Source organism: Rousettus aegyptiacus, unplaced genomic scaffold (assembly GCF_014176215.1).
Source record: "Rousettus aegyptiacus isolate mRouAeg1 unplaced genomic scaffold, mRouAeg1.p scaffold_m13_p_10, whole genome shotgun sequence".
Taxonomy (NCBI): Eukaryota; Metazoa; Chordata; class Mammalia; order Chiroptera; family Pteropodidae; genus Rousettus; species Rousettus aegyptiacus.
The window spans coordinates 51197753-51264090 of NW_023416285.1; the positions used below are offsets into that span (position 1 = coordinate 51197753).

The 66338-nt window shown below is 35.2% G+C and overlaps 1 protein-coding gene and 1 pseudogene across 7 annotated transcripts; one reads left to right on the plus strand and one right to left on the minus strand.

Annotated features, from left to right (window-relative positions):
• The first annotated feature begins 13975 nt into the window (after positions 1 to 13975).
• On the plus strand, positions 13976 to 60132 carry RASSF6 (Ras association domain family member 6). 7 transcript variants are annotated; one of them, XM_036227867.1, is made up of 11 exons: positions 13976 to 14083; positions 21700 to 21798; positions 40756 to 40834; positions 44838 to 44977; positions 47749 to 47846; positions 49202 to 49386; positions 53252 to 53353; positions 53675 to 53726; positions 58155 to 58273; positions 58380 to 58477; positions 58579 to 60132. In XM_036227867.1, exons 2-11 carry the CDS (start codon positions 21734 to 21736, stop codon positions 58652 to 58654), a joined length of 1014 nt encoding a protein of 337 aa, XP_036083760.1. In that variant the 5' UTR covers positions 13976 to 14083; positions 21700 to 21733; the 3' UTR covers positions 58655 to 60132. The 7 variants fall into 7 exon arrangements, with proteins under 7 accessions (XP_036083760.1, XP_016009499.2, XP_016009503.2 ...); XM_016154013.2 differs by having other exon boundaries at positions 14079 to 14169; XM_016154017.2 differs by having other exon boundaries at positions 14079 to 14169; positions 47752 to 47846.
• LOC107515322 lies at positions 22292 to 22667 on the minus strand (annotated as a pseudogene).
• Positions 60133 to 66338: the final 6206 nt, after the last annotated feature.

Here is a 66338-nt window from a genome sequence, read left to right on the forward strand (position 1 = left end):
ATTCTGACACATGCCGAAGTTTGAGAACCAATGCTCTGTCCGCATGTGGTGTCCTGGCACAAGCTCAGCTGGGAGAACTTTCGTCACTGCCCTGAATCCCTGAGTCCCTGTGGTGTCTGGCTGTGCAGTGACTGCAAGGTTGGACCTCTTTATGCATCAAACAGGATCTTTAGCAAGAAAACCCTCTTGGAAAGTCTCCTAGACCCTTAAATAATTACTCAAAACACTTCTATAAACATAAGTGCTTAATTATTTTCACAATGGCACTTTGAAACAGAAAAAAGAGAAAGATATCACCATTTTGTTAGTGGTATCCATGCAACTAAACCATGTGAAAAAGGCTAAGCTTTGTTAAGATTCAGGGGAAATAGTCCTTTTGAAGTTCTCTATCAGAACATATTGTCTATTAGGCTAAAAATTTACCCCCAAAATATGATATCAGCCTAAGCTGTTCACATACATGGATGAGAATGGTACTCAGCATTATATCTTGAGGTTTCAAGAAGGCCTTCACTGTATATTTGGCAAAATAGTCCATCATTATTGCACCCTTCTATAAGAAAAGGCCCATGCTATAAGGACTCATTAAAATAATGTAGTCCAAAGAAAATATAATTACCGGTGTATTCATTCATTTGTTAATTTCATCGATCAACAAAATTTTTAGTGTCTACCACATTCCAGACAAAATTGGAACCCCTAATATTGTAGCAGTGAGCAAAAGAGATGAAAATTTGTGTCCTCGTGGAATTTATTGTGTAGTGAAAGGAGATAAACAATATACAAATAGAAAATTGAAAAATAATAAGCGCTATGGAGAAAAGATGGCAAGGAAGGAAGAAAGTTGACGTTGGGTGGGGTAGGGTTGCAATTTTAAGTGTGATAATCAGAGGAGGAATTGCCACAAAAATGACAATTCAGCATAAGTTTGAGATAAGCCATATGGATGTCTCATCTGGGGGAAATGTATGTCAGGTAGAGAACACAACAACTGCAAACACTCTAAGTCTTGTCCAGGAGGGAAATGTGGCTGGAAAAATAAATAAATAAAAGCAGTGTAGAGAGGATTGGAAAACGTGGTCAACTGTATAATAATCCAGACTGCATAGAGTTTTTAGGGCCATTGTCAGGACTTCAGCTTTTCCTGAGTGAAATAAGGAGCCACTTGAGCTTTCTAAAGCATAAGAATGACATGATCTAAAAGGCGATATTTGAAAAGTTCTCTGAAAGGATCACTTTGAGAACAGGCTGTGTGGCAGAAGCACAATGGAAGCAAGAGACCAATTATTAAATTTTCCAAAATTTAATACATTGAGGTGTTAATAATTGGAGCATCCTAGATACATTCTGAAGACAGAACAAATAGGATTTGCCCATGGATTGGATGAAGTAGGAAAGAAAGAGGAACTGAGGCTGTCTCTGTGTTTGATGGCCTGAACAACTGGAAGAATCGTTTTACTAAGGTGGAAAAAAATGCAGTTTGGGGTGAGTGCTAATCAGGAGTTTGCTTGAAGACATTAGATTTGAGATGCTTATTGGGAGCCTGAGGATAAAGCCCTCCAACAATAGCCTCTCCCATAAAAAAACCCGACAACATTGGATGTGGTATGGCCTCAAGTGGTTGCAGATGGAGTCAGGGAGGAGAATACAGGGAGTCTGGGTTGAAATCATAAGACCTTGGTCTGGATTTAGGAAGCTAGATTGTGTGTAAAATGATGCATAGGTTCTCAACTCCCATTTCTGCTATCTATCTCTTTACCTTTTCCCTGGGCCTTAATTTTGCTGGCATGGATGAGACAGCTGATAAGATTGGTGTGGATTGATGGTCACACGTAAAATTAAGAAGAGGAAAAAGAGCTCCCCCAAAATACCTCCCACACTCTTTTCTACCTCATGCACTATTATGAAAGAACACTAGTCCCTAGAAAGATGCAGTAGAAATTTAATTTTTTTTCCTTTTGTCTACTGCCCTTAAGAGCTACAGTATTTGAAAACTCATTAAATTCAAAGCCCTTTTAATTGTATACGACACCCTAAGAAGATTATACACATCCCGACATCAATATTATAAAAACCTGGTGTGTGTGTGTGTGTGTGTGTGTGTGTGTGTGTGTGTATTTATATATGTATATGGATTTGTATGTGTGTATGTTGGAAAGAAGGGAGGGGCAAAACTGGCAACTACTTTAGGCATTAAAACAACACTTAACATTTACGCATGCATGCTCTGCGCCAAGAATTGTTCTCAAGGTTTTGCACATCCACTGTGTTTATTCATTTAATCCTCACAAGCACCCTAGGAAGTAGATATTACTGTTTTCATCATTGCTTCTGTTCTATAGATGGGGAAACTAAGACACAGGGAAGTCGGATTTAGAGAGGCTACTGGGCTACAGAGCCTCTCTCCCTGGGGTCCATTTAAAATGCACTGGATGGATGAGACCACCTAAATCTCCAATTCAATTCTATTCCACTGATACTGCTAAATAGATTTTTCTACAATAGCTTTCTTGTTCAGACCTTTACTTGCAGGAACATGTTGGGAGTTTGGAACTTTTGCCTATAAAATTAGGGGAATGGAATGTCACATTTCAAAACACGTCTAAAAAAAAAAGATTTAAAACATCAAGTTTTTCTCCTCCTTCACTCCTTCCTTTCAACCATGCTTTGCTGATATTCTTTTTCTTACTGACAAGATCTACATGGTCCAAAACCAAAAGAAAACACCCCTTAATTTAGTTTCTCCCTAAACTACAGGTTTGTTAGGCGTTGAAGAGACTGCATTTGTCTGTCAGAGGTCAGTCGTAAAGGGTGGCACGACTAAAATGTTAAAGAAAAGACTGATCTGATATTACATAATTCAAGAAACACCTCTATCTCTGCAACAGTTATGTAATGATAATTGCAACCACCATTTAATGAGTAACCAGCATTGGTTGGGCAGTATCATAATACTCTCACTCATTCATAAGATAATGCTACAAGGTATTATCTCCAGTTTACAGATCAGGAAACTAAGGTTTCCTCATTCTTCTAGGGCTCCCTTCACTCAAGCTACACTGGGTTCCTCTAGGTCTTTTAATTTTTCCTGCTCCCTTCTGCCATCTTTTTTGCACATTCTATTTCTTCTGTTTTTAATGTTTTTCTCCCAATCTCCCTTAAATTATAATACAGTTTAGAAATGATATAAGTATGTAATTTTTAAATAATACCTGTTTCCCACTTGATACTCTGAGGCTCATGAGTGCAGGACCTATTGGTGCCTTTGCTCACTATCATCTCATCAGAAATTAGTGCAATCCCAAGGACATAATAAGAACTCAATTATATAGGTTACATTAATTAATTTGCCCAAATTGGTAGAGCTAAAAAGCAAAACAAGTCCTGCCTGGCTCCGAGGCCTAAACTATCTACCTCTAACATATTCATGATATTTTAGGAAAAGAAATCAATTTTCAATTAATAACATATAAAGAGATGCCAAGAAAATGGAGGCTGGCAGATGACAGCATAATCGCAGTTGCAAAACATAAGCTTGGGGCTGAACGGCATTGCAAAATCCCTCAAATTTGTGCAGACACACTGTTCTACTTGTCTTCTCTCACAATTACTTCCCCATCTACCTAAAAATCTGTGACTTTGGTTTGTACAAACTTTCTATTTTGTCTGCATTTCAGACTTAATTTCACTTATCTCTAGTCACTTGGATAGATATAGATGATATAGATATAGATATGTATGTCTATGTTTTTGGAAAACATTAAAATGATACTTGAGTCAGCATGAATATGCACAAAAATTTCAAATTGTTTTTCTAAATTTTTTATTGTTCAGAGTCTACTTTCCTTTTACTTTTAGTCTATCACTCAGTTATAACTCATAACGTCAGTCTTGGGAGCATCATTTTGTCACCCTTGCCTGTTTACTCCTCAGTAAATAGTGATAACAACCTCTATTTATTGACTATTATGTGCAAGATACATAACTCTTCGTCACATCTCCCTACATAATATGACTCTAATCTGAGGTCTCTGTTAAGGTCTTTCTTCATTTTATAAATGAGGAAACTAATGCTTCAAGAGTTTAACTGCCCAAAGTCACACATTGAGTATGGAGCAGGACCAGAATTCAAATCATATCTGATCTCAATGCCTCTGTGTTCTTTATTCCACACCGTAAAGTGGCTAAAACATTTTAACTCAATTTAAAAGAATAAAAGCAGTCACCTCCAGTGTTGAGGCTGCTTAAACTTTACAAATATAGTGTAGGGGTGGGTACCAAGCTATGCTTACCTTCCATTATCTCAATCAAACTTTCTTTCCCCCCTCTTATTCCTCTCTCTGCTTGCTTCTTCACAAAGAAAACTAAGACGACCCAACTAAATGGTTACCTGGAAAATGTCTGAGAAACAATTTCTATATTATCTCTGAGAAGAAGGATAAAAAGTAAATATTGTTTAAGTACCTCCTTTGTGTCAAGTGCTTTACAAATGCTAACCCATTTATAACAATGCACAGATATTCTCATTCTGTAAATGAGGGAGACTTGGACAGGTTAAGCAACTGCATCTCAGAGTTTAGTTAGGAGTCTTTCTTTTTCCCTTTATAATCTATTTCTGGGAAAATTTATTACCAGATGAATGCTGATGACTCCAAAATCTAGTACTCTAGGTCCCACCCATATCTTTGTTTCCAACCAGTGATTCTCAGTTTTTTGTTTCTGAACTCCCTTTACACTCTTCAGAATTATTGAGGACCTCAAAGAATTTTTGCTTGAGTAAATTATATTTATCAATGTTGACCACATTAAAAGTTAAAATTAAAAAATATTTAATTTATCTGTTAATTTATTTTTAAAAATCAACTCATTACATGTTACTCATATAACACATTTTATGAAAAATAATCATATAGCATACTTTATTTTCCAAAACAAATTTCTTGAGAGTGCTATTTTATAGTTTGCAAATTTCTTTGATATCTATCTTAATGGAAAAATCATTTGGATTTCCATATCTGTTTCTGTATTCAGTATGTTATAATAGTGACAAAAACTGGTGCTATACACATAGATGATTGGAAAAAGTAGTATTTTAATAGTTCCTCCTTTTCAAAAAATTTTGATAGTTGTGAAAATTCTTTTTTGATACTATACTGTCTCAAAAAAGTGAGCTGCAATGTGGAATCTAAAACCATATCAATGAACTTTTTATACTCTGTTATAATAAAATCCACTGATCTATTTTGAACTTTATATGAATCTTTTACCCATGCAAGATTTTGTGACATTATGTTTTAGTCATTTGGAAAATATTCATTTATTGACACATATAGATCTTCTAAATGTTAACACGTTTCATTATCTAATATCAAAAAATCGCATTTGTCAATATCACCACTGGTTTCATCAGGAAAGTCTTAAAGTATTGGAAAACCTCTTCTAAATAATCACAAAAATATATTTTAAAAAAATCACATAAAACATTCTCAACATCATTAGTCATTAGGGCAATGTAGATTAAAACCACAATGAGAGACCACTATATCCCTAAGAAAATGGCTAAAATTAAAAAGACTGACCGTGCTAAGTGTTAGTGAAGATGTGGAAAAATTAGGATTCTTCCTTGGACAGAATGGGGAGAAAGATCATGAGGATACTTCTTGGGGTGATACACATGTTCATTATTGTGAGAGCAATAATTTCCTGGTGGCATACATATGTCAAAACTTATTAAGTTTATGGTTTAAGTATGTGTTTATTCTATATGTTGTACTCAGTAAAACTCAATACTCAATACAAAACCCAATTGTCCAATCTGAAAATTGAAAAAATGTACTCAGAATATTTCTTTTCCTTAACCTTCATATTGAATATTGACAAGTAATATAAATTTCACCTATAAAAGATAATTATAAAATTATCTCCATTTTTACTGTCATCATCTACAAAGACAAAAAGATTGATGAGAAATGTCTGATAGAAGCTCCATAAACATTTGTTAAGTAAGAGGATGCATCTTCATCAGAATCCCCAGACATTCCAAGTAAATGGACAAGCTAAGTACAATCCTGTGGTTACTATATGGATGCAGTTTCAAGACAAGCAAAATAGTCTATAGTAATGAGGAGCAGATCAGTAGCTTCCTACAGGTAGGGATGAAGGACTACAAAGGGGCATGAGGGAAAACTGTGGAAGAAGTGGAAATATTCTCCATTTTGATTGCAGGGATGGTTACAGATACACTCATTCATCAAAACTCAAACTGTACAGTTAAAATAGGTTCCTTGTATTATATGTAAATTATACCTCAATTAAATTAATTTAGATCATAGTGGTGGAGAAATTTGGGAACTACTCTAGATTCCTGGGATTGTTGAACCAACAAAAAATAAAAGTGGCAAAACTACATATTAGATGTCAAAAGCAAAGACTATCTGCAAAAAATTTAAAAAAAAAAACCATAGCCTAAAGGAGAGTGGCTCAGATAGACTAATATTTATTCCAGATCAGCATTTTATTATAATTAATGAGTGCACACCCAAAAGAAATGTAATTGCATTACTCAAGCGTTTAACCTAGTTCTGCAATATGCTGTGACCTGGGTGAGGTCACAAAAATTTACCCCAGGAAGGATTCTTTAGTGCAAAAAGGAAATGCTCAAGAGGCTGAATGTTGTGGCTGTAACCAACACAAAGTTAACTATATCTTGTTTTCTGAAATTAAACTAGCACCTATGCTTGGAATATATGAACTGTATGTAGCTGGAGTTATTAAAGGTGGGACAGAAAGTGTTGTGGATTCACCTAAGAAAACAGTAGTCAATTGTGCCTAACACTGTTTTAAGTCTTCCACTATGTATGATACCTTTAAAATAAAAAACTAAACAAAACAAAAAAACACTTTGTTACCCCCGAGCATAACTACTGAGCCAAGTGGCCAAGTGTATGCTATAAGCCACAGGATGGTTTGAATGAATGCGGGATGATGGGAGCTGTCTAACTTAGTTCTTTAGCAATGGGGCACATAAAGGGACAAGTACAGAACACATCACTTATAGTCTGAATTAATGAGAATTGTGTTATTCGTTTAACATTTGTATGTCCACGATTTCCTAGCAAATTCCTAATTTCATGTATTCTGTATAGGAATCAGAGCAAATAATGAAGTTTTTTGTGGTGAGAAATGTGGTCACTATTACAAATACATCCCTAAAGAATATCCAGGTGACAACTTCATTTCCATGCTATTCGACTGCTGATATTGAGGTTTAAGTACATTGGTTTACATTGCTTATAAGCTGTGGTCACTTGAAATAAAATTTTCATTCAAAGTATTTATTATTATTATTATTATTGTATTCATTCTTTTCCAAAACTTGAAATGTCTTGTAGAATATTAAGAAGTGCATGCATTTGGGGAGAAGGAATAAAGAAACAGAATGAAATCCAAATCAAATTGGCTAAATGTCAGATTTAGGAAAACAGCAATCACTGTCACATTTTATTGAATTTCTTTGTTTTGTACACAATTATTCGTTTTAAAAAGCAATAACATTTAGGGTGGGAGAATGATTACTGCTCATTTCATTTATTTAAAAATGATTCTCTATTCATTTGAAGGGTACCATTTTTAAAAGAAAAACAAAAATATTTTGCCTCCTGCTTCTTAAAATCTATCAAAACACCATGAGACCCTGTGTTCCTTGTTGTCACTGAATTTTGAATCTCTTCTCTCTTGTGGCAGAGAAGACCAAGTGGCCTTCATCTTGATGTTGAAGATTGTCAGCTCCTAGAGGGCAGAGGTTGTCCTATGGTCTTTTTAATGACCATCTCTGCCCCTGCCGGGACACAGTAATTTTTTTTTTTTTTTTTTTTTTTTTGAGGGCAGACTGCCACATGCAGTGCCTTATTTAAATGAGTCCGAGGTCTTGGAAGCTTGACAACCCTACGTTCTCCTACTATTGGCCCTTGAGGGCTTGTTTGGTGGTTTTAGCAGGGGAGCTCAGCTGCTCCTACACCTCTGACCAAAGAATGGTCCTCTTCTGTCACAGAAAGTTGTCTTCTTCCACCTAGAAGACTGCACAATTGTTGGAGGGACTGACGCAGAGTGAGTGAGGGACAAAGGGACACCAGCCTTGCCCAGCCAGTCAGACCAGCCAAATCAACCCTGTTGATCAATGGAATGACAGATATCCCAGCCAGATCACCCTTGAATTCCAGTAATTTCTGTGACTGACTAATCTAAACTATTTCCATTACACTATTGGAAACCAGTCTATATTGAAGGTAAGAAACTGCCTCTTATAGGAAAAAAAATACATTAAAATAGAAATTATTTTTATTACTTCTCAATTAGAATTATTTTTTATTGTTCAAGTTGTAAAAGGAGTTGTAAGGCACTTAACCTCATTGTTAGGACAAATCATAGCCTGATTTGAAAGTCAGTATAACTGCAGAATATACAATAATTACAGAAGGGTGAGGCTTTTTAAAAATTCATCAACTTCCCAAAAATTTTTAAATGACTTGTATGTATATACATTGGCAACGACATTGCTTTATTTAAAGTTTTGGTGTAATTTCAAAGAGGAATTTCTCCTCCTTTCTCTTATTTCTCTCAATGAAGAATTTTTCTTTTTTAAATCAAAGTTCTAAAGTTTTTGTTTTTATGGGAAAGCAATTACATGTTCCTTAATTTAAACAGGATATGACAGCTTATTCTACAAACTCAAGATAAATGTTGGGATTTTCCCAGAGAATGTTTTAATTGTTGTAATCTATTAAGGTCTCTGTGGCAAAATTCCCAATCATAAAATATATTTATTTCGAGCTTTGTTTGTTGAAAAAGTAATTTATCATGCTGCCTCACGATGAGAGCCTGGCTTCCTTATCAAGGCAATTTCCAGTCTGGTTTTTATTTGAAGTCCCCCCCAATGTTTGAGGCTACCCTTTTTCCTTTTCTCCTTCATTTAGTGCATAGCCTGGGCTTTGAGGACAGCCTCAGATATGAAATGAGGAATAAGGCCAAGAAACAAACTGATAGGAGTGGTCCATGGTTCACGCAGTATTAGAATCAGACAACTTCTCTTGTTCACTATGTATTTTCTTCAAGTTACAATCATTTCTAAATATTTTTCAAGAGCGATTTCATGGTCTGTGGAAATGACCTAATCTCAAGATAATGCACATCTTTTTTCTTCTCCTGCTTTTTCTGTTCCATCTCTATGGTTCATTGCCTCCTGGCAGTAGAATTGTGGTAAGACCGTATTGTGATGCAAGGGTCCCTCTTGCTTTCCAATTAACAATAAATATATCGGTGTGCATGCACATTTGTGCGTTTGTGTGCTCGCAGATGTTTGTGTGAGAAAAACACACCAGATGTATCAGTTAGCCTTTGTTCTAAAACACCACACCAAATTTTAGTGGCTTAACTCAACAGCCATTGATGTAACTCACAGTTCTGTGGTTGGCACTTTGGGCTGGACTCAGCTGGGCAGTACTACTATTCTCAGCTGAACTCATTTGTGGGTCTTTAGAAAGCTGCAGGTTAACTTAGTGGCTCTGCTTTTAATCTGTCAGTTTGGATAATGGGACGAGTGGGCCGAGGGTCTCATCATCCCACAGGCCAGCACAGGCTTGTTTATATGTTGGTTTAGGGCTCAAAGAGTGACAAGAGATTAAGTTCCAGTGCACAACTGAGTTTCAAGCCTCTGCTTATAACACTTGGTATTGAGCTACTGACCAAAGTAGGTCACATAGTCAAGTACAGAACTAGTGTAAGAAAACCCTTCTGAAGGATACCAGGAGTCAGGAAAATCAGAGCCGTTACAAGCAGTCAATCCAGCACTCACTCCAATGCCCTCAAAGAAGTCATTAAACAAGAAAAATATCTATTTTTAGGAGCCTTTCTCCCCTGGGCCTGAAGTCATCAATTCTGTCCCCAACATACATACTCTTTGACATTACTGATTTGTCTGCTCCTGGCTATCAACTCTATACTTACTGCTCTGTTTTGAATTTTGTTCCTGGAACAGACTAAGCTGTTCCTGCCTTACTGCCTTGGCACTTGGTACTGTCTCTGCTAAGAAAGCTCTGTACATAGTACTTGCCTCATGGAGTTTATAACTTCCTGATTACAGATTTGCCTGCTGGTCTAGGAGAAATTGCCAATGACAATGATGAAAATACTAAATATAAACTAAATCATTATTATTCTATAGTGAGCAACTATCTTTAGTATTACAAGGTTAAGATAATCAAGAAAAATTTGTGCTTAGTATTTGATAATAATGTTCTTTTAAATCAAGAAAAAGTATAATATATATTTACTCAACACATATTTATTAAACCACCATTATTTGTTCATGAACCAATGTTTCTTAAACCTCTTAGATGAGCCTGATATTCTTCTAGGAACTAAGGGTAGAGTGATGAACCTAGAAGTCACAATCCCTATTCTGTTAGAGCTTATGTTTTTATGTGAAGAAGTATAAAATAAACAGGTCTCTCAAAACAACTAATATACACTCGATAATAAACAGAATGGTAAAATACATTCATAATGTGATAATTGCCATTAGTACAATAAAACAGGGGACTTTGATAAAGGTTGGAGGCCTTACTAGGATCGAACAATCATGGAATGCCTCTCTGAAGAGGAATATTTAGGGAAAAACACACACACACACACACACACACACAGAGAAAAGTTAAAAGAAGCCAGCTGTGACAAGAACAGAGCTTTCTTAGCAGAGGCTGTACCAAGTGTGAAGGCAGTGAGGCAAGAACAGCTTGGTCTGTTCCAGGAACAAAATTCAAAACAGGGCAGTAAGTATAGAGTCAATAGTCAGAAGCAGACAAGCAGTAAGGTCAAAGAATGTGTGTATCAGGGTCCTTTCAGTAAAAGAAATCAGAGGTGGTATTGTTACCTGATTTTTGTTTGTAGAAGACTATGCTGGCTACAGGTGAAGGAAAATAGACTCTAATGGGACAAGATCAGAGGTCATCTGTAGTATTTGAGCAAGAAGTGATGCTGGCCTACGCTAGGGGGCAGTGGATATGCAGAGGCTAAAATGCAACATCAGTGCTTGTGGGAAACAGAAGGGGGAGACAAAAGAAATCAAAAGTGATTGTATTCAGCATTTGGCCTGAGCAATCATGATCTTGTCAGTCACTGTTCTAAGCTTTAGGGGTAAAACAGAGAATAAGACACAGCACTTGCCTTGTAGAGTTTATAATCTATAATTATTTAATAAATGCTACTTGGTTAATAGACTAATAATTTTAAAAATTAAGTTAGATTTAAATATCCCAGTTTTTAATATCATAAAGTCCAGATGGGTCGAAATGTTGAAATTTAATAAATAAATAATAGCTAAACAAATAAGCTAGAAGGAAAATATATGTATATTTTAAGAATGGGAAAGCTTTTCTACACTAAGATGGAAGCAATAAAGAAAAATATTAATGGATTGACTATTTAAATTTTTAAACTTTTTTATGTCAAAACTCTAAGCAAAACTAAAAGGCAAACAATACTGGGAAATACAGTCACAACATATATGATGAAGAGTTGATGTCTTTAATTATATAAAGAGATCTTATAAATCAATACAGAAAAGATGAACAAAAAGTACAATAAACCAAAAAAAAAAAAAAAAAAACAAAAAACAAGTACAGGATGTCTAAAGAAAGAGTTCAATCTTATGGATAATCAATAATGTACATTTAAAAATAGGATGTGTGTTTTCTTCTTAGCTTTCAAATGGGTATATGTTAAAAAGAATAATAATCCAGGAGTTACCCTAAGAGTATAACACTGACACTTTATTTTGAGTGAAATTCTTTAAAAATGTCATTCCCTTTCATTTGGCAACTTCATATGTTGAAATGTAGTTAAAAGGCATAATCATCATTGTGTGCAGTTATATATAAACATTTACTGCAGTGCCGTATATAGTTATATAAATTATTTTCAGAATAGGGAACTGATGAACCAAATAATGGTATATCCATGTTGCACAATACACTGCAGCTAGTTAAAATCACATTGCAGAAAAAAAAAAACAGACTGACAAATGGTAAATTGTTCATAATATGTTCTATGTGATAAAAGCAAGCTATAAAACAATAAGCCAAATGTAGTAGCATTTTAGTAACACCCACAGAGACACTATGTCAATAAAAACGTTCACCAAATTATTTACAGTAACTATATTTGAGAGATGGAATTGTAGGTGATCTTTTTCATCTGCGTTTCTGTTTTTTAAATTCTCCATATTATACATGGGTACAAAATAAAAATTACACGTTTATAAAAGAGTAAGTACTCAAAAACATAAGGAGTCACTGTGCCTCCAACTAAAGGAAACCAGGTGCAAATCAATAATCAGAATAAAACTTTCCAGGAGACTTACACGGAAAAAAAAAATGCAAAACAAGTTGCCCAAAGACTAATAAATAAGAGACTCCCACAGAGTGCAGACAATGGGGGTAGAGCTTTTGTTTGAACAAAGACATTCTGGAGCCTAGGAGCTGTAGACACTGCAGGTCTGTTAGTCATCATTCAAAGGTCAACCCATACTGGCAGGGGGGCGTGGCACCAGCATGACAATCAAACTAATACCCACAAGTAACACCAAGTCACACTGTCCTCACATATAAGGTGACAGAAATTTTTATTGTTACCCAATAAGGCCATTTGCCTGATTCTGTTCAGTTTACTAAAATAGCCCAAAGAATGGTCAATTTTATTACTTCTGATCTCTGTATATCACAAATTAACTAAATAAACTGGCTGATTTTTTGAACATTTAGAACCCTTAAAATACTATATCTATCGAACATCTAATCTGAAAATCTTTAGTGATGATCAGTCTGTGAATTTGACGCTTGAACACACAGGACACCAGAAATCAACTCTGCCTACTAAACTCATTGCAATAGTATTTAATTCCTTTTGAGGGCCCTAAGATTTATATTTGAAAAATAACTTTTAAAAAAATTATCAACAAGACCAGGAAATGTGTGTGCGTGTGTGTGTGAATAAAAACATATGTCATCTGAGGGTTTCTAAGTCTTAGGTGCCCCTCTCCTTTCTTTTTCTTTATTTCTCTTTTATTTTTATTTTTATTTTTTTCTGTGTCAATGCCTTTATCTATTCCTTTCTTTAGAAACTGGGATATAACTGACATATGAAATTATATTAGTTTCAGGTGTGCAACATAATGATTTGATGGTTGTATATATTGCAAAATGATCACCACAACAGGTCTAGTTAACTTTTTGAAATTGGAGGTAGTAAGGAAAAGCAAAATCCTCAAATCCAATTCAGTAGGTAACAACTAAATTGTTATTCATTTCCTCATTTATACTTTACTACAATGTTTTAACACTTTGATGTCTACCAAATCTTCTGAGGAGCTTATACAAAAAAAAAAAAAAAAAAAAAGAAGTGCCAGTAGCCTACCCCAGACCTACTAGATCAGAGTTGCATTAAGTGCCAAGGCCTGAGGGTATACGGGTTTAGCAAGTTATATTAGGATTCTGGTGTGGCCTGAGGTCTGTCTGAGAAGCACTGTCTTGACTGAAAAGGTGCTGGTGGGCAAAGGTGGGGGGGGGGCAGGAAAAGAAAATCATGAAATTTCTAATTGAAAGAGAAAAAATTTAAAAGACAGGTGAATAATGACATTCAGTCCTAGTTGCTGTCATTTCTTACATAGACTATTTCTCTATAATCTGGATAGACGAGACAGTAGAGATGAGAATCTGTCCAATTCAGTGGTTAAAACGTTAACCAGAATGTTAATTCACTTCTCCTCAAGGTATGTGACAAGGAGCAAAGGAGTGTTCCTATCAGCTGCTCCTAAGAAAGAAAGTAAACACTCCCAACATGCACTGAGGCGCAGGGAGTGGCTCAGGTTTCTGACACTTCCCTGCGGTGGCGAAAAGGAGTAATAATTAACAGCTTCTTGGGCTCAATGACCCTGCGTGTGGAGGGGCACTGCCAGGAGCAGAGCCCCAGCCGCAGTCAGGTGAGCTGCGTGCGCCCCTCCTCCCACACTTGGCACAGACCTCCGAGACAGGTGAGTGAGCGCTGACTTTCAGACAATCAGTTTGTGGCCAAGCAGGGGGACAAACTCTCCGAAGCAAGTCCAGCCCAACAACTAAGGTAAAAAGGCTCCTTCTGCTGACGGTATGAATAACAGGTGTAAAGTAGGGGTAGGATAAAGAACCCCTCTAACCCACTGCCCGAGGTCAAGTTGAGGACACGTTATTAGAAAATAGATAGAATTCATAAGCAGCCAAGTTGAATATGTACCTGTATAACAGCAGCCTGAAATCTGGACATTACTTTCCCTCTTGATTTTCTCACAGTACCTTTTCCTGACCAAGGTAAGCAAGTGGGAAAGAGGAAAAGGCGGGAAGGAGTGGGGGAGGGAAGGGCCTAGAGGTTAGTGTGGATACAGCCCCTCCTCCCTTTTCCTCAAGGGAAATGGATGAATGAGCACTTTACCTGGAATTGTGCTCACTCTTGCAAAGATACTAGGCTCCCGCATGACATACTCCTTTCTCAGAGTGTTCTCATGGTTACAATAGTGTACTGAATCAGCAGACACAAAAGGTCTTTTTAATTGATGGCTCAGCTAAATATTTTTTTGTTTCCACAAAGTGACAGAGATATTCCCCTCACCGCTGCCCCCACTCCCCAAAATAAAAAGGATTTCGGATATAAGACCACACCAAAAAAGGAAGGGAGAAGAAAGGGAGAGAGGGAGGGAGGGAAGAGAGAGAGAGAGAGAGAGAGAGAGAGAGAGAGAGAGAGAGAAGAAAGACTTATTATAACTAATTAAATGAGTTCCCATGAGTTAAGGATACAAATACTGAACCAGGAGAGCCGTAGGTTCAAATCCTGACTTTACACATTATTTAGCAAGTTGCTTGACCTATCCTTGCCTCAATTTGTCATCTGTGAAACAAGCATCCTCACAGGATCTGCTAATAGGACTTTGATAGGAATTTAGGACTTAGCAGGTGTTCTATAACTGGTACCTCCTGTTAACATTAAGGAGTAGGCTGCTCTGCTTAAAGGGCCAGATCAGGAAGCGTGAGCTAAACTAGGGACACCAGTCAGTGTGGATGTACTGGAGTTAAACTGATTTCCAGAGAGGGAGTCCAGGACACGTGAGCAGATGGCGTGGGCATAGCATTACCTCTCTGAGTAGCAATAAAGTTATCTGGCTTCATACCACTTTTCAAATAGAGCGCATGGTGGCATATTCAAACTTACTTGTTACTCAATCACTTTTACTTTGGAAAAGTCACATTTATATTAATCTATTTTTTCTAGTAAGAGAGTTACACACAATTCTGTATTGTGGAACCCATGACATTTGAGTTTTATAAGAGAGATTGCCCTTGAATAACTTTGAGAATATTAGACCATAGAGTCCATGTCTTTATATTGTAGCACATATTGTATTATTTATATTAAATTGACGTAGACTTTCATTCGTGTTAAGAGTCAAGAACTATAAAACTATGATACCTGTGTTTTGTTGGTCTTCACCTCTTAAATGGTAAGGAAGTAACCTATTTAATGGAATTTCATTTAAAGGGCACTTTTATTAATATTGCTGTTAGTTGTATTAATGTTGATACCTTTGAGGAAGGGACAAACTTAGTAGCTGTGATCAGCAAAGTATTTCCATTGGTGACATTTTATCTTTTTATTTTCTTACAATAAAACATTTAGATAACTTATAGTTGATCATAACTTAATCACTATTATTTTAATAGATTCTTTTTTTCAAATTGCAGAGTTAAATTCTCCAGTACACTTATAATTGGCTATTGACTGGATAGAATTCTAAAGCCAACCTAACTGGACTTCATTATATTATTGTCCTCTAGGGTTTGATTACATTTAATGCAATTTAGCGAAAAACTTATAAAAGAATCAGATTCATTTAGAATAAATAATAGTACTCTCTTTACTAAATAACTTTTCAAAGAAGAAATATGCCTCTAGGTCGAATAGATATTGTTAGGGCTTCTTAAACCAAGTTATTTGATTTAATATTTCTTAATAGGCATATGTCTGCACACAGAGTAGCCTAAATTGAGATAAATATACTTAACCATATTTGAGATTGATTTGAGGTTAATTTATTTAACCACATAACTGGGGATATATCTTGCAGGTTAAAGTCTGTTTTATTATACACATATTTTCCTACTATTTCTAATGCATATAATATTTTATGATAAACTATTAAATGTTTTGGTAGAGTGAGAAAGAGAGAGGGAGGGAGGGAAGGAGAATGAGAAACAACTGTGATTAAGAAATAGTTAACTTTTCCAATTGCACTCAAAATAGCATTTGAGTTTTAATTGGACCTTGGATTCCTCTCCCATCCCGTCCTCCCTCGGGTAACTGGCCAGTGAGGGCAAGCCCACTTCCAGGCCGGGTACGGAGCAGGGAGGCAAAACACGGATGCTCTCTGATGCTCTCAGATCTCAGTGCCACCTGCACACTCAGTGCTCCCATTCTGCTTTCTCAGGCTCCTGATTGCATCTGCCTGTTCAGACCAATTCTACCTTCCTAATATCCTCTCTTCCTTGCTGAGTCACCTAGGCCTAAGTGATCCTAACCCTAGTACTTCTAGGACAATTTTTTTCCAGGACTTAATTGTTGACCTATCTAATTCTTATCTTTTGAGCTCCACTCTGTCTGAACAAGATGAAAAAGTAAATAACCATACTTATTAAATAAAAACCTTTCTTTTTTTTCATACACAATCTAGGTCAATAAGCTCTGGCCCCAGGACTGGAGAGCTATGTATGATTTCCCCAGTAAAGTATATAGATTTGTAACAATCATCTTCTTCCTCAAGTCACAGTTTATTATATTCTACCAAAATAATAGTGAACATCCAAAGTACTTAATCCTGTGGGCCATATCTTCAACTTTACATTTAGTCAGTCGCTCAACAAAAATTAATTGAATTCTTTTCACATTTGAAGTGAAATTCTAAGAGCTGGATGTACACAAGTACATTTAAAAGCTCCTATTATAGGAAATTCATGTTGTAGTTAGGAAGACTGACAATGTAAATAAATAAGATCTTTCAGATACTGATATATAATTAGATGAAAGTAATGTGATAGTGACTAATTGAGACTTGCTTGGGGAAGACTTCTGACAGAAGGGACACTTGGACTGAGAGACCTGCATGATGGGAAACAGGCAGCCATGTCTGAAGGACAAACATTTCAAGTAGGAGGAGCAGCAAGTATAAATCCCTCAGAGAATGAGCTCAGGGAGTGATTGAAAATCAGAAAGAAGACCACTGTAAATGAAATGGAATCAATGAAGGAAATAATGAAGGGAGTGAATACTGAAGATATCAATAGGACAGTGTGAGTGATTGTAAGGAGATTATATTTTATTCTATATCACTCTTGGAAGTCTTTGCCAGGTTTTAATCATGGGATGGCAACATCTGATTTGATCTTTAAAGTTACCATCCTAGATCCTGTGTGGAGAATGGAATACTGGTCACAATGGGATTCAGAAAAACCCATCAGGAGGCTGATGCAATAATCCAGGAGAAAGATGATACTGGCATGGCTCAGAGTAGTATCTTTGGAAATAGAAGCTTTTGAGTTCAGGTTACATATTAAGGTACAATCACTAGAACTTACTTTTGGATTAGAATCTGGTTATAATGAAGGAGTTAAAAATAAGACTGAGTCTTAGTTTTTTGGTGCCTAATTGGGCAGATAGGGAAGAATTGTGGAAGAGGAAATTCTGGAGCCTGAGAGAAGGTCAGTGGTTCTGTTTTGGTCATGTTAATCGAGATGCCTATTAGACACCTAAGCAGAGACTGAGTAGGTAATGACCATGAATCTGGAGCTCAACAGAAAGGCTGAGCTGGAGAGGATTAGATTACCTGGAAGAAAGTGTGGATACAGAAGAGAGGATGGGCAAGGACAGACTGTTAGAACAAGCCAGCATTTTGTGATCATACAGAGGAAGAGCTGGCAAAGAAGGCTAAAACGTTGATGTCTATGAGACAGTGAGAAAATAAGACACGGTTTTATTTTGCTATGGTTGCTGCTTTGTTTCAAAAGCTTTAAGAAAAAAAAGTGTTTCAGAAAGAGGAAACAATCAACCTTGTCAAAAGCTGTTAAGAGGTGGAGAAAATAAAGAGAGAAAATGAACTGTTGAAATGGGGGAGGAGAGAAACAAGGAAGGGTAAAATACAGGAATAGATGATAAATAATCTGGATCCAGGAGGGAGAAACTTGTGTTTAAGCAGCAAGGTGACCAATGAGGCATCTCACTAGGGTGCATCAATAACTCTTTTTGTGGGTTGTTAAAATGACTCAATTTAGGGGAAAATCTCAGGTTTTAGAACCAAGAGCAAGGGCTGTGTAACCAAACAACCCAAACCAAAGCCTGTGAATGAGTAACCGGTATTCACTGGGCTCATGGAGTATGCCGTGTCTCTGTCCCAAGGCAGCTTAAAATGCTCATGTAGCTTCTGACCTACAGAGTTAATTTGCCTGATTTGTTGAGCTTCTGTCCCTTCCAGCAGGAGTCTTCTCCGTGATATCTCTTTCTTCCAGAGAGGATAACATACCCAACTGGAAGAGCAACATTCTTTGAGAAAAAGACTATGAGTAGAAAAGGAGAAAAGACATAAATCAATAATGCCAATGCAAAGTGGAATGCAGAAAATGACATTAGAGCAGTGTAGATAATAGGCTGCGGGAGATTTGATAAGGTCCCACTATATAAGGACTATAAGGAAGCAGAAATCTGGACCTGCCATGAGGAGGGCCCTTTTGTGGGAGAGAACTGGTAAGGAGAGACCCGGTGCTAGAGATTCCATTAGACTAGAAAGCCTGGTGTTAAAGAAAATTTCAATTTTCAGTTTGAAAAGGTAGGTTTGAGTGGAATTGCAGAAAGCCTGAATGTCAGGTTAAGGGACTAGGGCTGTTTTTCTTAAGAATAAGATCCCAGGAAAGTTTGTGGATGAGAAAATGATATGAGATCAGAATGGCGAAAGCATAAAAGGAAACTAGTCAAGCATTCGGCTTGGAGACTGTTCAGTATCCTGGTGAGATGCACTCATAGCTATCACATACATACTGTAATTTCAAACTAACAATGTATTATAAGGAAAAATATGCTTCAGGAATTTTGTGAGAATAGATTTTCTTTTTTTTTTCTTTATTTCCTTTTTGTTTGTTTATTTGATTTTACAGATTGGTATTCTTCTGGAGAAAAAGGATATTAAATGTTTTTCATGTAGCCTACCCAACTAAAATAATCTGATTCAGAAGGGAAAGGAGAAAATCCCCCTTTTAAATTAAAAAAAAAAAAATGGGTCCTTTCTCTTCAGCCTATCTTTTTGTTCTGGCTGTATTCCTTATGATTGCATAGACTTGACGCAATGGTAATTAAGCACTCAATTTCTGCCAAATGGAATGACTAGAAATTATTATACTTAATCTCTGGTCACACCTTAATGCCATTTATATGAAAACATAAAGGAGGATATTATTCATGTCTAATCACAGTTTCCAGGCCCTGAAGGCGACTTAAAAGATGTTACATCACGCTTAATCAATCTTGCATGTTCAAGCTTGATCTTAGTTGCCTAGAAATATAAAATCGTGTTTGCGAGACTGGGCAGGGTTCAGTCAGTTTAGATTGAGTTTCTGTAACAGAAAGAATATGTTTCCTTACACAGAATCATACAGGAGAAAAGTCTTTTTAGAATTTTAGAAAAACCAGACTTACAAAATTGACCCACCCTTCCTTGCCTTGGGCCACTGATTCTGTAGTTTTTCAGTTTGCATAGTAGTTTCTTCTTTTCTTCACATCTTCAAACACTGCCCTAGGATCTCTTCTCTACTGCAGCTATCTTGTATTCCCTTATTGCCAAGAAAATTTCATTGATTGTAAAAGGCCTCTTTTTGTATCATAGAAGCCTTTGGGAATTTAATATTTTCTTAAAGAAAATAGCACTGAGCTGCTAAGTAAGCAGAAGTTTAAAATTGAATTTTTTCCCCATAAGTCTCTGGAAATTTTATTTTAAAATATAATAACAGCAAGACATCTAATTTTTTTCCCCCATAAATTTCTTGGAATTTTACTATAAAATATAAAACCAACAAGGCTTCAGAAACATTATTCCAGCCAGGCAGAATTTCTCATGCAACTTCTCTCTCTCTCTCTTTTTTTTCTTTTTATACTTCTCAATAAAAAGTAAGCTCTGCGGCAGAAAACAGCAGCTTCAAACACCCCAAGCACATATGTGCATTTATAGAGAGAGATGAACTAGGAGAATAACTTTTAAATCACTAAACCCTAGTAGTATCAGAGCTGTGGATAAATTTAAAAATGAAAAAAAAAAAAAAAGTCCACAGAGATTATTCCAAATCAAATCAAATACTAAAAATTCAGAAATAAATTCTTTATAATAGGAGTGATTTCAAATTTGAACATACTGGATGCATTTATTACCAAGAATGTAGCTAATATAGCTATTGACCGTAAAGTGATTATCAGCATAACTGTGATCCAGGATTTCATTTATAAATTTTTCAAATCATTAGCATTAATCATGGGCCAACACTGTGGTTTGTACTGTACTTTCATAGAGATAGTGCTCTGCCCCTGTCTGTCTTTCTCTCTGCTTCTCTATCCCACAGTTGTCAGTCTCTCAAATTGACTACCAAAGGGAAGACCATATATCAAGTTGTATATTTGTAATTTTTCTAATATTTCTTTATATGTCCTTTTTATTATCTTTCCTTAGAGATTGCCAAAATTAAGTTATATGTTCCTTTTCCTTTACTACTATTTTCCCTAATTTATATGTAGAATATAATTTTTAATTTAAAAATAAAAGATGATATCAAAATAAATAAAATGAATTTTTCTCAAAAGCACATATTGAGCAATAAGAACAAAGGAAAACACCCAAACAACTGAAAACTTAACACGGGTTGAGGCGGAGGTGGTACAGAGGGACAGAGGATGCAAAATACGTTATTAGTTGTCCCCAAAACAAATTATCTCATGAACAATTATGAAAAAGAGGTTTAGAGGATGCTGTTTAGAAACTCACTCAAGATGAATTGTGGTTAAAACTCTGAACTCTAAGTTTATTTTCTTACAATAGAAAATTTGGGGAACATCTCATTTATCCTTAATATTAATTTCCTTAGACATAGAAAAGAATCTATTGAAAGAATCTTAGAATGGACCAATTTACAGAAAATCAAAAAATTTTAATCTGTATAACTTTTCCAAACTGCAAAAACAATAATGGTGGGAAAAAAAAAGTAGAGTTCTTGAAGACATTCAGACCTTGCTTCAAATTATCTGTTCCGCTACTTACTAAGTATTTGAAATGGAGGTAACAACACCCATACCTTGCTGGGATGGTCTGAGGATTAAATGCGGTAAAATCTACAAAATGGCACATGGTAAAAAAAGATTATTTTCTCTTTCCTTTCTTCCCCAACCCAAACTTCACTCACATACATAAAACACTATTTACAAACTCCCCCAAAATACTTTTACCCACTGGAGACATAACAAAAAAGTTCAATTTAAGTCAGAAAGTAATTTATGAATGCTACACAGGAGCATGCCGTTAATATTATTCTAATGTTTTAGGGTATCCTCAGATGATCTTAAGAAGAAAGGAAAGATGACTATGATGGCTTATCACTGCTCTTCGTGGATCTTCGTCAATGAAAGGACATTCATTACCAGGTAACTATATACCTATATTATATGTTATTCTATTCGCCAGTCATTTGTGGATTATACTCCAGTGCTGTCATTCTAAGCATGGTATATGATAGACAAAATCAATAATATGAATTAACAGTTGAGTCACGGAATAAGAAATTGAATAAACATGTTTCTAAAGACTGCTAAACCATAGCCTTTCATGGAACAATCACTCATATTTCATAAATAGTGATCTAATTTCACTAAAAACTAAACTTCTATTTTAATAGTTGGCACAATTCTCAGAAGCAGCATTAGGTAAAGGATTGAAGTTTACTTGTAAACGATTTATCCAAATAATTAGACCACAAGCTCAACGCAGGCTTTCCTGTACTCTCCTCTTCTTCTCCCGTGTCCTCAAGACACACTTCATTTTTACTTTTTCCCTCTTAACATTTGGTTTGCACTATTTGGCAAAAATCCACATCTATTTTCTTTGAAGAAATTAATTTATTTAAAGAGGAATGCTTCTCTATTGATAGTTGCATTTGTTAGCAGATATCATTAATCAGTAGCCAGTGGAAAGAATCAGACCATTTTTGGAACATGCTGCTAAAAGCCCATCAACTCATTGTCCTTGCTTTTGTAAGTCTGGTAACAAGTAAGTGTCAAAGATTGATTTTGTTGAGGAAGAGCTCTGAATATTTTCATGTGAATATAACTATTAAGATCTGCTCACACCTTAATGTAGTAATTTATTCCAGCAATAACTTGAATTCTGTATTCTACACCTTCAAATTCTTTCTAAGTCTCATTTGTTTTTTCTTCAAGCTGTGTTTAACCTCATTAGCAATCTCCTGGATTTCTGGAGTGGCAGGTTTGGCTTCAGTTAAACCTCCTGGCATCATTTTAGCTAACTAATTCTTTGCTGGGCAGGATACTGGAATTGAAATGATCCCATAGCTGTTTCTTTGTACATAGCAAATAGGATTTTATGTTGCTTTGCAAATGCTAGAGTATGGATCTGAAAATCATAAGAATAAAGGTGACAACTGAACCTCACTGATCTAGAGCAGAAACCAAGGAGGGGGAAGATGAAATGCTAAGAAAAAAAAGGGGCACTGGAACACGACCCATGTCTTACAAGGAAGAGAAACAAAGCCAAATAAATGAGAGAAGGAAGTGGATATAAATGATGCAGTATTTGGAAATAGGAAAGCAGAGGGAAAAATATGGTTTAAAATGGATTTAAAGATAGAGGATAACATAAAGTATAAGAGATAGGAAAAAGATATAAAGTAAAAGATAATAAAAAGATAATAAATTTATTTGTTTATTCCTCAAATACTTATTAACTCTCCCTGTGGACAGGTACTCTTCCGGATCTTGAGCATTCAGTAATGAACCAAACAAAACCCTTACCCTCATTGGGTTACCTCCTAAAAAGGGAATACAGTAGTCCCCCCTTATCCACAGTTTCACTTTCTGCAATTTTAGTTATATGCAGTCAACTATGGTCTGAAAATATTAAATGGAAACTTCAAGAAATGAATAATTCATAAGTTATAAATTGTGCATCACTCTGAAGAGTGTGATGAAATCTCACCATCTCTCTCCATCCCGCCTGAGACATGAATTATTCCTTTGTCCAGCGTATCTACGCTGTAGAGGCTCCCACCCCTTAGTCACTTGGTAGTTGTCTCGGTTATCAGATAGACTGTTATGGTATCACAGTGCTTGTGTTCAAGTAACCCTTATTTAACTTAATAATGACCCCAAAAGGCTAGAATAGTGATGCTGGGAATTCAGGTGTGCCAAAGAAAAGCCATAGTGTTTCCTTTAAGTGTAAAGGTGAAAGTTCTTTACTTAATTAGAAAAGAAAAAAAAATGGTATGTTGGGGTTGCTAAGGTCTACGGTAGGAATGAATTTTCTATCCATGAAATTGCTAGTTTATAAATTAAACTTTATTATTGGTATGTATGTATAGAAAAAAACATAGTATAGATAGGGTTCAGTACTATCTGTAATTTCAGGCATCATGTATCTACATATTTTCATAAAAGATAGCCAGGGAAGTCCTCAGTGAGGTGGTAACATTAGAGTAAAAACCTAAAGGAGGTGAAGGAGCAAGCAGTACAGGTATCTGGCTGGAAGCATCTAAGCAAAGGGCCCGATTTATAGCCCTGAGGCAGGCACATGCCTGTGAGCGTGGAGGAAGCCAGTGCGGAGAGTGAAGTAGGAAGAACAATAAGAGAAGATGAGGTCAGAGAAATAATGGGGCCAGAACATTGAGGGTCTCATAGGCCATTATGAGACTTCAGCTTTCCCGAGAAGTCATTGAAGGATACTGAGTACATGAATAACTGGATCAGTCTGACTGTTAAGATCAAACTGAAGAGAAGAAAAGAGTGGAAGCCGAGAAGCTATCGAGGAGCTGATAGTCCAGAGTAGAGATGATAGTGCCTTGGACCAAGGTGACAGCAATAAAGGTAGAAAAAAAAAATGGTCAGATTCTAAATAGGTGCAAGGTTAGAAAAGAGTGAAATTAAGTAAGAAAAATAGGAAACAAGAAGGCAAGGCAAAGTACATTAGGTGAAAAGTGGGCAGAATGACTGTGGAGAAGAGAAGGAGAAATTATGTAGTGGGTAATATTGTGTGTGTGTGTGTGTGTGTGTGTGTGTGTATGAATGATACCACTTGAGGATATCAAGGTAAGTGAAGCATCAGTGGAGATACGAGGAAAAGAGGAAAGTTGAAATGGGAAATTAAAATGAAAGACCGAGAAATTTATTTTTTAAAATATTAGGTACAGATGATTGACAATCAATGTCAGAAAAAGTAGCATTCACATAAAACCAAAGGAAAAGGGGACAGAAAGATCATAGAGATAGGTTAAGAGATGGACATGGTAACAAGATGGGCATTGTTGAGAGGACCTGAAAGATGGCAGTTTGGGAAGAGAAAACGACAAAGTTAAAGATGAGACAAGAATGTGAGCAATCTGCAAGAGAAACAGGAGGCAAAGGAGGCTCAAAGTTGATAGATAATGAAGATGGGAGAGTTTGTGAATAAAAGATAAGAGGCTCCTAAGAGAGTAACAGAGTAAGAGCCCAGGACCCAAAGGAGCTCTCCCTGCCATATTTGCCTGTTCCTGAAGGAAATGATGGAAGGAAACGAGGTGTCTCCAAAGATAATAGCTCTGGATCTACACTAGGGATTTTTTTTGTTTTTGTTTTTGTTTTTTTGCCTGTATGCCTTCTGTGCAGTATAAGTTTGCTCAACCAGGAAAACAAATTTACCACAGTGGGAAGGAAGTTCAGAGAGGAAAAAGTACAGAGCATAAGAGAAGAATGTACAAACCCATGGACATATTTCCTATGATTCAACTGCATGACTCAGTTCAGTTTGTGAAATCACGATTCCCATCTGCCCCCACCAATTCATTGCTAAACTACTCCTGGGCCCACTTTTCAGATTACAGCCTCTGAGGTTACAACCACCGTCCCTTTGTCTACTTCAGCTGTGACGCAGCAGCTCTACCTCCTAGATTCCTGAAGAAGCAAGGACCTTTCTTTAACATTTAGACTTACCCTTAGGATTAAATTAAAATATACTTCTAACAGGCACCAGGTAACTTTAATCTACAGTTCCCTATCTGCACACCCTGGTGTCAATATGAAGTAGGACCCCCTCCTCCCTGACAAAACCTCAGAACAAATGTCATAGAGAAGCTCCTGTGCCCTGCTGACTCCTGTTTGCCCTTATGAGTATTTCTATTCTCCTTAATCCCCACTATTTGTATACATGTATTTTTCTTTATCTTCTAGGTTCCTCCTGGTACTTGAATCTTGTCTCTTTAGAAAAGCTTTCTCTTACCTTTAGAGCTCCTAGTTCAGTTCTAATAAGATTTACGTCAATCTCACTGGTAGCTATGACCAGACAATGGTACTTTCTCATCCTAGACCATCACATTCCCTTCTTTTGTTCACCTGTATAATCACAGTATGAAAATCAAGAATTTTCACTGACATCGACCCTCATTTCATATACTGGTAGTTCCTAACTTTGGGGTTTTTTGTAATATTTTTTTTTTTGTTTCCCAATTTCAGCTCCTCACTTTCCCCATGAAATCCTTCCTGAATCGCAGTAAGATTTTAATTAGCCTGTGTTAATTACTTGTGTACTTGTCCTTTAAATTATTTATGTCTTAATTATAAAATATATTTATATAAATTATTATATTTTATATATTTATATTTTATGTAATTATAAAAGCTTGAGAAAATATAGAAACATGTAAATTGAAAGAATAAAGATTACCCACAATCTCACTTCTGGGAAAAAATATATACTGTTTAATTTTGTCATATTCACCACCTTCTAAGAATTCTATTTTCCATAGTTGAGATCAGACTGTATCTTGTTTTACACACCTGGCATTATATTATAAATATTTTCACTTACGATTAAAAAAAGTCTTCCTAAAGTAGATTTTAATGACATCATGGCATTCAATGATATAGAAATGTCATAATATGATCATTCCTTTAATTTTAACCTTCAGGAAGACTCTACTTTTTTGAACACACAAAGCCTAGTTCACAGAAGTGGAATTACTTGATCAGGGAGTACAAACAAATCTAACATTATTGCCACGAATGTCTGATGAGTTTTCTCTCTCACCAACAGCTGAAATCTCCTAGCTTGTCTTTATTGTCTCATACACATGCTTAGTTTCCTGAGGTAGAATGTAAACCCATTGAGGGTAAGGCCTAAGCATCTTTTGCTTCTTGTTTCCCAAAGTGGGGTACCTGGATGACTTTGGTACATGAGATGACTTTGGGTGACATATAGATAATTGTTTTTTTATTTGAGCACTCATGGAAAATATTAGAAAAATATAACTAGCACAGGAAATCTTTGATTTCACAACATTATTGCTCATGAGACATAAAAATCTACTTAAAAGAGGAGTCAATTAAAAACATATTGGCAACAGGTGACACTTGGAGTTCGCCAAAATCATGATAGTAATACATGAATAATTAGTTTGAATAGTGTAGCTGTAGTTCTCAGCCAGAATGTATTAATCACTTTCCTACAAAACAGCCTCAAAGTCAGCACTCTATATTTTTTAACTCTAAAAAATTTTTTTATACTTTCTAATGATTAGGAATATAAAAGAAAGAAAACTAACAAAATTTGAGAACCTATGTGCCTTCCCATTTTATAATTGGCCTGTAGTAAAATATGTCAAAATGAAACCACATATTTTTGGGAAGATATTTCTAAAGAAGGATCTATGATTCTAGTGACCCTTACTTTGTGTCATATTTTTAGTAGACTAAATTGAGGATTTGTAGATTATCTTCTATAACCCAGAGCCTCTTTCATGCCCTACTATCCATATATTAGATGGAACTCCTGGTGGTAAAGTAAAATCTTATAACATTTATACAAACACCTGTCTCGAAGATAGCAGTTCTCAAAACATGGTCTATGGGCCACCTGCTTCTCAATCAGATGCTTGTTAAAAATGCAGATTCTGGGCTCCTCCCCAGAACTAATTAGGTGATCCTGATACATACTGAAAACTAAGAACCACTGCTCAGAAAAGGAAGAGATTAAAGTTTGAGGACTTCTGACCACCTGAAATAAACAGAATTCCTGGAGCCTGGGGAAATCTTTACAAAACAGTGACCAGAAATTATAATACCACAGACCACCTATGACAGTCAATGTGTCACAAATCTGGCAAACACCTCCGTTCATTTACTCACCTAACAAATAGTTATTCAGCTCCCGCTCTGCGGTAGGCACTGCTGTACTAGTGAAAAAGACAGAATTACCAACTTACTAAGGAATTTTTATTATTTTTTTTTTTTTTTTTGCGGAGAAATACACAAAAATAGTGGAAATTAATAGGAAAATAGAATCTGCATAATGGAAATTTTGGTTTCAGCAAGTATTGTGAGAACTTCATATGATCAATAAAATAAGAGGTGTTAATATTAATAGCACCGTAATCAATATAACAGCAATATCTTACTGTTATGAACATTCTGAGTTTAGAAACTTCCCAGGGTGAAGGGTGTTGGCATAAGTTAGCTTCATGCTCAAATGACTAAGGTTCCACTTGCTGTTTCATTGCCTGGGGTCACCGCTACTTTGTTGATTCACATGATAAATATTCTAAGTGAGCTGAGTTTTTAAAAAAATGGTTTCATCTACTTGTTTTCAAAGTACTTTCATTTTATGTCCTAGGCTGAAACCAGGGCACTTTAGAGGTAAGTAAATGCCAACCTTGTGCTTGAAAAATGTTGAAATTCAGTTTTAGAATGCAGATCAGATTTCATTCTCAGAAATGTTAGACTTTTTTCTCCTTCTTAGGAACCTAGTACAAACCCTTGCAGACTGCGGCTCTTCCAACAGCAGCCCACAAGGCATGTGTGCATTCATGTCCTTAGTAAATAACTTTAATTAGAATGATGTAATAGATTTTAGCAGAAAGTGCATTATTCCAAACAGTTTCTTTTTCTAAGCGTGTTCGCTGGCACCTTTTGCTGAAACGAAGGAACTAGCCACCTGCACCTCTAAGTACAATTCATCAGTACAAAGGCTACTCCAACCTGGCTGTTAGAGTTGGAGGGCAATGTTTGCCCAGGTTCACGGCCAGGGTTTTCTCTGGAGCAAAGGAACTGGAGTGAACACTGCGTGCCCCAGCATGCCCTGAAGGTAGGTTTTTGAGGACACCGCTCTTTCGAAGGCAGCTGCTCTTGTCTTTTAATAAAGGATAAGGGAACCGTCACTGACAAATTTTTGTTCTAAACTAAGCCCGGGGCAAAATGTTTGAGGTGTGCTTGGCACCATCTTTTTCTATGGATGAGGAATTTTTTCTATGCAGGAATTGTTTTTAAAAATTTATTTTAAAATTCCCATTATCCATGTTTGACAACCTAGTGAAAATAAATTTTCATTATGAGAAATTCAATATCACATCTGTTACTATGTCACAAAAGGTCAATAATGTTCCCCCTAGATGTGTGAAAAGCCATTTATTAAGCTGTCTTTATGTCAGATATTTTTCAGTGAATATATATTGTCATCAGTCATAAGTATATCAATATGACTGTTACTGACAATAAATGTATTTATTCCCCCATTCACCTATTTTATCACTTCAGTCCTTTGAGAAACAGTAAGATCTGCCCAAGATACACTGAATATATTTAAATAGGTCCAATAAAATCTAAATTCAAAGACTCTAGATTCTGAGCCGTTATCAGAATTGCCCAGAGAGCTTGTTAAACTAAAGATTTCCAGACTTTGTTCCCAGAGTTTCTAGGTCTAGGTCAGAGTGAGGATTTGCAGTCTAATAGATGCTGTTGGTTTGAGAATCACACTTTGAGACCACAGGTCTAAAGGCCTGATAACAGAGGTAAGTGTCCAGAAGGAAAGGAACCCAGTCTTAGGATAGAATAAGGACCTAGTCTTAGTGAGAGGATTCTAGACTTCTGAACAAGGAGGGAGCTAACAAGTTAAAGGGAGTGAAGTGGGAGAGCATCTCTAACACAGGGAGCCTGCCCGAGTTCCAGCAAGTGAAAGGTGCCCAGTGTGGCTGAGATGCAGGACACAGGGTAAAGCATCTCTTAAAAGGAGGCTAAAGAAAAGAGAGACCAAGCAGGGCTTTACCTACCATGATAAGAATTAAGGGGTTTATCCCAAGAGCAATGAGAAAATGTTTAAGGATGTTAAGCAAAGCAGATGATACGATATGTTCTATCTACTCTGCATAGAGTATGAAAAATAGATGGAGGATGTTCAGAAGAGAAATGAAGAGGTTGCTAAATACTTTTTTTCAAATGCAAGGAGAATCAGTGGTCAGTCATGGCAGCATTACAAAAGAGCAAAGTAAGAAGCCTATGTGTCAGGAAAGCTCCTATCTTTAGCTCATGCTCAGGTAGACAATCCTGAGGGTCACTGACCACCTGTTATGTTTCAGACACTCTAGTAACAATCCCAATGTTCTAAGAGGCTGAAAGTCATATCAGTAAAGTAGTTGAAAGACTTCATTAACAGAATAGATAGATTGGTTCTCCATCCCAAAGAAACAGGGGCATCATCAGACTGTGAGGTCAAGGCAGTCATCCTCAACAAGCACAAAAGCCCCAGCTGTTCATGCATAAAAGATGTTATCTTATAGCCAACCTGCTTCTACTTCAGTAATGACTCCTGTTGCATGGAACGACTATGTTTACTTTTCAACTGGCTTAAAAAAAATATCTGCATTAGAAAAACCTGAATGAAAGTTTAACTCATGGAAGGATGAAAAGCAAGACCCCAGTATAAATTAGGCACCAACCTCATTGCTTCATTCCTTCATCTGTATACCCAGCACCACAGCAAATCCAAGCTGCTCCACTTCCAAAATCCAGCCACTTCTCACCGTCCAGTCCAAGCCACCATCATCTCTTGCCTGGACAACTGCAACAGCCTTGTAACTGAGCTATCTGCTTCCATTCCCTGTACCTAAAGTCTATTCTCCCCCAGCGGCCAGACGATCCCTTTACAATGTAAATCACGGCATCTTGCTTGAATCCTTTAAATGTTCCTGTTACCGGAGAGTGGGGTCCTCTCTTGGCGTGTTGTCCAGGTTCTTGATGTCTCAAACAAAGAATAGAGCAAGACACTGAAATACAGTAGAAAAGAAAAGTTTTATTAGAAGGGCAAATACACTTCTAAACGTGGAAGCGGGCCTGAGCAAGAGAAGCGTGGCTCAAAGGCCTGGTAACAAAGACTTCTGGGTTTTTATCCCTTTTTGCTGTGGGTAGTTACTTTTCTCAGAGAAGTGGTCTTTCTTGATTGACAATTAAGATTAACAGGACTCAGTGATTCATCATTTTGCCTTCTTCGCATGTTTGTTCCCAGAATTCAGTCTGTTATAATGATTTTAATGAACTTCTGGGCATACGCATCATATTATAATGATGGTGTAATGAAACTTAGGTGAGGTGAAGGTCATTGGGGTCTTTATTGAGCAAGCGTGAATGGCTGGCTTAAACTGGTACCTAAATATCTGCCTACCGGTTTCTTTGTGAGTTAAAAAAATGTCTCTCGCTCGCTTATGTGGGCGGATTAGGGCAGACCCCCTCTAAGACTGGGTGACCTCAGTGTCTTTGCAGGCAGACCCAGAAACCCCCTAACTAACTTTTTTGCCTACCTCTTTTCTAAGAGCAATGAACCCCTTTATTATTAGTATGGACGTTTAGGGATGGGAGGTCTCTTCTGTATCTGCTTCCTGCTGAGAATGGCCTTAGTTCCTGCCTACAGGGGTTTCATGGAGCTCTTTCCCTTCCTGCCTCAGTCAGGGTAGGGTGTTGGGTTTCCTACTGAAGTGCCACCTCAGTCCCTAGAGAAGGAAAAGATACAAACTCGTTATTTAAATCATACACCTATTAATTTCTATGATTGATTTGCCTATTAAGTGAGTAAAGGGAAACAGGCTTAGTTAATATATTTCTCAAAGAGTAAAAAGAAAAACCTTTGGCTTAAAGTCCCGCCCCCGCCCCAGACTCTAAGGGCCCTGCCTGGTTTAACACCATTTCTGCTTAACAATAAGCTGATAACCCTTATCAATAGCCAAAGGATCTGAGTTGCCAGGGCAATTATCAAGATTTGAGAGAGAAGCCTTTTTTTCTCAAAGAAAGGAGGCAAGAAAACTTAGCTAGGTTTACTAAAAAGATAAACTCTGCAAGAGATTAAAAGATTAAAAATTTTATGAGTGATGTCCAGTCTCAGAATAATTGCCTCCCATCCTTATTCCTTGAACCTATGAATATTTTACATTACATGGCAAAAGGGAATCAAGGTTGCAGATGGACTTAATGTTGCTCATCAGCTGAGATTAAAATAGGGAGGTTATCTGAATGGGCCCAGTGTAATCACAAGGGTCCTTAAATGGAGAAGGTGGGGGACGAGCTGTTTGTAAAGAATCAGTACTGGAGTTTTACTGATGAGAGTGATTCAGTGGCCGTTGCTGGCTTTAAAGGTGGAAAAGGGAGCCAGAAGCCAAGGAATGTGGGCAGGCTCTGGAAACTGGAGAAATCCAAGAAACATATTCTCCCCTAGAACCTTCAGAAAAAAATATAGACCTGCAGACTACTTGATTATAGCTGGTGAGACTCGCCTTCTGACCTACAGAACGATAAGCTAATATGTTTGTGTTTAAAGCCACTATGTTTGTAGTAATTTGTAATAGCAGCAATAGGAAACTAGAACAAAGCTCCTCCCCAGGAGTGCCTGAGGAACAGTGTCCTCCAGTGCCTTACTTCAGTAATAGAGGGGGGGTAGGGAGGAGATTAAGTGTTAGTGAGCCAGTTGTAAGTAACTATTATCGTTTTAATGGGAATGACCACCTATTCCAACCTGCAATCTGCCAGTAGAAAGATTTCCCTTCTCCTAAAAGAATAATATCACATTGATTCTCAGCACCCTATGATCTAAAAGAATGGATCTCAAAGTGTGGTCCCTGGACTAGCAGCATCAGAATCAGCTGGAAAGATGTTAGAAATTCAAATTCTTAGGACCCACCCCAGACTTAATCGGAAACTTTGGGGGAGCTGTTCATAACTTGTGTTTCAACAAGCCCTTCAGGTATTTCTGATGCTCACTCCAGTTTGGAACCACTGATATAACATATATGTATATACCACTGGATTTCATGTTGTCCATACACACAGTGGCACAACATTTTTTTGTAGCTTTCAACAGTATTTTCTTGGGCACTTAATATTTATCTGTTCTCTCCAAAAACAATTGGCTACAACAAGAAACAGATTATTTCATCAAAATGGAAGTAGGTTCAACTCCTGATTTAGGATTAAATAGAAATATTAAAATCAGCACTACATTGTAAATAATGTTAGTGATGCATAACAGGGCAACCCCCTACCCCCCACCACTCCTGAGTGAGAACTCAAGTCCTGCACTGAGAGAAAGTCAGTGAGGGTTCTTGGCTTCGCACAGGAAAGAATTCAAGCACAACTGAGATTAGAAACAAAAGGAAAGTCTGTTAGAAAAGGAATAACGCTCCACAGACAGAGCATGGTCTCCTCTCAAAGACAGACAGTGAGAGAGCTGAGAAGGAGTAAGAGGAACAGAGAGATAGAGAAAAAGACAATGGGGGGGGGGGCAGGCAGAGACAGAGGGAGCAGATAATGAGAGAGAGAGACAAAGAGATCAAGAAAGACAGAGACCCCCGAGTGTGTGGGGAATTCAGTTTATATATCATTCTTAGTTTCTATTTTCCTTCAATGGTATGGGTACGTAGTGTGAAAGGCCTGTGTACTATCTCAGCTTTTGTTCTATAAATTCCCTGAAGAGAATAAAGTTGGGTTTATTTTGCATAGGTTATGATTTGGAGACTCTATTTTCCTTTTATAGTGTGGGTAAATGGTTTGTTACTAATCCTAGCAGGAATCTTTCCTTGTTCTGTACGTTTCCTCATGGTTGGGCCTGTAGGGCTGATCAGCATATTGCAATCTCTGAATATAGCTTGATTTAGCGTTATATTCTCATGCCTCTTCCCTACATTCTTAGGGCTATGAACCAGAGACCATACTTCTCTGTGTTTCAGGTCAAAGAAAGAAGTTAGAGCATGGGCTTCCCTCATTCTTTCTGCCCTGTTTACAAACTGCTTGATCTGCTCCTAGGATATCAGCTGCATGTGATGATGGAAAGCAAGGTCTGATATGGAAGCAGCTCATTGCGGCTGCCAACTGGAATAATAGATTGTGAATTTTTTAAAAATCTTTTTCATAAAATTCTTCAGAAGCCAGACTATAGAGGGAAGGAGAACAGTTGTGTCTCCCCTCATCTGAGGTTATTGGAAAACATGCTATTATGTTGAAATATCAATACTGTTATTTATCTTTATAAAATGATTCTCTTAAAAATCAGATATCATATCAAGAGCACATTTCTAGCTAGTGCTACAAATGCTAGCACCTCAATAAATGATACAACCCTCTTTTGCCTCTCCCTCTCTGTGTCTTAACATCTAGTTACTTATTTCTGAGTAGTGAAAGCCTCTCTCTTAAACAATGGAGTTTTCATAATCGAGAAAATATTTTGGGTGTTTTTCTTTGTTTTGTATCTACTGACTAGTCATCATTTTAAGTTTCTTCTTAATACGGTGAAATTATTTCTTAATCTTTAATCATTTTGCTCTTCTCTGACTTCTTGGAGTTGAGGCCCTGAGAAAAGCTGACACATCCACTAACGGAACGGCTCCAGGGCCATGTTTTACAGGGGTAATTGTGAGAAAATGGCCCCCAAAATATAAAAGTTACAAAATGACTCAAAGCAGCCAGAGGATGGTTAGGAGGTAGAGGTGAGACAAATCTAGTTATATTACTTTATTGCTTGGATTTCTAATAGATTTCATGAAACTCCCAGGTTCTTTTTATTATTGGTTGTCAGCACTGAAGAGGGAATCAGGGTCTAGGCAAGAACTGCTTAGAAGAACACAGCAAACAAATCACAGGCACTGACATCCCAATTAGCAGCAATGATTTATGATACTTTGGCAGAGTTGCTAGAACTGTTAGAAACTAGTCCTTTTCAAAAAGGGCAGACCCTCCAAAGGAAGTCAGGAAGTTAGATGAATTTGTAGTTTCCTGATAATTTAGGGTTTGATTTTTTTTTTTCAGTCATGATAGTCTTTTTCTTCCCAGCTTCTCAGTTTTCAAACTGTAGAACCCAGTCCCTTCATTTGCAATGGAAATTTGAATAACCTACTTTGCTAGCTGGGTCAGGTTTGCATGCAAAGGTAGAAAAGGATTCTTTCCTCATCATTTGAGCCAGGAGATGAGGCCAAAAGCAAAAAAGATCTGGGCTGTAGCTGCTTCTGGAAGAGGGGCTGCAGAAATTTGCAGTTTTAATTCCAGAATTCAAGTTGACAGTAATGAAGGATAAAGTGGGTTAAGAGAATTCTGCTACTGCTTGCAGATGTCAGGAGTATGGAATGATGGTTTATCTTGGCAAATGTCTTAATGATAAGGCTCTACTTAGTCTCTGTTCTCATATTTCCTGGTTCCACCTTTCCCAAAATGTACAGGTGTTTATATTATGTTTTTATTGTAAAATTATGAAAACATTATGAGTTGTTTTAATATAATGTATTATTTATTCACTTATTATATAGCATTTGGGAGGTATACAGAACTATAACACAAAATTTAAAAATCACAGTTTTAATTTTCAGCAAATGATCCATTTGTTACCTTTACATGTTTAATTTATATTTATTTTATTAAAAATACATTAAGGTTTAAATTGTTTTTTGAACCCAACATCAAATCGTTAATCTCATTGCTAAAATTTAACATTATGAACAAAGTCAGTGAGGGGAAAACTAAATGTATAAGAGAGCGAGTTAGCTTTTTCATTCTGCCTCAATCTTTCATCTCTTTGAAGGCACTCTTTCAAATGTCAAACATGGCAACACACACAGCAGAATGTTGTTTCTGATGCTGGTATCACAATGCAATTCTGTGGCAGCCTGAGTTGAAGCCTGAGTATTTTCCAGCAAGTCTCCAAGAGGCAGAAGTAGCACAAACTCAGGAAGCACAGCCACGGCCAAATATGCCTTTGGTGACTGCGTTGGGCTGTTTTTTCCTCTGAGGTTTATTTTGTATTGTGTGGCAGTCTCTGAAGTTTGTGTTGGATTATAGCACAAAACAATATTTTCAGTTTGCCTTTAGTGAATCCAAATTGTAAGAATCACTTAGTAAAGAGTGGGACACGGTTTTTTGGTTTCCAAGAAAGGGATTGGATATCCACTAAATTATGCCATAAATCGTTATTAAAACAAGAGAGATGTAACTCTTATTCCAGCTGATAGTTGACATCCATTCTATCTGTGGTTGCAGGGCAGAACTCACATCTACCCATTATGCTCTTCCGTGTCCATGCGTATTGCATTTTTATAAAATTAAATAAAAATTGTTTCTTCCAGCCAGCTAAAAAGTGTGATTAGATTGAGGAACTCGTTTCTTGCTTAAGTCTATTATTCATGGCAAACATCAGAATGTGGGTAATTCCCATCTGCTGAGCAGCCGTAATTCAGGCCACAAAGTGCAAAGTACACCTAAGTGTTTTGCAGTTAACACTGGATTCACTATTACTCATTAAAATTGAGCTGGGAACCTTAAAGGAACAGGAGCCCTGGGCTTTCTTCTGTGCCCTTCCCCTGCACCTGTCACCCCCATGTTAAGTCCCTTGCTGGATAGCATTCCTCTAGGAGCTGTAATGAATAAATCTGGGTGTCCATCAGCATCTATCAGAGAGATCCCCTCTCTGCACTGCATTGTATAGTGCCAGCCTCTGTCCTGGGGAATCTTATGATTCTGTGTTCATTTAGTTAGAAGTCTAGTTTTTATGGAAGTTTACTATGCTTTAGTTTTGTGAAAACACTATCAAGATTATATACTGTGTGATGTTTTCTAAAAGAATTCAGCTCTTAGAAAATCAATTGATTATATATTACCATAATGTGTATGGAGTGTTTGAGGTTTGTGTCTACTTCGTGGGTACCCCTGTGGTTTCTAGACATCACAGTTTTGTAAACTTAGAAGATTGGATATGGAATCTATCTTTTTTATCACCCATTTTAAAGCTTTGTTAGGGAAACTGAACAGTTGCAAGGCAGTCTGGTCTTGGCTGAGTGGAGAGCTCTTTGGGGGCTGAGAGGAAAAGGTGTGTAGATGCTCTTTTCCCCTTTTTTGAAGGGGATGGAGGTCCATTTGTAACATTTAAGTGGGTCCTAAAAATCTGTTACAGTTACCATTGGAACATCACAGTGTGTATTAAATGGATGTGGATTTTCTGACTAGGTACTGCCTAGATCACATTTTAGCGATTAGCTTTGAATCGCCTAAAGAAGCGGTCCCTAACCTTTTTGACACCAGGGACCCCATGCTTCTATGAGAATCTAATGCCTGATGATCTGAGGTGGAGCTGAGGCAGTGATGCTAGCTAGTGCTGGAGAGGGGCTGCAAGTACAGATTGAAGCTTCTCTCTCTGGCCTGCCACTCACCTCCTGCTGTGCAGCTGATTCCTAACAGGCCACAGACCAGTATCAGTCCATGACTAGGGGTTGAGGATCCCTGCTCTAAATTCTGAAAGGAACTTAGAATAAAAATAGGCAGTAAATAAAAATAGTTTAGATCCTTCAATATTTGCGGCACATTTGATTACCTTTCCATGGAACACAGCCTTGCTCTTGCACCTCTACTCCAGTACTGCTGGGATGGTCCCGCCCAACTTGCTGTATTTTGTCCTGTCCTGAAATCTGTTTTCCATGAACTCCCTAGTGGCCCTTAGCATCACCATGTTATTCTCTTGCCTAGAACCTTCAGTAATTGCCTGCAGGCTTAATTCTAAGCTTCTTTACAACAGTTAGCGAGGTTCCTGTCCACTTCTTCAGCTCATTGCTCACCACTCCCCATTTTACGTGTTATACTCTTAGAGTCCCAGCTGTTTGACTTTTCTCCACAAAAACTATAGAAAGAGCTACATGTTCTTGTTAATGTTTCTTTGCCTGGTAAGCATCCCAAACTCTTCTGTACTGTAAGCAGTAAGTTTGCTATAGGCAACATCTATTCTTCAAAGATCTCAAACACTCTCAGAATATGACAAAGCGCTCTTGATTATGTGCACACAGTGATGATATGAATGAGGAACCATTAGTACAGGTCTTCTGTGAGAGGACATAATTTGAGTCAGTCTGCAAAAGATCTACTTGACAATAGCGATTCAGCTTTTTGTGCCCCTAATGCCAACAAGTCGAGTTAGAATGTTTCAGGCTACATTTTATTCTCAGTTTTGTGTTAGACTTATTGTTTCATCAGGTGTATAAATGAATCATCTTCAAAATTTCTCTGGTAAGGTACATATAATTAAAATGTGATGATGTTATAGATGTCAAATTATAATGTACACTTGAAAATTATATAATTGTATTAACCAATGTTACCCCAATAAACTTAAAAAAAAATGTGATGATGTTTTAATATTTGGAACCCATTCATCATTGCTGTCGTTCACTCAACTTTTTGTTTTTTTGTTTTTTTAATTTATTTAGTTTTTATTTTTCAATTACAGTTGACGTACAACATTATGTTAGTTTCAGGTGTACAACATAGTGTTAAGACATGTGTATAACTCACAAAATGATCACCCTGATAACTCCAGAACCAACCTGACACCATAAATAGTTATTACATTATTATTGATTATATTGCCCATGCTGTACTTTATGTCCCCATGACTATTTTGTAACTGCCAATTTTTTTTCACCTAATTTCTGAATTTTCTTTACCATTTCCTCACTTTATGGCATCATTAACTTACTTAATTTTATCTCAACACTATCTTAACGCTCTACTCTTCTTCCACACTCTTGTGTCCTTCAAAGTGCCGTGAATAGTCAGAGAGATACTGCCTGTGGTGAGAAATGTACGTAAGACTTGGAAAATGTTTCTGTATCTGAATAAAACTTGATTAAATTACCCTGTATTACACATAGTTGATAGATTGGCTGACTTGCTCTATAAAAGGCCAGGTAATACATATTATAAGCTTTGTGGGCCATATGGTTTCTGTCAAGGCCACTCAACTTTGCAGTTATAGCAGCAAAGTAGCCATAGACAATAAGCAAATAAATTACTATGGCTGTATACTAATAAAACTTTATTTACAAAAAACAGATGGCCTGAGACCACAGTTTGCCGCCTCCCTTGGTCATCTGAAACCTTATTTCTGTGAAAGAAAATTTAATCAGGTTTTGTTCAAATACAGACACATTTTCCAAGTAGCTTGTTCCCAGAGAATAATTCTTCTCATTATACATGGTCCTGAGATAAACAATTTTAAGGGTACTTGAACTGTACCTTATCATGCAGTTTTATCAGAAACAGGAGCTGAGGGGATAAGATTATGTAAAAGTTCATTTGCTTTAAAAACGGCTCTCACAGCTCAGCATATCAGGAGTCGCATCCCAAGTGAACCAGCAATTTCTGAATGCTGTCCTGGCACTCAACGATGAGAGCAATAAAAGTGTTTATGCTCTTTATGGGGACTATAAGTTTTAAGAAATAACCCACAGCAATGACTCTAAGGAAACAAAATCGGTGTGCCCAATGACACTTAGAACAGGAGTACTCATTAACAATAAAATTCTAAAGTAACCCAGTCACGGAATGGAATAATATCATGCAGAAATTCTGTAAAAAAATTTTATGCGATGATTATGTGGAGTGTATTGATCCTTGGAAATGTGTACATGAAAAATTAAAAGTAAGAAAAGTTAAATAGAAAAAATATGTTTACATGATATCAAACACGTAAAAATTCACATACATGAATTCTGTTGGTATTCAATAAATATTTATTTTAAATATTATGAGCAAGTCCCTGCTCTAAGCACTGGGAAGAATACAGCAATGAATGAAATAGATCAAAATTCCTGCTCTTATAGAGCCAATAGTCTTATGGAAGGGAGATAGATATTGAGGACCAAAGAGATTGATATATATGGAAATTTAATATCATGAGATTTCTCCCCCACAAAACTGCTTATGTATTTTTTTTTAAAGCTCCCCCCCCCATTTGGTATGTTTTGTTAGAAATAAAAATTCCTCTGATCACTTCGGTCAGTATTTAAGTTCTTACTATGTGCCAGGCCTTCTTCCAGGCACATGGAATCTATAGAGTGAATGAAATATACAAACATGCCTATTCTCATGAGCTACAGTTCAGCAGGGAAGACAGAATACAAGATAATATAAAATATACTCTTAAAATAAGAATGTACATTATAATACATAAGAATATATAATAATATATTTTATAAGAATATAAGTAAAATATATGCAAAGTTAGATGGTGACTAAAGGGCAGATGTAAGAAAGAAAGCAGGATATGGATGCTGGAAGAAGGCAAGTTTCTAGATTGGTGGTCGAGAAGAACTCGTTGAGAAGATCACTTTTGGAGTAAATATTTTTTTTAAAAAACAAATGTGCTAACAGTACAATGATATGGGGGAAAGATTATTCCAGGCAGCGGGATCAACAAGTACAAAGACCCTGAAGTGAGAATGTGCCCAGAGTGTTCAGAGTACATCAAGGCAGCCAGTGGGTGAGGTATAGTGTGTGAAGGAGAGAGAAGTAGGAAATGAGATTGAAAGTGTAACAGCACACCACATCACATCTGGCCTTTGAAATCATTGGAAGGATATTAACATTTATACTAAAATAAAAAGATATTAGAGAGTTTGAACAAAAAAAAATATGATCAAGGGCGCATTAAAATGACTAACTCCTGCTGTTAAGAGTAGTTGACAGATTCAGGGAGGCTTTTAGGAGACTGCTAATATAAAACAGGAGAGAGACAAAAGCTTGGACAAACAGAGTAGGTAGGATAAGCATTTTTAACTGTGGTGACACAGAGGAAAGGATGAAGGCGTGGCAGGAAATAGCGCTCCCTCTGCCAGAGTCCACTTGCCACAAAGGGAGAAGATATTCAAGTGATATTCTAAACCCTTGCTCTATTCCTAGTGGAAAACCCAAGGTCAGGCAAATTCTAGGTGCTTAACTTAGGTTGATTAAATGTTGCAAAAGAAAAAAAAAGGAATGTGAAACCAAATTTGCATGTCATGGCTGCTTCCTGCTTCAGAACACTCTTCTCATGTTTTTGTCTTCAGTCATTTTCCCTTCTTCAGTTATTTATTTAAAAATTATCACCTTTAACATTTATTGAACTCCTAAGGAATCTTCAGTTTTCAATGATTTGGATTATGTTAGGCTGACACAACAGTAAAGATTTTAAGTAACTATTTTTTTTCTATCTAATACCTTTACAAACTGAAAACACTATTATTGCCTTTACCATTAAAAAGCCTACAACCGATTGTAACTGAATGTACTTTTTTTTAGGGAACAACTCAATTCTTTATTGAAGACCTACAACCTTTTTTATGGGAACCAGAAAAATCTACATATTTTATATGGACAGGTAAGTCCATCAAAGAAATACAACACAGGTAATTCACAGAAAAAAAAATCTGTAAAGATATAGAGGAGTCAGATTAAGTGAGAGTCCATAAGCCACCAGCACAAATGGTCTGGGAGAAACAGGTGAATCTTTAACATGATCACAAGGGTTTGTTTGTTTGTTTGTTTGTTTGTTTGTTTGTTTTAAGTGTATCACAAAATCTCAGTTCTGGAACATTGTTGACTTTCTAAACATTTTGGAGGATAAGAAAACATATTAAAATATCTTTAATGACATTTGCTTTCTACTTTAAAGACAATGCATTAATATCTTTTGAACCGAAATTCCATTAGAAATCTATCATGATACTTTCTTACAAATGCACCACATTGTATATAGAAGGATGTTCACATTAATACCATTTGTAATGGAAAAAATTTTGAAGATACCTTAAGTCTCTACCAATAGAGAATTGTTTGAATATATCATGACATATCTATAACATAGTTCGATTTGCTTGTTAAAATGAATGAATATTAAAATGAATGTGTAGTATGTCATAAAGATAACACATTTTAAATTGTTAGGGAAACAATTCAGGGAAGTCCTGAAACTAGAAAGTATTTTTGGGGTATAATTGGAAGAATAATGTAAACACTGTCCTCAGAACTTTTTTTCCCTTCCTTCCTTCCTTCCTTCCTTCCTTCCTTCCTTCCTTCCTTCCTTCCTTCCTTCCTTCCTTCCTTCCGTATTTGAATGCATCATTCTCCATAAGTTTCTACATTCAGTCTTGTACTTTAATGGAACTCACTTTCCATCTTTACAATATCTTCATAGTCCTAGGGAACATTAGAATTTTCTAATTTTCCATTTTAAAGCTTCAAATTTAATGGTACAACATTGACCTTAGGCTACCAGGATTTGGCTTACACCTGCAGTTGGGACAGAAAGACAATGTACAGACCACTCTGGCCTTTACTAGTGAGCTTAAATTACTTTTTCAAATTTAATAATATACAGAAGAATAATTAATTCCTTTATTACAAAAGGGCCAAGTTTTAAATTATTTCAATTTTGTCCTATACCTAGATCTCTAATACATGTAATTTAAAAAAATATAAAATTTAGGAAAAGACAAAAACTTTAAGGAAATAATGATTTATATTTTAATTTGATAGTTTCCACAAAATTCATGATGTTAAGAAGTTTATTTTGTTTTGGAAAATGTTTGAATGCCTTTTCCACATCTGTGAATCAGTCGGTGCTCAATTTACAATACAAAAGTCACTTAATTTTTTAAAGTCTCATATCTTATATAATGTTTAAAAATTATATTAAGTAAAATATACAGTAAGAATATCAGATTGTTTAATCTTTACTCACTGATCAATAAAGTTAGAATTCAGAATTTTCCAAATCTTCTGACTTAGTTATAATAATGGACACTTTAAAAAAGTCAGTCCGTGCAGGATAACATGTAGCTGCTTTAATCTCTGATTAATTAATTAAACAAATGTTTATTGTCTACCAGGTGTTAGACACTGTTCTAAAAATGAGATATGGCAATTAAAAAAAAAAAAACTAGACACAATGTGCTGCCATAGTGCAGCTTACATTCTAGTAAGGAATACATCTTTTTCTAGTAGACAGACAAGAAACAGAAGTGAAATGTGTAGTGTCAGATGTTGAACAGCAAAATGAGGAAGTAGGCTAAGGAATCTAAGTGAGGTGGAGGAAGAGGAATATTTGACCAAAGACTGAAAGATGTGAGAAAACTTTGTAGAAGTTTGTGGGACGTGCATTCTGGCAGAGACAGCAACCTGAATAAAGGTTCTGAACTTGGCTCGAGTAATTGAGGATTAGTGGGAAGTCAGTGTGACAGAACTTTATGAGAATGGGAATTAGGAGACAATAAAGCTAGAGAGATAACTGAGAAAGGGAAGGCACCAGGGTACGTAAGGTCTCGCAGATCATTGTGGAGACTTTTGCTTGTACTTGGAACAAGATAGAAAGCCACTGGAGAGTTTCGACTGTAACAGTGACATTATCTAAAAATGTTTATTATAGAAATAACTACTGGGAACATACAGAGGAGCAAGAGAAGAACGAAGTAGACCAGAAAGAAACTAGATTATTGCAATGATCCAGGCTAATCATGACAATGGTATGGACCAGATTCATGGTTATAGATGTTATAAGTATGGCCATATTAGGGATATATATTTTAAGGTGGTGCTAATAGTATTTGTTAATGCATTGGATATTGCATATGAAAGAAAGATTAATGGTGACTGTAAAATTCTTGGCCTGAGCAACTGGAAGGATGGGGGTGCTATTTACCAAGATAGGAATGACTAGGAGAGGAAACTATTTATGGAAAGACTATCAAGAGTTGGTTAGGAACAGATCAAGTTTGATGTTAAGTAGGTAGGTTGATAACTGGAGTTCAGTGGGGAGGTTTGACCTGGAGACATAAAGTTGGGAATTATTTGTTTAGAGATGGAATTTAAGGATCCTCAAGGTCATCAAGGATATTGATATAGATCTAGAAGACAGATCTAAGGATTGAGACAATGAAATTAAATAAGTATAAATAAGGCTCCAAGGATAATTATTTAATCTCTAAAGAAATTTTTTCCTGAAATTAGAAAATATTCTAATATTCTTTACCTGAGAAAACAGCATTGCCTGGTAATAGAGTATTTCTTTTTAAAAGCAAGAATTAGATAACCTCAGAAGAGCAGTTATTATTTGAATTTTTGATGTAAGAGATTAATTGAAGTATAATTAGGCAAATGAAAGTTGTTTTACATCAATAATTGAAATGTAGTATCTGCATCATGTACTACCATTTCAAAGAACAAATTCTGATTGGTGACCTGCCCTCTGAGTTATCTAAAATGTGAACTCAAAAGTGGGGGAAAGAGCAAAACTCTGATTCAGGAGTGACTCCAAAGCAGGTTTATTACCCAAAGAAATAATATGCAATAATATTCATTGAACATGTATTAAATACCAGGTCCTATGAATTAGGAACTATTATGATGTTCATTCTTCAGAAGAAGCAACCCAGGTTTAAAGGCATTCAGACATTTGCTCAAAGTCACACAGCTAAGAATGGCAGACTCAGGGTTCAAATACAGGTCTATCTGATTCCAGAGTCTGGATTTTTCATTACGCTTTCAAATAAGTACTGAGTCACTTATGTTTTGTAATAATTGATTTTTCATAATAACAGTAGTCATTGGGTGGTTGAAGTATAACTCTTCTTAGTTTATTTTTCAAATTGCCTATAAAGATAACACATTACTTTAATAACAGAAAGTCTTTTACATATACAGAGAAAAATAGATTAGAAAATAAGTTCTATGGGAATGTGCTTTGTTATTAATATTTACATCCACCGAATAAGTCTTTAATATATATTTGCTAATTTTTTTGTGTGTGGAGTGGTCTTCTTTTGTTATAATATTTCCAATATAAAAGAAATTATCCAAATGTTATTGATTTTTTGAGACTATCATTTCCGTTTTATATTTATACAATTTTCACATACATTATTTTACTCATTAAACTTTGCATGATAACTTTGTAAGTTAAATTTTTTCTATACAGAAATGAAGAAAGAGCCACTAAATCTCTCAACAACTGTTCTTTAATTTCTAACTTTGTACAGTTTTCAAGTCAACTTTAATTTTAAGTTAAACAGAATTAGAGAATTACACTTCCACTTAACTGAGGAATCATAGAGTTCAGAAAGCATTTTAACATACCATGTCCTCTGGTGAGTATGTCATTACCATTATGACTTAGTTACTTCACTGGTTATAGCTGTTTTCAAAAATAAAAGTGTTTCAAAAATAGCATTAATTTATAGGTAAATTGGAAAGCCGAACAATCCTACTTGGGAATTTCTTATCTATTAAGATGTCTTGCAGACTCAATTTCTATATCTTCAGTTAAAACATTTACCTTCTATAAATAGTACAAAAACAATAGTTGAAATAATTGATTTCTTCTCTAGACGGAAGATGGTAAACTAATTGTTGAAGGAATGTTGGACATTTTCTGGGGAGTAAAACGGCCTATACAGCTGAAAATACAAGATGAGAAGCAAATCCCTTCTTTTACTGTGTTGAAGTCACCAGATATCTTTTCCAAAAGGTAATTAAGCTCTTTCATCTTTTAATTCTTTCCAAGATAATCTTCATATTTACCTTTACAATAACAAGACTTATAGGAGAAATTCTTGCTATGTATCACATCTTTTTGGTGGATAAGAATTGTCAAAAAAAAATCCCACTCCTGTCTCTCTCAATACAAGAGCAATATTAGATTCAGTTATGATTAATTAGCCAAGAATCCTTCTTGGGAATCAGCTAAACACTCAGCAGGAAGGTACAGCATAATTTGGAATGGCTATCCCCCTGCTGCTGGTTTCCAGTGAGGTCCACAGTCACCTAAGGTACCAAGATTTGTTTCAATCCATTTCTAGTCACCCTCACTCTAGTTGCCACCCTTAAGGTGGCATTTATTTAAATTCTAAGCCTCAAATGAAATTGTGTAAAGAAATGGTCTATTCACTCACTCCGTAAAATATCTCTCACATTCCCTTTCCCATACTGGGTTTCTATGAGCAGAACTTATACCTGTGCTCTGACAGGTTCATAGATTGATATCTCCATTGGGCAGATATGGAGTAAAGGAAGTGGAAGTTGTGTACTCAACTGCAGGAAGGGCTGCCATCTCGTGCCTTTCAGTTCACCCTTTGAGAGAATCATCAGTTTGTCATGCTAGTTTGTTTTAATTATCTTTGAAATGAGTCACACTGACTCAGTTTAATGGGACTGGTAGAAGCTTAAAAATAAACCAGTCTGTCTTAGCTGTGACCATTTATGATCCTTTATGTATTTGAGTCTATGGACAGTGCTTTGATCTCTTATATTTGATCCGGGTATTTACTTTCGGAAATTTTTCATTAAGAAAAAAAGAAAAAAAAGAAACAGCCCTATTGAGATTATGTTTGCTGAACAAGTTTTCATTTCTGTTTTTAATGTCTTTCTAACGTCAGTTTTGGCACATTTTGGACAAGTCATGGCAGAATGAAGTAAAGAGTGAAAATTGGAAAGGTGTACATTTGAATAATATCAATAGTGTTTGTTCTTTCCTGCAATATGGATAGAGAAGTGACTGCATTCTATTTCTCTGTCAAATTTCTACCTCCTTTTTCTTTTGCAACTCAATAGAAAACCTCCTCACAATTTAAATTTGCTAATGATATACATTTCTGAAGCTTGGTCTTGTGCTTGGGCAAGTTAAACTATTTGATATTCCATACAGTTCTAACCAGTTTTCTATGGAAAACTCTGGGTAACTGCCTTCAGCCTTAGTCATGTGCACAGCTGTATGTAGCAATACTTCAAATTATAAAGTCCAAAGTTGAAAATTGGTGTAGTTTCCTAAGATGGCGGGGAGGAAAAGGGGCTAAACACTTTATATATTGAGCCATGTTTGTCTCCCTGTATTTTTGTGACATCACTAAGCTGTGAGAAAATGAGGACAGGTATCTAGTCTGCCAGTATTTCTAAGACTCTATAGGCATTCTCATCTCCCCTGTATAAAATAGAACTAGGCTCGTTCTTTGCAGATTACATGATACTATATATAGAGAATCCTAAAGATTCCACCATAACACTATTAGAACTGTTCAATGAATTCAGTAAAGTAGCAAGATACAAAATTAGTATTCAGAAGTCAGTGACATTTTTATACAATAGAGAACTTTCAGAAAGCAAAATTAAGAAAACAATCATATTTACAGTTGCATCGAAAACAGTAAAATACCTGGCAATCAAATTAACCAAGGAGGTAAAAGACCTCTTCTCAGTAAATTATGTCACTGAAAAAAGAAACTGAAGAAAATACAAATAAATGGAAGCATATACCATTCTCATGGGTAGGAGAAATCAACATCATTAAAATGGCTATACTATCCAAAGAAATTTATAGACTCAGTGCAATTCATATAAAAATACCAATGGCATTTTTCAGAGAGCTAGAACAAATAATCCTAAAATTTATATGGAACCATAAAAGATCCAAAATAGCCATGGCAATCTTGAAAAAGAAGAACAAAATTGGAGTTATCACACTATCTGATATCAAACTATACTACAAGGCTACAGTAATCAAAACAACATGGTACTGGCATAAAAACATATACATTGATCAATGGAACAGAATAGAGAGCCCAGAAATAAATCCATGCCTATGTACTCACTTAATATATGACAAAGGAGGCAAGAAAATACAATGGGGTAAAGGCAGTCTCTTTACCCCAGTAAATGGTGTTGGGAAAATTGGACAGAAACATGCAAAAAAAAAAAAAAAAAAAAAAAGAAAAAGAAAAAGAAAGAAACTGGACCACTTTCTTACACTGTATATAGGAATAGACTAAAAATGTATTAAAGACTTAAATGTAAGACCCAAAACCATATAACTTTTAGAAGAAAACATAGGCAGTGAACTCTCTGATATTACTGCTAGTAATTTCTTTTCAGACATATCTCCTCAGGCAACAGAAACAAAAGGAAAAATAAACAAATGAGGCTACATCAAACTAAAAAGTTTTTGCACAGCAAAGGAAATCATCAACAAAACAAAAAGATAATCGATTAAATGGGAGAAGATATTTGCTTATAATATATCTGATAAGAGGTTAATATCCAAAATATATAAAGAATAAATAAAAGAACTATTTAAAACACATGCTGACCACTCTGGTATAAGTACTATTTTAATAACATTATAAAATTGTTATAAATTAGAGTGATATGCCTACCTACAGAGGCCCACGGTACTAATATAAATACCATACATCTGAACACCATCGTATATCTCATGGAGTTGATGTCGCAAGATTTATTATTTTTCAGCAGAATGACACGCTGGGGAGAATTTGATGATCTTCATCATATTAGTGAACTGGACAGGACCCAGTTTCCAACGTCTAAAGAAATAAAGTCCCAGGAAGGTCAGTGTCAAACTGTTATTATGGAGGAGACTTTAAAGCATGAATCATAAATATTTCTCTGAAAGTTAACATTTTACACACTGCTACACAATAAACTCTTATTTTAGACTTTTTAAAAAAGGCTCTTAAAAGCACATTAACTTAAGTTGTTATAATTCTGGTATGATGTTTAAGAAACTTACTTTGCTATATAAAGATGATGATTTCTAAAAATTACATCAAGACTTTTAAATTTATTAGATTAGGGAGAGCTAATGGTTTGAATAAAGTTTGTGTTCATAAAATTGTTCAGTGTTTTCCCCAAGAATAGGTATCATTTATTATACTCAGTAGCTTTTTATGTTAGGCTATGCTTCTTAGAGTGAATTCCATATCTTTTTAGAAGTCAAACATTTCAGTTAGTAGATATTTATATAACATTGCTTCTGAGAAAGAAGCAGATACATTGGAGTCACTGTTTATATTTGATGGAGTTGTTTCAAACATTTATTTAAAAAAGAGAGAAATCTACTTAAACATCAAATGAGTTCATATCAAACTTGGCAAACCAATGGAAATGCCAGCTCTTATGACATGACATCAGCAGTCGTAATAATAATAATGATGTGATAGTAATGATATTAATAGCTGTAATTTACTGAGACTCACTCTATTAAGTGTCAGGCATAATATCTTATATTTTCCATGGATTTTTGTTTTTCACACAATGTATAGAGATCCAGGGAGTTGATGACTGAGGCCGGGATCAGGTTCATGTTCCTGGGTGGTGATATTGCTAAGCTGGCTTCAGACCGAACAAGGGTTCCTGTTGGCATTACCTTCATGACTACTAACAACTTCCAATTTTTATTAATTTATTTTTTAAACCATTCTCAATTCAGCTAACTCTGATGTCACTATTAGAACCTAGATTTTATAACAAACATAATGTTCCTTCCAGGATTTTCTTATCTTTGTCTTATGGCCTCTTGACATCTTTTATATAAGGATTCTTCTAATTGGCCCCTTGAAAATATTCATCTGAACCCAGGAGAGTTCCAATATCTTGACACCAAAGGTACCATTAAAATCTATTTGTATTTAAACACTAGTGCTAGAGAAAGGTGAAATATCTCATGGCTATTTAATGATACTCTAATTGTAATCGAATAATATTTAAAATACCAAGATAGAATGGAACACAAATGCCACCAGATGATCCTGTTCTTAAATAAGAACATTGCTATTTCCTTACTGTTAAAAGGCATTAGAGTCAATTGCTTAGCTATATATTTACTTATTACATATACAGATTCTCTCAGAATGCAGAAGTGGGCAGCTAAATAATATGGGTTTATCATCTTTACTCTTCCCAGATTATTTATCTTATCACAGCAGCACCCTGAAACCTCATGCAGATGAAGAGCTAGAATCCCCATTACTCTACAGAACCATGAGTGAAGCAACGCTGGTGAGAAAAAGGATGAAGCCTCCAATGATGGACAGAAAAGACAGGCGGAACCATAGGGCCTCTATTAATGGACACTTTTATGACCATGAAGTGAGTTACAATTCCACTGGTGCTATTTAAAATAGTGTTGTCTATTATGCTAACAATAGTACTCAATTCAACTTATAATTAAAAATAGTAACAATAACAATAGTAGCAATATATCTAATGTTTATTGGATATTCTCTACATATTAGTTATTAAACTGTTTTAAATTGATTTTTGATGAATTATCTCAATCACTAAAACAATGCTATAAAGTAGGTACCCTTATTTTTCCTACTTTACATATGAGTTAATTGAGGTTCACAGAGGTTAAGCAATTTGTCTGAGGTCACACTGCTTTTAAACAGTAGCTTTGGACTTGAGCTCAGCTTTGTCTGACTCCAGAAACCAAAATCTTAGCCATCATAATGAATGAGCTCTAAATGGCAGGTCCTATGCCAAGCACTGGAAATATAAAAATGAGTCATTTGATCCCTCTGCCAGCAATGAGCTCAGGACATGAGCAAAGAAACCAATACGTTGACAAATGACATTAGAATAATGTAACTGCTACAATAGAGAATGGTTCTACATTTGAACATTAACAATGAAATTTTAAAAAATCAGCCATGGTCCTATTTATTCCAGTAAATTAAATTTCTAATTTTGTCTTGTTCCCTAACAGGTCTTGGACATTGTATATTATATATATACGCATATATATATATGAATATATGTGTGTATATATAATATATGAATATATATGTATATATTATATATATACATACATACATACATATGTCATTTTTTATTCAGTGATAGTTGTAGTCTAGACATAATTTGTATCCTGATTCTTCACTTAAATTTACACATGCCTTTTTGCATAGTATTTCGCTTTACTGAAGGTAGAAAATACATTATTTTTCTAAAACGAATATTTTTTGTGTCATGTACTTTAGCAACCATTTACCTATTCATTGAATAAATACTTTGAAAGCACTTAACTCTGTACCAGGCACCATTCTGAGCCCTTTAATACAAAATATTAACTCATTTCCTTTAAGCTTTTTCCCGTAGGGATTTTTACCTTAGTCTTCCACCCCATGAGGGTATCACTATTGTGCTATTGGAGATTAGTAAGGACAAAACTCCTTTCTAAATTCTTTGTTCAAATTAGACATATGTCTGGTTCAAGAATTATCCTCCTGGCCATAAAATAACATTAGCAATTCCCCTGTGGTTGTCCAACTACCAATTGTCCTGATTTCTTCTCCTCAAAATTATGTTGTGTGTGGTTATCTTGTGAGGTGATTTGTGTTAAATAAGGCTGTGAAAGCCACATTGTTTCAAATGAGTGGCTTCCAGACTAATACTCTGTGCTAAGAATGAAATTGGCACTAAGCTGGCAGTGTAGCATCATGATTAAATGGTTCAGCGTTTGGGTGCTACAGCTTGATGAACTGATTTCAAATTCTTGCTGAGCAAAGTTAAAAATTTATTCAATCTCTTAGCCTTAGTTCCTTCATTCTTCTTACTTTATAAAGTTGTTAATAGGATTAAATTAAATAAAATGAATTCAGCACAGTGCCTGACACAAAGGAAGAACTCAATTTACATTAGTTTTATTGTTGCTGATCAAAAGAGATCAAGCTGGGACTACATATATTTTATACAAATGTCATTCACTGAAATTTAGTAACTAGCAAAACAGTAATACAAAGAAAACTCAAAAGCTGGAAGCCCTCTGTCAACAGGTATGCAATTATGAGCATCTAGAAACTTAAAATAACATAGTTTTAAAATGTTTTTCTATCACAAAACCTCTTGATAATGCCAGTATTGTTAGACCATGGATAACATCCATATTAGAGGCTTAGATTGTGATATTTGTAGATAAATTATAGATATGACTTGACCTGTGGTATATTTCTATCTATGTAATAAAAAATAACTTTATAACTTTATAAGGTCCTATTATGTGTTTTGACCAACAAAACTGATGTAAAGAATGCTGTTTTAAATAAAAGTCTGAAAAACATGATTCCAAATTCATCATATGTTAGCATATTAGAAGATCTCTTGGAGATCACCTAGTCTTACTCTCTTATAAATGAAATCACTGAGGCCTCTTCACATCTCAATGTTGAGTTGGCAAAGTTAGAGTTAAAAGAGAGTAGATTCTAGATCTTCTGAATCCTAATGTAGTGCTATTGACAAACACCATGAAAATATCAAACCACATGTCTAACATATCCTCGCCTTATTGCAAAATCCACATATGGTTCTCCAGGACTCCATAGAACTCATAAGTGCTGCTCATAAGTGTCACAGTGACTCATCTATGCCTTATCATGTCCACAAATATTGAATTTTTTCATACTTAACGAAACTTAATTCTTAAAATTAATTTTCTGAAAACATTTTCATAAGCAGATTTTTACTTACTCAAATATGTGCATATATATACTTTAATGTTTATTTACTAATCTCCCAATATAGGGCTTATCTATCTAACATTCCATTAAACTACCCCAAAACCCACTCATCTCCATTTCTTCTGAACCCACCCCATTTTTACAGTTTTCAAACACTTAAAGGTCACACATAAACTTTTATTTAATGTCCTTTTTAAAAAAAATAAACATTTATGCCATTCTTTTTACAATCTGCTACCTAATGAGTGAGAATTTTTTTTTTCATATTCTAGCACATGTAGTCATATTTCCTCTGAGAGACATAAGTTACACATACACCATCAATTACCCACCTTGTGAATCTCTACTCACTATTTTTTTTAATTTAAACATATATTATTTGTGTTACAGGAAAAAATTAATTTTGTCTACTTATGGTTGTTTTAAGGATTAAATTAGTATTTGTATGGGATTTAGAATAGATGTTGGCACATAATTAGGACTATGTTAAATTAATAATTATTTAAGAATTCTATGTCATTCTTTGGAATAATATGTTCAGGAATTACATATTCTGCCTAATAACCACTAATTTGCTTACATGTTGATTTGTCTAAATAGATTGATCAGCTCTCGCTAAGCACACAATCATCTTAATCTCTGGGTAGATTTGTAACCAGGAAACATGTTCAAGTTAGGGAAATCCTAGCTGAACAAATATTATTGGCCAGCTTTTTCCAAAGTATGTTTCATTGGTTATTAACAAGTCTATTTAAGAGAGTATTTATTTTAAAATAAGAATAATGATCAAATTAAGAGTGAATAATCCATAGTTATATGTTGGATGTGAGCATTTTTTTTATATGATATATTATTAACCCCCATGAGGGATGTCTCAGATATCTCTGACCATGGAAACCTTTTACCATGTTTCACCTGGAAGGCAGACTCTTGATTAGAACAACTTGTGAGAAATATTGTACTAGAGCTTCAACTGGTAGCACTTTTACCCAACCCTCAGGTGAGATACAGACTGAATCGTAACACTGGACCATTTCTGACCAACCAAAAAAGGAGTGATTTCATATGGTTCAAATGAAAAAAAAAATTAGAACAATTATTTCTAAGCAAGAGGAAGATATGGCATGTGAATTAAAAAAAAAAAAAAAACCTATTCAAATTATGTTTTATTTGTGGTTAGTTACAATAGTTAACTTATTTTGAAATCTTAAACTATCCTAAACTGTACTAGTAAAAATGTTTTGAACATTCTCAAATAATGTTTTACCTGATTTGCTCTAGAAACAATATAAGGTAACTTGAAGACACGATATTCAAGAACAACAAAGAAAGTGAAAACAAGAAAACAAATTTTTTAAACTGGTGACCTCGGATTCTTTAGCCTAAAGAAGGCCAGTTTCAAGATATTGACTGTTGTTAGTTTGAAGTAATTTGTTCAGCTAGGATTTCCCTAACTTGATCAACTAGTATGATGATCTTTTTTTTTTTCTCTGTAGACATCAATTTTTACTCCAGCCTTTGGATCAGAAACTAAAGTCAGAATAAACAGTAACATGAAAACTGAAGAAGTAATAAAGCAACTTCTCCAAAAATTTAAGGTAATTTTTATTGGTGAACTGAGCTATACAAATTTATATATAATTTAATTGTAGACACATAAATGCTCTCTTCCAAAAAAGAACTATGAATATGTAAATCTACATTAAATGTTTAGTTTTGAAGAATTATTTACTAAATATGACACCTTTTATTAATTGTGACCTGAGAAAGTACATTATTCCCTGAGAGCAGAAAAGGTTTTATGTCTGAAAGTAAAAAATGAAAGTGAGAAAATGGATACATAATTTGAGTCTAATTGGCTTAGAAAACATCATATGAAAACCAAGAATTCATGTCTGTTCATTTTTTTCCACCTACAGATTGAAAACAGTGCCCAGGACTTTGCACTTTACATTATTTTTGCAACAGGAGGTAAGAAAGCTTGATCACTCTTTTTACAGGACTCTAGGGTGTTAGTTTCCTGCTCATAGGGAAGACAGAAGTGCAGTTTACCTCATTCTGTAGAAGAAAGGGAAAGAAGGAAAGAGGGAAAGAGGTGAAGGTGTTTTAGAAGAACCAAAAAAACCAAAGTATCCTAGAAGACTTTATAATACAAAAGAGTTTGCTTGTTGGCCAACATTCAATTATCTGAATGGTGATCAGAGCCCTTGAGAATCTATGAAAATTTCCAGGCATTGTTAAGCATTTAAGTCATGTTGACCTCTGTACTCTAGCTCTTACTAGAGTCTCGATTGCATAGCATTTTTCTCTGATCTTGTTAATATTATCTTTCTTAGCAGAATATCTGACACATTATAGGAGTGTTAATTCTTCCTCAGCAGAGAAACATACTCAGATGGTGGTGGTAGGGAGTAAAAGGTTAGAAGTAGGGCATTGGGAAGGTACTGTATGTGGGGGTTGTTAGGAGCAGGGAGTGAAAGAGATTATAGAAAACCTAAGGTGATACTAAAATTTTTGAAAACTCAAAATTGAAAAAAATTTAAATGTTAAATTGTAGAAATATTCCAGGTTGTAATTTAAGTGTCAAATTGTTAAACCAGAAATGAATAGAATAAATGATACCTTTTGATGTCATAATAACTATAAGAAAATGAAAACTGCATCTCCAAACATATACAAAAATAAAGTCCTTATAATTTAAAAGCTTAAATTTAAGAAGTATATATATTTTTTAAAAGTCCAAAGCGATATATATATCTATATTTATTCATATTCTAGTTTAGGAAAAAATTAAATGGTATAAAATAAAAGGTAGAAACATTGGACTGCATAAAATGTAACAAATATAAACAATAGATTATGAAGAATATCAGAAAAAATATCAGTGCCTAACATATTAAAGAGTTCTTACAAAATAATAACAAAATGACAGCCAATTCTATAAAAATAAAAAGAAGTATGGTAAAACAATTCAAAGGATAAAACATTAAAATGACCAGTAAATATATTTGGGAAAAATCTTAAACTCAAGTAAATAAAAATGTTCATGGAAATTCAGTAGTCAAGGAAAAGCAAATTTAGTCCAAAATGCAATATTATCTCATACTTATCGGACTGGCAATAATTTTTAAATGATTCTACCTATAACTGGTATAGATAATGGTGAAGGGTAATTTCATGCAATTCTGGTGAAAATATGACTGCTTTTTCAGAATTCATCTAGCAGTATTTATTAAAATTTACAGCATACACACAGGCTTTATCCAGCAATCCCACTGGTGAGAATTTTTATTTCACAAAAATAAAAGAACTAGTACCTACAGATTTATGTGCAAGGCCGTTTATAATGACAAAAAGCTAAAGACAAAGTTATCAATCATAGAGGAATGGTTGAATAAGTGATTATTACTCAGACATTAAATAGAACGAGCTTAATTTATACCAGCTGAATGGAGGAAATTTTACAATATATATTAAATGAAAAAATGCAAGATGCCTAAAAATGTATATCTATGATCCTCTCTTTGCAAAATAATTATATATCCCTATTTAAATATGTGGTATGTATGATTACATGTTCAGGGAGAAAGGTATGGAATGATAAATATCAAGCCCTTAACATAAATAACCTTGTTAAGGTGTTGGGGAGATGCAGAAAAGAGGATAGGAAGGTGAAAGAATGCGGAAGCAAAAAACCCACTAAATTTTGATATTAAAAAATATGTCTACAATAAAAATAGTGAGTTATGATATTACCATCTTTATGTATTGTGTGTGTGCACATAAAGAGATATATGAAGGGGTGGCCACTCAATGCATAATGCTGATTACCTCAGAATGAATTTTCCTTTCTGCCTAACATTTTTCTTCACAGTTTCAGTTTCAATAGTGTGTGCGTATGTGTGTAACTTTATTGAGGAATAACTGGGAATAATTGACAAATATAATTATATATATTTAAAGTATACGACATGATGATTTTGTATACATACATTATAGAATGATTACCAAGATAAAGATAATTAACACATTCATCACTTCATGTAGTTAACTTTTTTTTTCATGCGGTAAGTAAGAATGCTTAAGATTTACTCTCAGCAACTTTCAAGTGTACAATACTCTATTATTAACTATAGTCACTATTATATACATTAGATCTTCAGAACTTATTTTTCTAATAACTGAAAATGTGTACCCTTTGACTTAGATCACCCCATTTTCCCTCCCCAATAGCATGTGTTATTTTTTATAATCAGATAAAATGTTTATTTTCACCATACAAATGTAGTTCTTTAAAAGTTTACCTGTGAGAATCATGTTTTATTTCATATTTTGTATCAAAATTTCTCACACATAAAATAAAGAACTGAAGATAATCACAACTAGGATCTTTTGGGCACCAGGAACAGAGAAAAGAATGCAGCATATAGCACCTGTCTGGGTAATAATCTGGAAAGTACAGATAAGTCTATTTTAACTCCTTATATCTACTAAGCCTATGACCTATCACAGTGTTTCTCAAATTATAGTGTACTTCAGAATTACGTGGAGAGTTCATCTAAAATACAGATTCCCGAGCCCTTTCAGATCTGGGGACGGTCTAACAATATGTATTTCTAATAATTATCTCAGGTATTATGAAGCAAAATTGTGAAGCAAGAAACCTTGCTCTGTAATATCAAGAGTGGAACAAACTAAAGATGCAAAACTAAGTTAACATAAGATGTAGGGGTCAAAAGAGGATCTAGTGGGTTAATAATAGGAGTTAAATTACTGAAGTTCCCATTTCTTCCGAAATGGTAGTGGAATTAAAGCAATGAACTCCAACTTTGTGGATACAGGAATGGACAATGTCACTTCAGTTGTGGGGTGGGTGGCTTCTGTGTTCTAGATTCTCTCATGACTTTTTTCCTGGGGTAAGTCCAGCCCAGGGAATGAGAACAGTTCTGAATCTTGGAACTTGTAAGAGCCCAAGGGAATTTATTTCACAGATAGATGATAATGAAGAAAGGACCAGTCTACCCTTCCCTCTTAGTCTATTTCAACATAACGAACAGATCGTTCTTTAACAACATAAGTCAGACCATGTCACGCCTCCTCTCAAATCCTCCAATGGTCTTTCTTCTCACAGTAAAGCCAGAGTCTTTACAGTGGCCCCATTCTTTCTTTATTTCATCTTTTGCTAACCCTCCTCTTATCTTCTTCATGCCAGGTACTCTGGATCCTTGTTGTTTTCGATAGCATTAGGCATGCCCTGGCCTCACCTGTGCTTTACTTGTTTACTTACTCTGTTTAGAACACACTTCCCCCAGATAGCTTTGTGGTTCCACCCCTCATCTCCTTCAAGTCTTTACTCAAATGTTACTTGTTCAGCGAGGTCTTCCTCAGCCACCCCATTAATAATTGCAAACTGCAATTATTGTACACACATATTCACATATTCACACATGCACATACTTTCTGTTCTCCTTTCTTGTTTCATTTTTCTTCCGAATACTTATCACTAACATATGGCGTACCTTATTGATTTATCTTCCTTATCATTTGTCTTTTCCAGTAGAATGAAAGGAAGTGATTTTATTCTCTTCTGTTCTGTAGTGTACTCAGCAACTATACAACAATATCTGACATATAGTAAGAACTCAAAAATTATTTAGGGGAGGAGGGAGGAAAAAAGATGAATATAAGTGCGCTAGCTTCATTCCAGTGAAAAATGAAATCACAGATGTGAAACTACTTTGACAGAAAGTTCAAAGTACTTTTGTGATTAGGAGTATTTATATTATAACTGTTGGAAATTGGATGTTCTAGTAATATACCAAATTGGAAGTTATTTTCTTTCTTATCTCATTATCATGGCTGACTAGATTAAGCCCCCAGATGAATGATGAAATAAAAATACCCCAATATCAAAAAAATCTGTATATGTTTTTAAGGAAGTGCCATGGATTTGATGTGATATGAGAAAGAAGGAAAGAATTGGAGACAATTACAAAGTTTCAGACCTACACAACTAGAAGGATTTGGAATTACATTAACTGAACTAGGAAGGAATCAATAAATATTTTTTAAATGAATGGATTAAAAATTATAAAGAAATTTTGTGATGTGTTGCTTGATAAAAGGCATAAATGAAACTGGAGATTTGTCTGAACATCCTAGCCAAAAACAAGGTTGAATTTTCTGAGATACAAAGTCAAACCTTGAGGGATAACATTTTTAGATCATTTAAAGGTTTTCATTGCAATTTAACCTTTTGAGTGTGTGCCTCCAATGGTATGTTCTTCTTAAGTGCTTTTTTTTTTTAAAGCATGCTAAAAAAATATGAATGGATAAATTATCTTTCTTCTTTTTCTCTAGTACAGACTCCTGATAGTTCATTCTTGTTTTCATTTGCAGAGCAGAGACGGCTAAAGAAGACAGACATTCCACTACTGCATAGGCTCATACAGGGACCATCCAAAAAGAATGCTCGCATTTTCCTCATGGATAAAGATACAGAAGAAATTAGCAGTGATGTATGGATACTATCACCTGAATCTGTCTTTGCTTCCTCCTGACTCAGAACTTCTCATATTAATGTTCTGCTTTCTTTTTTGTGTATGTGTGTGTGTGTTTTTTCAGGTAGCTCAGTACATTAATTTTCATTTTTCTCTCTTGGAATCCATACTTCAAAGATTAAATGAAGAAGAGAAAAGAGAGATTCAAAGAACAATAACAAAGTAAGTCAAGAGCATGCACGCTAGGTGCTTGCTTCTTTAATAGGTTCAATGCACAATATGTGTTCACTTTTTAATACTATTTCTCTCCTTTTCATTTTCAGATTCAATACAGAAAAGGCTATTATACTGAAATATCTTCAAAGTAAACAGATACCAAAAACAGAGACGACAGTTTAGTAGTACAGGCTGCTATTGCTATACCACCTCAACAAAATTAGATGTTACTATTTGATAAGTACATACATTCTATATTTGCATTCATACATGTATATGAACTTGAATCTGTAAAAAATTGAATGTTGAAAATGCTTATCTCTCTTTGAGGCGATGAGGTTAACTAGAATTCACAGTTGGACTGAAATTAACTTCAATTTAGTTTCAGTAACTGAAATAAGTTTGGATACTGTGTATTCCGAATAGTTTTTATAGCAAAACACTCAGAAAACGTGAATTTAAATAACATCTTTAGATATCATGAAGTTTAAATTTCTTTTAGTTTGAACATCAGGAGAACTGGAATATCATCAATCAATTCTCCGAAATGATTCAGAAGTAAAAGCTGCAAGCTCTTAAAATAAAACAGAAGTACATTCTTACTCCCTCCAAGGAATCTGATGGTGACAGTGTTTTACAGCTCCTTGAAACTCTAACATTTTCATAAAATCTGGAGCTGTCTTTATATGGGTGACTTTTGGCTATCTGTAACATCAGAGCTATCTGTCCTTTGGGAAGGAAAGATTATGAACTCTGCGAAGAAATCCAAATTGTAATTTCCTCAACCTGTGCCCTTCTTTTTGCTCTGTTCTTAAAAATGGCTTTCATTCTTAAGTTTTTTTTTTTTTTATTTTGGGTCATTTGAACTAGTTTTCTTTATTTTTCCTAACAAATATGACACAGAGACTTAATATATTTAAGTAGCTAGGCCAAGACTTAACTCTCAATAACCATTGTTACTGAATGACTACCAAAGATAATGCAGAGCTATAGTAGATGAAGCTAGACCAGGAATGCAGAGTGCTCCTTTTTTTCTGCAAGACATCTCATTCTACAAGATAATGCTCGAAGTACTTATAAGTCTGCTTAACCAATGTGGGGGAAAAAAATACTGAGAATGCTACAAGCATCGTCTATGATTTTATTTATGAACTCTATATTAAAATGGAGTTGTATACAGCTTTCTTCCATTCTCTAAACTTCTTCCATTTGCATTTCTCATAACCATTGTATTCAATTGTTGGATTACATTTTACATGTACTATGGGATAAGGTTATATGTACTAATCCAAGTTGGAAAAATAATTAACAAAATATGAAACATTTTTAAAACAAAAGTGTTACTTCTCATTGTCACCGAATCTAAATTGGATAAAAAGGAAAAGTCATTTTCAGTCCTAGGAAATTTCTTATTGTGTAAAACAGAGGTTTTCATCTTTGTCTTTTCAGCTGTCAATTAATAAGAAAATAGTCTCACCTCACTAAAATAAGGCAAATGTAATAGTTAAAATTCAATGAACTTATAAAAAGTTTAAAGTAGCATCAAGTACTTGCCATAAACATGACAAAAGATTCATCTTTAATATATGAAAAGTCTACAAAATTCATCAGAAAAATACCAAGGCTTGGATAGGTTAAAAAAAAAAAAAAAAGGCAGATTACATACAAAGTAAACTCACAGAAAAGGAAATGCAAATGACTACTAAGTATGTGAAAAATGTGTCTTAACAGTGATCAACTGTATTAATCTGCCCAATCAACAGAGAGAAACTACACAGAAATTTTAAAAAGGGGCATTTAATATAAGGAATTATTAAGCCATGATAGAAGAGTAACTGAACATGAAAAGAGAACTCTAAAGGGTAGCCTAAATCTGAGGAAGAGTGTTCCGAAAAGGAAAAGCTAGGAATGAAGGGTTCAAAATTCACTGGAGAAGGTATGTTTGCAGCCTACTAGATCAAGAAGTTTGCTGTAACCAGAGCCAGGCCACAGCCAGAAGGCAAGCAGAAACAACCCTCCAGGGTATAGACCTATAGACCGACTTGGGCAGGTGGCCAGGTATGTAGAGAAACTTGGGACTTTGCTGCAAGTGCAAGGCTCAGATCATATCGGGTCTGTGTCTAAAGGTTCCCAGGAAACGGTTTGGGTAACAGGTAAGCTAATGTTGAAAGATGAGCACAAAGATGGAGTCAGGGTTAGTGCTGCAGTTGCTGCTAGGACTAGGAGCTAGAGGGTTCTCCTTTAAAGGAACCTGGTACAACTGTGTGTGACATGGGCTATGGCATTTTCAAAGCTTCATGGGACAAAGGTTGAACAAGTGACTCACTAGATGGCCAGCCTCACAGGGCCTTCTCTGGGAGCATGAACCTAGTTGAAGAGAAGGTGCAGAGAGCGGTGATTTAAGCTAGGATACAGGCCTGCACTGGGACTCCAGGCTATGCCACCACAAACCAAATCAGGAGAAAAAGGGGTTGGGGGAGTAAGTGCTAGAGAAAGCTGCACCCTACAGGCAACTAGCACTGCAGAAACCATGCGGGGCAGAGCAGTTGAGAAAAAAAGCCAGTTTCCCAGGAGCCTGTCCCACCACGCCCTAGAAATCAGGAAAGACCAACTTCTTCCTATAATGCTTCTTCAGTGCCCTCTACTGATAAAAGCGCGACACACGAGCTGCAAAGAGAACATTTAAAGGGTCCATATCCGTTTTACAGAGCTGACAGCCAAGAATGAATTTGGAGCACAGAGGCAATAAAATAACCAGCATGTTAACAAAACACAAAGTAAAGAAAAGTGAAATATACTTTTGGTCTATTTAGTAAAGATTAAGGAAAAAATAATATTATTTGGCAAATTATAATTAGATGAGCTCTCAAACTTCTGGCATATAACCTTTTTTGAAAATGATTGAGCCATAAGGTCATCCTATAATTCTACTTTTAGAATCTTATATTTAAATAATCATAAAAAGACATTATGAAAGATACTATATTCCTATTTATTGTGATAAAAGGAAGTAAATAGCCTAAATGTTCAAAAATAGAAAGATTAAAGAAGGAAACATTTGTCCATATAATGTTATTCAGCTATTAGAATTGTTTCCAAATAATTTTTAATTATAGGAGTAAATTCTCCATATATATCTAAATAAGAATATATAAATATTCCCAAATGTTTACAATTCATAAAATGTGTTTTTATACATCTGCAGACACTAATATTGGTACATACAACTTGCAAACTAAAACAACATATTAAATGTGGTTATGTCTAGTTTGCAGAATTATGGCTGATATATTTTTAAAAAATTTTTCTGTGCGTTTAATGAAAATGTTTTACCTCTTAAATCAGGAAATAGGAAAGATATGATTAAAAAGTTACCAACAGAAAGTAGCAAGCACATGCAAACACAGTTCTACCGGATGCAAAAAAAAAAATTTAATTATTTAAATGAGACATTAACATCACTCATGTAGTAGTTTTAATATATATATCCATAAAGTCTTCGATGCTCCTTTCAAGAGGAATAGCCAATTTCGCACATCTTGCAAATAGATTAGACTTAGTGATTCCATTCTAATAGAGGAAAGCAGAAGTGAAAGCTTGCAACTTTGGAAACTAGATCATGAAAGTTGCTGTGGTGTCCTCCTTGCTTGCTCTCATGGGTCACTGGCTCTGAAAAGGCCACCTGCTATGTCCCTAAGGAAAGGCATACATGATAAGAATGGAGACCTTTTGCCAAAAGCCAGAAAGAAATTGAAACCTTCCATCCTCAGCCGGCTGAGTGGGCCATGTGCTAGCCCTAGTCAAATCTTCAGGCAACTACAGCCCTAATAGCTTGACTACAACTTCGTGAGAGACCCTGAGCCAGAAAACCCAGCTATATAACTCCTGGATTTTGATCCTCAGAAACTGTGTAAAACAAGAAATGTTTGTGGTAGTATGCTGCTAAATTTTAGGATAATTAACTTCACAGTAGATAACTAATACAATTTTTAAGATAAAAATAAGTTTACTTTAGACTTATCTTTGCTTAATAGAAGAATATAAACTTTTGTCACAAAACTACTTATCCTTACTTTAGATGGTTTGAATATGTCAACACCAGTTACATAGTAGTTCAAATTCAATCCTGGCTACTGTTATACCTATTAATCGTAGAACGCCTGTCACATTCATCTGTGTATCCTTTGCTGTATTTAATGTGTCTTGTGTATAGAATGTGTTCAATAAAAATCAATTGAATAAAGGACTGGATGAATTAATGAGTGACTAAAAGAATGAGCAAGTAAATTATCTGAAATATTTTTTTGTAAAATCCCTTGTATATATGCCTCCTTTTTCACAGATCTGATCTGAAGGAATATGTATAGAATCTTTTCTATATGGTTTTCCCTAATATGATGGAATATTTTATTATCTCTTGGTCGTATGAAATATTCAGTTAGACAGTGTTACTGTGAAATTTTGTTTAGGGCTGTTCAGATTGGTTTCAGGAACTGAAGGGGAAAGATGTCCATTTACAAGGCAGTTGATGATGGCAGGTGTAATTATTATGTAGATATATTTATGCATGAAAGGAAATAAAAGAACAAGATGCAACTAAAGAGGGCAAAACCCTACAATGGCATCCATTTGGCTGTTAAATTAATACTAATAGCTACGACCTATTAGATTGAGCCATTTGAAATGGTCAGTATTTGACCTAAAAGGCAGCAACTTCATATTGTTTAAACTGATAGCACTTACCAATTATCAAGCACTATTTTAAGTGCTTTACATATATCAATTCATTTAATGTCTATCCAAGTCCTAGGAGGAAATCACTCACCCTAATTTTGTAGATGATGAAAATAAGCCATGAAGAGAGAGGTAAGGAGATTGGTTAAAGTTTTCAGTAGAGGAGCTGGGGAGGATTTGAAACTATGGCTCCAAAATCCACACTTTTAACCATACAGCCTCACTCTAAACTGAGAGTATCCCTCAATTTGGCATTCTTATGTGTTCTCATTTGTAAAATGAGAATAATAGTATCTACATCATGAAATGGTTGTAGGTGTTATAGGAATAATACATGTAATAATACCATACAATAATAATAATAATAATAATAATAGCCAGTTCCCAGTAAATGTGGCAGCCTATTACAAATACCTGAGGCTTTTCAAAGGCCCCTTGATTTCATATTTCTGTTGCTGCTTCTAAGAACCAGGAAGTTTAGGGAGGTAAAAGAAAATGTAAGTGGATTTTATGAGGGTAACAATAAGTAAATTTCTCTGCTGAATAGGAAAGGGGAGATCTAGTGTAGACTGTTTCATGTTCTTGAATAACATAATTAGCTGAAAAATTATTTTGTTAGTTATTTTATTTTGAATATTTGACATGTGTTTTCTTCTTCATGGAAAATAAAATGCAGATCTCAGCACAGATCCTACATTGACATTTTCTGGAATCATTTGCTTCCCAAAAGAGACTGGCACTTTTCAATGAGTTTGGACTCCTACGGGAAAAAAAAAAAAAAAAAAAAAAGCACATATGTGAGAGAGAGAGAGGGAAAACAAACAAAAACACCTAAATAGCTATGATCCCCAAATAGAAAATATTTACAACCTCTCTGTTGTATGCCTGAGTTGGGCTTTAATGTACCTGTTTCTCAAGGTCATAGAATTTCTCAAAGCCTTGATGATTTAATTAACTGTAATGTCTCCTCTATTTTCAGGACCCCAGATTTGGAATAAATAAAAATTTGCTTTCTTATCACAAAACTATGGAACTCTTTTGCTATAGGGTAAAAACGAACAATCAACATCAGCTTCTCACTGAATTAAAACTGTTCAAGGCTAATCCCAGGCTAAATCATCACATAATCAGGTACAGGGACTCAAGAGGAAGAAGCCACTAAAATAAATTAAAGTATCTCTCTACCCTCTTCATACATACTGCTGTAGACCTCTACATCACTTCCAGCAATTTTTCCCAATTTTTACCTGTATAGTCATTGTTCAAATAAAAATCATTTGTAGAAGCCAAGATAGATAGATAGATGATAGATAGATAAAAGTGAGATTTTTAGCAAAGTGGAAATGGGACCTCCAGAACTCCACGCGCGCGTGCACACACACACACACGCATTCTGAGGGATAAATGATTTGCACTCTTAAGAGCCCTTATGATTCTTTGGAAAATGATTAGAAGTCTATCAATTTAATCCTCCTTTTTCCCTCAAATAGTACCATACCTAAATCATCTAGAGAGAGTAGAATCTATGTAGGCTCATTTAAAAAATGCCTCTAGAGTTTAATGTACCCTAGCTTTTTTGGTAACTCAGACTTTTTAAACCAATCTTCATGGGAAATGTTTCTGTAAGTAATCACTAAACTCTTATATTCAATCTTGTTCATTTTTTCTGAACCAAACAATAGTGGAGGAAGTCATATTTCTCCATGTCAGTCCTTCCTGACTTAGTTTATTCCATAGCTCTCTGGTAAATTTCTAATTTGTCATGATAACAAATACTGGCGGCGGGGGCGGGGGGCAGTTTCTGATATAGCTAAGGAAGAAGGAATACATTATAATAATGAGGACTGCCCTGCATGAAATACAGAGTGATGATAACTCTATATCTTGATGTGAGGCCCAAGCAAGTTTTTGAAATACAAAACATGAACTCGTATGATGGAATGCAGATAATAGAGAAAAGAAAGAGGAAATATCTTCCATATGCCGAGACCAAACCAGTCACTCTTTGATTCGCTATAATCCTGGGCTTTGTTGGGAGACTGCTAACATGTCACCTATCCTAAGACTTTGGAATCAACATTGCCAGTTTATTTCTCCATATCCCTTGGGATGTGCTCGTCAATCCTTTTTTTCATTCTAGACACTCTTTGGACATGATGATTTGACAATACCCCTTTAAAATGTGTTGTCTCTCTTTTCTTCCAAAATTCTAATGCAATAACAATAAAAATATACCAAAAAAAAAAACAAACTATCACTAAAAAGAAAAATCTCTATCAATGTAAGAGATATTGATAAACTTCTGTAAAAATAAAAACAAAGCCATTGGTATAATATTAACCAATCTCCCGAGGTGCAGAAATAGGAGCTCAGAAAAGTAACATGAATAGATGTACCAGCAATAAAAGACCCGGAAGTCATTCATTACCAAGCTTTATTGGATCTTGTTTACTGCGCAGCCTGTTTTTCAAAAGATTCCTGTTTTTCAAAAACTGCCTAAAGATTCCTGAAGCTGCCACTATCCTTTTGATAAACTAATTTTTACTTATTTAAGCCAGATTTTGACCCTATTATTTACAACTAAAGAGTCCCAACTGACGTACCAGAAAAATGCTGTGCAAATATATGGACAAAATAATATTTACAAATGCAAGAACCCAGAAAATTTATATCCCATGTGCTCATTATGGAAAAATACACACATCCATCCATCCATCCATACATACAAATGCAGGCCAAGAAAACTTAAAAGAATCGAAGAAAAAAGACAAATAAGATTTTAGAAATAATAAAATTTACCAAGATTACACTGAAAAGACACCCATGTGGACAGCCATGAATCAGTTCTAGAAATTATTAGATCCAAACTGAAAGATTAAGTCAGTTTTACATTTCTAAATGTAGCTTTAAGAGGGGAAAATATTTTATTACAAAAACTGTATGATTAAGAATCTGAAATATTTTAGTGGTGTGATTATAGTAGGTGCTTTATTTGTCAACAAGAAAAATGAAAGGCAATTAGAAATTCTCAAAAAAGAAGGATACACTAAGAAATCATAGTCCAAATGTGCAAAACTAAATAAATGTGACATGGTTTTCTACAGTTGATGGTAGCTAAGAAAAGAGACTTCAT

Excerpts from the sequence above, each read along its gene's own strand:
- RASSF6 (XM_036227867.1), top strand. The coding sequence starts at position 21,734 with ATGACTATGATGGCTTATCACTGCTCTTCGTGGATCTTCGTCAATGAA. Across the intron at positions 40,835-44,837 it reads TACATATTTTATATGGACAG|ACGGAAGATGGTAAACTAAT; the intron begins GTAAGTCCATCA and ends TTTCTTCTCTAG. Across the intron at positions 44,978-47,748 it reads CCAGATATCTTTTCCAAAAG|CAGAATGACACGCTGGGGAG; the intron begins GTAATTAAGCTC and ends ATTATTTTTCAG.